Genomic DNA, 72,089 nt, shown 5'->3' on the forward strand with positions numbered 1-72,089 from the left:
TCCTTTTGGGATAACACCAGCTCCGGAATATTTCCAAAAACGCATGTCGGAGATCTTGAGCAGACTGTCCGGTGTTCTCAACCTCATGGATGATGTACTTGTCTTTGGAAGGACCAAGCTGAGCATGATACAAATGTATACAAGATCCTAAAACGCCTCGAGCAAATCGGAGTCACCCACAACAAAGTCAAGTGTGTCTTCAGCACAAAGGAAGTTACCTTTCTTGGATGTATTATATTCCACCACGGTGTTCGACCGGACCCAGCAAAGGTCAAGGCAATCAGACATCTTCCGGCTCCAGAGGATCCTGCCGGCGTCCGTCGGATCCTTGAAATGGCGAACCATCTGGCAAGGTTTCTCCGAACTTGGCAAAATTACGAAAAACGCCGGAGTTGACCTGGGGTCCGCCAGAAGCAGCCGCTCTGCAAAGCATGAAGGATCTCCTGTGTTCAGATTCTTGCATGGCTCACTACACTCCGTCGTATCCCACAATACTCTCGGCGGATACGTCTTCACACGGATTAGGAGCAGTCTTGCTTCAGGTCCAGCCCGATGGGAGGGAAAGAGCTGTGGCCTTCGCATCACGGCCCCCTACCCAGAGTGCAACCCGATACGCTCAAGTGGAAAAAGAAGCATTGGCTTTGACCTAGGGAGCAGAGCGGTTTCAAGACTTTTTGCGGGGCCTAACAGCAACATTCCAAACCCATCATCAACCTTTGCTGACGCTCTTGGGAAAGTCGCACTGGATGTGCTCCCTCCTAGTATCCAGCGCTTCCCCATGCGTCTGATGCGGTTCAGCTACATAATGCAGTATGTGTCTGGCAAGAGCATCGCGACGGCTGATACTCTATCAAGGGCTCCGGTGAGTGAAAAGGAGCCAGCGGAGACACTGACCTGCGCTGAGGTTCAGTCATTCGCTGTTGGAGCAGTGATGGGACTCCGAAGCAGCACTCTGCATCCAGTCAAAGAAGCCCAAGAGAAAGACAAAGTTTGCCAGATGCTTCGGGAGTACTGCTTAAGTGGATGGCCATCAAAGTCAAAACTTCCTCTCGACGTGTCGTCCTTTTGGCAGTACAGAGGAAGCCTGTCCCACTCCGAACGCTTTCTGCACTACGGAAACCGCCTCCTTATTCCTGGTTCCCAAAGGAAGGAGATGCTGAAACGACTCCACGGGGGACATCACGGAATCGGACGGTGCAGCCAGCGCGCGAAAGAAGCTGTCTGGTGGCCAGGCCTGTCTTACGAGCTGAGAAGAGTTCTGGATAACTGCGTTGTGTGCACGAAAGTAAGTGAACAAAACGCCGAGCATCTCATGCCAACGGTGACAACATCTCTGCCATGGCAAATCGTTGGGCTGGACTTGTTTCATCTACGAGACAAGGAGAATTTGCTCTGCGTAGACTACAGTCTCGCTTTCCCGAGATCTCTTATCTACCGTCAACGAAAGCTGAGGCTGTCATCGAACGTCTGAAGAGCATATTCGCCCGCCATGGGAAACCTACAACGGTAGTAAGCGACAATGAACCGCAGTTTTCCTGTGATGCTTTCGCAGAGTTTCCCCGGAACTACGGCTTCCAGGACAATGCCAGCAGCCCTCGTCATCCTCAGTGGAGTAGAGAGGCCGACTATGAAGAGTCTGCTTGAGAAAGCAGAGGACCCGTACTTGGCTCTACTTGCCTACCGGGATACCCCGGGTCCGACAGGGCGGAGTCCAGCCGAACTCCTCATGGGGCGACGCCTGCGGACATGGATCCCGGTGTACCCAGCTCTTCTGACTCCAGGCCAAGTCCACAACAACGTTGTGACTAGACTCGACCGTCAAGTCAAAGAGCGCCAACGGGCACACTTTAACCGCCAACACGCAGCTCGACGGCTACCTAAACTAAGTCCCGGATCGACTGTGTGGGTGAAGGACCTCAAGTGCCCAGGGGAGGTCCTCCGTCAAGCGGACACGCCCAGGTCTTACTGGGTCAGAACCACAAGAGGGACGTCCGTCGCAACCGAAGAGCCCTCAAGCGAATCCCGGCTCATTCTGGTCAACGCGACGAGCTGGTATTGTAGCCAGCCAACACCACCGCTCCTGACGGGTCTGCCCTACCCGGGAGGACGTCAATGAGCACCCGCCTACACTGCAGCAGGCTTCTTAGTCGCAGTCATCGGCGCAGGACTGCAGAGTCCCCGTGGCAGTAACAAGGGCTAGAAGAAAAGTGTTTGCCCCCCCAGCGGTTCGGTGAATAACTAAAGACTACTCGAAACTCTTATTTATCCCCAGAGGGAGATGTGGCGTGAGACTCTTTTGAACTCGCGCTTTCTATAAGCGAGGCACGCACGCGCGTGCCGTGGGGCCCGTGGTTTTTGCATGGCCACGAGAGAATAAACGTTCTTTTTGGTTTGCCGTGACACGGAGTCAGTCACATTTCTTTCGGGTGCCACCGAGCACCGATACAGATTGTAGCTACACGCGCTGCGCATGCTGGGTTCTGCAGCAGCAGCAGTTCTCGAGAAAATATTTAAAAACAAAAAAAGCACATTGCACCTGTGTTCATTAAACGCCTACTTTCGGTTGTTTACTTCGGATCTTTTGTACAGGCAAGGCGAGAGATTGCAGCGCGTGCAATTACGTTCCAAGCGTTCTCTGTGATGCTCGGGTAATTTGGCCTATTGCAGCATGTGTCACTGCGAACGAGTGTTCATCGGAACGCTCGGCGTTTTCAGACCACGTGCTTACTCGCATCGACGTGTGCATGTAAGAGGAGCCATATAAAAGCCCCGGAACAAAAGTCAAGAGACCGGCAACTTGTCGGAGCGAGAGAGGAAGCCGCAGGTGGACTAAGGTGAGACGCGTGCTATAGACGCTTTGCAGCAGCTGTGCATGGGCGCCACCATAATCTATGCGGAGTGCAAGTTGGTCTGCTTCTCTTGCAGGGGTTGTGGTGATGTCAGAAAAACGCAGAGCTCTGATTGGTTCTGATCGAAGGATTGTGGGTAAACCTCAAATCAAATTGCCTTGAGGTCTTCACACTATCCTTCAATCAGAGCCAGTCAGATCTCGGCGTTCTGACGTCACCATAACCCTTACCAAAGAAGCAGACCAACTTGCACTCCGCATACCCTCTTTTTTTGTTTCCCCTTGTTTCGTTTAACTTCGCCGCTACTACAGCAGGACAGGTTATTGCCACAGTAGATTCTACCGTGTCCTTCTCCTCAGCTTTGACCTTTATGGAGGCTGGTCAAGTACGCCCTCTTCAGTGGCTCGGTATCTTCGGGAAGACAAGAGAAGGTCAGCAATGGCGGCTGTAATCGGAAGCTTTTGTAAAGCGTTTGTAGACCCCTTTAAAAATTACTCCCTTTTACGGTCGATACGAAAACACCGCAAAGTGGCGTGTGCAAAAGACACCTTAAAAATAGCAAGTACTGGGTGCTCTTGAAATCGACCGCAAAAATCGGTTTCTTAACCTATCGCGCTACGATTTTGTGCGGCATTGCCCACAGCTGGTGCATTTTTTCTATAAAATTTGCGAAGAGCAAACTTACCTCAGGAAAAATTAAAAGAGAAAAAGTCTTAATTCCTATGGAAACGTAGTGAAACCACAGGTCTTCAAACAATAGGATGCCGTCTGGCACAAGAGACAAAAGATGGCGCAAGCGGCCGCGACGCCAATTGCCGCAAGCGAACGAGCATACCGCGCCGAGAGCCGGCGTCATTAGCTTTTCCACTCAAAAGTGGCGTGTGTTCTGTAGGCCCGGAGACAGTCGCAAAACTAAAGACAGGCGCAGTAATAACAAGGAACTGCGAAACAGACGACATAAATACCGCAAAAAAAAAAAAAAAACAGTTAAAAGAATGTGAAAAATTATTACTTCAATCGACTATGCGTTCATTCAATGTGCTTCGTTAAATAAGGATGATAAAATCATGCATTGGCAACTGACATCGAGAAAGCTCGCACCGCTCTTGAGACGAAAATATTGTGCGCCATCTCTTGTCTCCCGTGCCAAACGGCGCCCTGCTGTTTGAAGACCAGAGGCTTCGCTGCGTTTCCATAGAAGTTAAGCCCTTTTCTTTTTTTACTCTTTCCTCAGGTAAGTAACCTCCTTGCAAATTTTATAGACCAACACGTGGGCTTGACGTCACGGAACTGCGGCGGCGCTGCTTTCGCGCCGGAGCCGGGTGGTGTGGGCAGAAGGGCTCACGTTTCGCAAGGGCGTCATAACATTTCAGCATGGCGCAAAGCTGTGTGGCCGTTAATTGCATCGAAAGGTGCAGAAAACGTAGCGGAGTGAGTTTCCACAAGTTACCAGCAGACTTTGAAAGGCACAGAAGGTGGAGAATATCCGTGAATCGAAAAGAATAGTCGCTTCGCGCGAACGACCGTTATTGGGGCAAGCACTTTCTGGAAGGAAAAGTGCGATTTCCATTTCAATCTCGGTCCCGTGGCTTGCTTATGTGCAGAAAAACCGTCGTCCGATCGTGATTACCCGGATTTTGTTCCCACGGTGTTGGCTCAGAAAGCACCGGCCAAGCGCTCGTCGGAGGCTCGCTACGCCCGTGCTACCAAGCAGCAGAGGATCGGCGACAGAACGGCAGTGTTGTAGGTGCTACCGAAAAAAAGTAACGAGACGCGTTACTCGCTACTTGCAAATAAAAGGAACGCGTGACCGTCCTACGTTACCTAAAAATAAAAGGAAGGCGTTACCGTTACCGATAAAAAGTAACCCACGTTACTTCTGCGTTACTTTTTAAATTATGATTTAACACATTTTAGTGTTTTGACGGTAGAGGTATGCATCAGCTCATATATTAAGATACATTATGTTCATGCAGAAACTGAACATAATTACTTTATCTCTTTTTACGGTTTTACCTATATACTCGGGAGAAAAAAAAACGCAAAGAAGAACGCAGAAAACTATGAAATTCACATGGCTTGACGCCTAAAAACACGAAAAAAATTAAGTGTAATTTCTTTAAGACTTGAGAAGGAGTAACGAGTAACGTAACTACGGTACTTGAAATAGTAACGTAAGTACGTTACCCGTTACTGTTGTGAAAAAGTAACGAGTAGGATACTACGTTACTGAAAAAGAACGCGTTGCCGGTAACGCCGTTACTTGTAACGTGTTACCGCAAACACTGCAACGAACAAAGTGTTACCGCTTATCATGCCTTGCGGTCATGAGGGTAGGAAAAATATCATACCTTGACTCGAAGACGACGCTGTGCGTATTTAATCCATTAATACGGAGTTTTCGTAGAGTGCGTTTCCCCCTCCGCTAAGCCCTCCGCAATAGAGAAGCCGCTACTGCGCCTGCGCGCCGATGGCCTTGACTGTAGAGCTCCGGCTATCGTAGCGGGTTGCGGAGAGCGTTGCGGGACGGCGAAAACGATCTTCGAAAACTCCATAATTAATACACTTCCGCAGACCCACAGGCTGCTGATCCCGCCGGCAGTGCGGAAACCGGCTCGAAGTATCGTAGGCCTCGAGATACTTGTGCGCCTGCACAGTGTCGGCCGTGAACTGTCTTGGCAAAAAAACTAAATAAACGACGACGTGAGCCGTCGACGTCGGTGGCAGCAACTTCACGTCGAAAGTCCAGCAGGCGTTGTTTACGGCGTACGGATCGTCAATGGTAATGTCGTCCACGCACAGTTTGTTTCGATACCGCTGCCGTTCTGGCTCGTGTAGCGAGCTCGAATAGTCGGGCATAACATACGACACGCGTTGGCAGAAAATACGACGCACAAAAAAAGCTAGAAGCGTCCCTACAACGTCAACAACGAGCGTACGCCACACATCGCAATTGTGTAAACAAGGAGATCCTGGCCGCGTTCGCCCACATAGCTTCCGCGCACAAGGGGCCTTTCGGCCGTGTTCGTAAACAGAGCCGCGCCGTGTGTCGGCCAATAGAAGCAGTGCACCACCCGTGGGAAACGCTGCACAAAATCGTAGCGCGATAGGTTAAGAAACCAATTTTTGTAGTCGATTTAAAAAGCCTGGCCGCTATTTCAGACACTCTGTTTACCAATTGTATATAGTCACTTGGAAATGAGCATTACATCAATTTTAAACTTGCCAACTGTTTTTTTTTTTTTTGCGCAGGCCACTTTGCAGTATTTGTAGATCGATCGTGAAGCCGGCGTCACACTGCTCAAGCATCATGAAAATGACAGTCTGCAAACACGAGTCGCCGCCATATCCGTAGCTCGAATGCCGCGCGCCCAAGGTTCTCCTTGGACTCATTGCCATGAGGCATTCGAGGCACGGATCTCGCGGTGACTCCCGTTCGAATATGTACGCAGGCAGTCTTTTTTTATGATCTATGAGCACTGCGACCCCGTCTTAATTTTTGAAGGCCAGCTACGCTGTTCTGGCTTCGGTGGGCATCGCGTGGCGCCTTTTTTGTTATTATATTTCTAGCGTTCTCGCCGGTATTTCGTTTTCGTAAACGGAGTATCGAACCGGTCCATTATTCCGGTTCAAGGTTGGCTTCAGTAGCTTTTTCTATTGTTCCGGTTCTGGTCCGGTTCAGTCACGCACGCCCAAAACGGTTCCAGAATGCATGCAAAACTCATGCATGCAGCGGTTTGGTTATTGTTTCTATTAAGTGCGGACCCATTTAAACAAGTTCATAATTGTACATTAGGCCGTGGTCGCCCGTGCGTTTCCTGCTCTGAACAAACAAAAACGCTCCGTTGCTGCCAGCCAACGTTACTACAACCCATGACGCTAGAACCACTCAGATGGGAAACTGCCATAGAGCCTGCTTTAAAAAAGTGGCTCCGATCCGTACTCGAGAAGCGAGCTAATGGCGATCGCAACGTCGCCATTTCACCCGCAGCGTCCACTCGGGGAACTGCACGGCTGCACGTATTGGTTACGGTCGAGTCGGGCAAGGGCCGGTAGCGCCATCTCGCAGGGCCATCTCGCAGTAGCTATGTAAACCAACTTTCATGTTTCAACCCGTCGCTAAATGGTGGCGCTGTTATCGTATTTAGCTCGGTTTCGGTGGACGCCAGCGGCCCGGTTTTCAAGGGTGAGTTTCCCAACTGAGTGTTTTAAGCGCCGTTCACACTCTTGCGACCGAGTAAGACCGAGAAAGACCAGACCGGTTTTTAAGCCTTTTGCGACTCCTTAGGACCGAATGCGATGCAGCGGAGCTGGTCCTAAGAGATCGCAAGAGGCTTAAAAACCGGTCTGGTCTCTCTCGGTCTTACTCGGTCACAAGAGTGTGAACGGGCCTTTAGTAACGTTGCTCCCAGCCGCTTAAAAAAAAAGAGAAAAAAAAGGGCGTTCAACCAATACCTCTTAGAAGAAAAGGCCGGCACCTTTCCCTTTCAAACGTCGTCACAAGTGGAGTGCCATCTATACTCTGTTCAGCCCTACGCTGAGACCAGAGGCTTCGCCTTCAGGACAAGCTCGCTGGCTTCCGCAGTGCTTTGGTTGCGCGTGCCTCTGCGTTCACACTTGTGTTAGCTATAGGGCAGAAAGCTCGCGGTTAAGGCGGAGCTTCTAGTCTCAGCTTAAGAGTGAACGGAGTCATAGATTGCGTTAGAATCGCCGTCAGCGTGTCCTGCAGAGGGCCTGTATTCCAGAGTACTTCGGACTGCGCGATAGGGGTCACGTGGTTTACGGTCCGCCTCTGCAATGCGTGCTGCGAGGAGGCGACAGAAGTGCGGATAATATGGAAACACCACCGGCTCTCCGTCCGCTTTTTTTCCTTATCACACGCGACATGGCAGGCGACGCGCACTTGAACCTAATTCGAACCCAAGGGCGTCCGCCAATACATTGCAAACGTTCTCCATGGTTTCAGCTGCTTCCTCTGTTCAAACTAGGCTCGCCAAGCGCGACGCTTGCGGCGTATGTCTCGTCGGACTTTTAGAGTGTTTGCCGCCCGGGGTGAGTAGGGTATTCACTAACGGCGATCTCATGACCAGTCATTGTCGTTTACGGTGCTATTGGTTCAACTCAGTGTCATATGTATATAAAAAAATATACTGGTCATCAAAGCTACGGTGCAGAAACGTGGACAGCAGAACACATACATATCCCTGATTTCGTCCTGTTATTTAGATTTCTATCGCAAAACAGTCCATGCAAAGTAAGTACGTGGTTGTACAGACGTTCGGAAACCCCAATACTCTACTGCAATACTCGCGCGTGGGGTCATTCAAGCCAGAATGCAAGGCTTGCTGCACACGTCTCGAATGGCAGGGAATTGCAGACGAGAAAGACAGCAAAAACAATTGAAACTTGATTAAAAAAAAAAATGTAGTGAAAAAGGGACAATCGTCATGCTTCATATGATACAAAAAACACGAGATTTTTTTTTTTCTACGTGTATCGTTTAGATTTCTGGGTGACTGACGTTCCAGCGGCGCATTCGGAAAAGCTTCTAGAGTAAGTCAACAGGCCAATTTCGGCAGGCATCCCGAGGTTTTGGTAAATACGCCTCAGTGATCTACGGGCTAGCCTTCAGACAGCTTCCAAATTTTCTGTTAAAGGGCCCCTGAAAATAAAAATAATGTTTTTTTTTTTTTTATCAGTCTGGTTGGGACAGGCGTGTCAAAAAAGTAATTTTACTCGAAAACAAACAAAACATTTTTTTGAGCAATATTGACGGCGCGAGACGCGATAAAGTCGGCAGTCACTTCCTTTCCACATGTTTTCTCTCTAGGCATTTCAGGCGCGTGGAGGAGAGGTGGATCGGCTTTGCCTTCAGGACCGAGATGGTCATTCCGGAATGACCCGTGACGTTATGGACTTCGCGCGCAGAATTTCAAATAAATCTCTCGCCGTCAAGATTGCTCCAAAAAGTTTTTTTCGTGTACATTTTATTTTTTGACGCGCGTGTCCCAACCAGACTGTTATTTTTTTTTCTTTTCAGGGGCTCTTTAAGCAAGTTTGTGAGCCGGCTAAAGGCGCGAATCACGAAGGCGTATTTACCTAAGCTTGGACACCCCCTCTCCTCCCTCCTCCTGAAAACCAGGCGATGCGACGTTAGTTAAAACTGCCAATCAGAGCGCGAAAATTGGCTCGATAACTTACTCCACAAGTTTCTCCGAATGCGCATCCCGGCACCTGGCTCCCCTGCGTCGCCTCCTCGCGGCTTGACTTTACCTCACCAGCCTTCTATGTGACGCCTTCAGTTTTGGCCACCGCAAAACAAACGGACGCTGACTCTTTCTCAATCTTCTAGCTTGGTTCTTACGTACGCCTCCTCCTTCCTTGGACAGTATTGTTGAGCACCAACAAACCAAACAAATATATTATCTTTAGTATCTCGGCGTGGTCAGCTAGAAGTGTGCGCCATCCGTGTCGACTCGACAACGCCAAGTCGTGTTGCCCAGAGACGTGAAATTTATTCGTTGAAATAATTAGCACTGAGCTGTCTCTACGTCCCAGCCGCGTGTTTAGGCAACACTGCGTCCCTGACGCAGCCGTCAGGAACGTTAAAGCAACGTCACTCAGCACAAAAACAGGCGAGGTTTGTATTTGATTGCGGCGAACCGTTTTCCAGCGGACCGGAAGTCGCCAGATGAGATGGGGTTCGCGTTCTGGTTCAACGTCGAATGTTCAGCTTTGATTTACCGCAAAAGCGCCCACTCAAGATTTAAAAAAATTCATCGTAAAAACAAACAAACAAACAGGGGGATGGATGCTTGTTTGGTCCAAGAGTTAAAATGCAGAAGGAGCACATGGTCGAGTGGGCCCTTGCGTGGTCCGACCACTAAACTCGGAAAGACCGTCGTTTGCGCAGCTAGCCGAGCACGCCAACGTGTGAACACTGATATTTATCGTCAATTTCACAGACAAAAAAAAAAGAAAAAAAAGCGCCCTACGACCCCCAGCACGGCTTTCGCATATGCGGCAGTCGGCACAAAAACTGACACGATTGCCCTTTGGCCTAACTCAAGATTTCAGCGTCTGAAATGATCCAGACGCCACGGTCTGTTCGTTAACGTCAATATATTCGATGAACGGAATATGTGCATGGGCTGGGCGACTCCTCGACCCAAGTGTTGTTGGTCGTGAGCCCCCTGCATTACTCTGTTGATCGCTTGCACAACTTCCCAATTGCACCCAGAACTCGCACGCGTCTTCTGCACTGCTTGACTTGGCTTGGCTTGGCCTGGCTGCTTGGTGGCTTAATGTACTTGGCAAATAGGTGCGAGAAGTGAAAAACCAATACTGACGATTACGTTGTCGAAACAAATACATGAAGGAATAAAACACCGAGGACGGGACGGAAACAGGACGTCTTTCATTGAGCAACAACATATAATGGCACAAAACATAAAAACAATCCCTAAAGGTTTCCAAGTTCTCCAAGAAGTAAAGAAGAACTTTTTTAAAAAGGAAATGAAATTCACTATAAATATAAAAGTTTAAGAAGCGCTGGCGTCACAATGAACTATCAGTAATCTAGTTATCTCTGGTGCAAAAAATTCTACTTTTGTCGTTGTCAGTGATAATGAAGGTGCAGAAATAATGTTGACACTCCCAAAGTGAAATGGGCTATAAATTTAAAAGTTTAAAAGCACCACCGTCACGACAAGGTATTAGTAATCTAGTCATCTCTGGTGTTAGAAATTCGACCTCTTTCTTTGTCAGTGATAATGAAGGTAAAGAAATGTTGTTTACAGTCCCAGTGGCGAATGATTAAGATTTGTCTCCCAAATTTGTTGATGGGCCCACCAACACGCTCGTTTTCAATTATTACGTTGTAGAAAGTGCGTTCATTACGCGAGTATATACAATAAATAGATTATTAAAAAGAAAACTGACTGATTATGCTCCTTCTAGTTGGCGTCACTGAAGCCGCTTCACCAGTGCGACCAGCGCTATGCCCGTACTGTTCTCCAGGTCGCGAATATTATGGGTGCCCACGGCAACCAGGCGTTTGATGTGTTTTTCGCATATTTCTGAACTTGCTTGAAGGGAGTGGGCGCTTGATATGTCCTTTGTTGATTTGTGAAATTTCTGAGAAATACAGGATGGCCGCTTATTCTGACATGGGCGCATGCTCGGTATTTTACGGTATGTGGTTTCCTTGCGGTTCGGTCAAACATAGAAGTTTTGATCCGGGATTCGGTGGGGGTTCGGTTGCAAATCGTCCATTTAACCCTACAGTTTTTACTTGCGAAAATATTCCCATTTCCTTAATGTACCCACGTCGTGCAAAGAGACGGGTTGCGGCGAGGCGGAAGGACTAACAACTCATTTAAGCTTTCCTTCCACCTTGATTGCAGGCTGCCATTCTAGCGCAGGATAGTAGAGTCTCCCTTCTACACCCAAAGAAGCGAAAGGCAAGAATGAAAGCCTGCATTCGAGGACGTGTGATACACTCGCCATTTCCTGACTTTGACGTCGCAGACTGTCACGCTTCGCGAATGCTCCAGGAAGGCTTGATGAAATGGTCAAACAGGACGATTGCTGTAAGTATGGGACCGACGACGATTCCCACGTAGTTATGAAACTAGAACCACATCGTAAGTTCGACAAGTTGGGCCAAATTCGAGAATCGTGCCATAAACCGCTGACATGGTACAAGGTTCTCTTGTAAATAATAGGAGAAAACTTTCAGTCCTCTTTCTCACTTGAAAATATATTGAGTAGTCATGATGAAGAAGGGGGCCTGCAATTTTGAATAACAAAGACGACCGTTTTAAATGGCCAATTGGTTTTAGACAGAAGGTAAATATTTTCAATAGAATATAACTAAATGCTACGTGCCCGCTACGTTTTTGAAAATAAAAACGATTATAAAATGACTGATTTATTTTTTGCATGATTCAATATATTGAGAGGTTGATAACTGCTGTTTCTCAACTAGAACCTAGTTCACAGCTATTATAATGTTACATTTGCAATTGAGGGGACTATATAAATCATCAGATCCGCTTTAGTTGTATAAACAAATAGGCGTTCGTGTTTAGAGAACGTATGGTCGGTGTGCACCATTATTAGTATTATTACTGTTACTATTTTTATTATTTTTATTATTATTAATATTACTTGTCACCTAACTCTACAATACCCCTGCATCCTGCAGCGTTGGTGAGACGTCAAGTTCCCTCAAGACTTTGTTATCTTGTTGGTAACCGGCCACTAGTGCTTTATAAGCTTCATTTATCCTGGAAACTTAATTTTGCTGCGATTGATATGCCGTTAGCATTAATTGTTTGCATAAGCTTTACACGCTTCTCTTTGTTCTTTTTTGATTTTCACGCAATTATTCCGCCATGTCCTTAACCTGCGCTACCTTTCAAAAACCGTTCTATATGATGGTCGCTGCATGAGTCGCTCAGCGTGTAGACATTAGTATCATCTAGAAAAAACATGCTCTGGGGCTGGCGAATTGACATGTACTGGTATGAGCTTCAAAAAGAAAGAGAAATCGAGGTGCAGGGCTTGCCGCTCTGCGAACAGTCCTTTTCTTCCCGACGAAGTCGGCGAGAACCCTGATTGGACCTCGCCATGGGATTCCACTTTGCTTGTGGCGCTGATACTGGAAAATAACCGCAAGTTGGACTACCTCCTGTCCCTCAAAGCTAACGTAAATTCGCTGCTCGAGCTCTCTAGCAAGGTAAATGAGCTCCTACTCCTCAAGCCTTCCATGGACCTAATGAAGGCATCCATCGAACTAGTGCAGACTTCCATAGCTTTCTTAGGAGCGAAGTATGACAGCCTTTTAGCTAACGCGTCCGTCCACACGACGGATAGCCAAGAATTGGGTGCGGTGATGGTAGCTCTGAAGACCACAGTTTCAGACGAGGAACACACCCTTTGACAAATGCAATAAAGGATAAACGATACTGACCAACTTAGCCGCCTTAATAATATAGAGTAGAAACAGGGATGGGCAAAATACATGCAAATATGTATCGACATACAAATACAAAATACTTCGTCAAAAATGTATTTAATTACAAATCTAATTACATTTCCAAAAAAGCATTTAAGTACAACATACAAATACAACCAAATGTATTTGGTCTCCTCCAAATACTTTTCCAAATACATTACTCAAAATTTGCGTCAGCGACTTCAGGGCACCTGCAACGGGTTTCTGGGTATCTCATTTTAATTTTGCATCGCACACTCGGGAGTTAGTGTGCGAGGCTCTAGTAACGTAACAGAAATATAATCACAAAAAAATGTAATCAGCTTGGACGTAATAGGTGAAAAAAGTACGGAGCTTCAAGCAGCTTTTTTTGTCGATTACATTTTGGTATAGACCAACAAAGAACCGAGACGACCAAGACGCGCAGCACTAGCCAGAGAATTTTTTATTGTAGCAACTCGCACCAGTTACGAAATTCTGGACGACCCGCGCATTTAGAATGTTCCAGGCAAAAATATGGAGGGAAATCAGGCTGGAAAGCATCACAAGTTGTCACAGGCACTTATTTAGCCAATCTGCCTGTAAACGTCGATTTTGTCACTATTCTTGCCCTGGACTAGCGGCGTAATCACAAAGTCACTAAACGCTTGTGCTTGATTGAGAGACACTGGACTCGGTGCAGAACGTAGTTTTCTTCCTGCTCTGGACAGTGACAATAAATTTGAGGGATGTATTTTCGCCCACAAAATTGTATTTAATTACAATTATTTTTGAAATACCTACGTTTTAGTATGTAAATACAAGCGTCAAATACATCAGCCAATTTGTAATTAAATACTAATACAAAATACACAAAGTATTTGAAATACGTATTTCAAATACTTGTATTTGAAAAACTGCCCATCCCTGAGTAGAAATAACCCCTGGCGAGGCTCTCCCTGACGTCTTGTTCGGGTTAGCCGCCAAGCTTGGAGCCGAGGGACATCTACCATCCTATGTGGTCTCAGTTCAAAGGATACAGAAAACCGAACTGTGCATCCAAGTGTTGTGAAGGTCGCGTCTTTCTTACTTAAAGACCGATGGATGCTCGCACTGGCAAGCTTAGGCATAGCCTCCTCTATATTGAAAAAGCCTGGCAGATTGTCACGTGATGCAAGTCATGTAACGGGCGTCCCGCTTCGGCGAGAAGCCGAAACACACTTGTCCCGAGTGATGGAATGTCCGCTCGTGCTTCTCGCGTTCCTCGGGCTACCGCTTCTTTTCTCGTCGGGTTTGAAAACCATGTTTTGGGTCCTCGCCGCAGCAAAAGCTGTGCGCTGATTACCAGACTCCCCAAGAAATGCCTTGTGCTACCAGATCTTCGCGCTCCAAATCTGCGACCGGGCACTCTATGGCTCCGTCATCGAGCTGACAGGCATTGTGAGTAGAGAGGAGGCTATGGCGTAGGTTATTGAATTGTGACGGCTCGCCCAAAAGTATATTCTGCAATACTTTACGCAGGCACACTCTCTTACGCAGAACTCTTCTGGCTCACTCGCGCTCGTTTGAAATATGGGGGTTACAAATTTGTTTGGGTAAAAAATGCGCGGATTTTCGCTAGAAAAGAAGTGCTCCAGTGTGGCTAGAGCAACGGAGTGACTTTGATCTAATCAGTTAACCATCAGGGCTTGTTTTTCCCAATCCTCTGATTTTGATTCGGTTAACGGCCCATTCTCTACTTTGTCTTCTGATTCTTTCATCATTGTGCACGTCAATATTGGCAGTATTTGCAAATACTGGGACGAATTCACTGTCGTTATTGCTGATATACGTGACCAAATTGACGCAATTGTTTTGACAGAGAAAAATGTAAACTCTGACTTTTTGTCAGAGTTTAGGTTAAGAGGTTTTGAATAGTTTTCTTACACATGTCAAAACTTGCGAGTCGGCGGAATCGGCGCATTTTTGAAGGACTTATGGACATCAACTCAGAATAATTTCTCTCTCACACATGCAGAAAGTTTAATGGCCAAGGTTTCTGATCTCAAACATAGAGTTTGCTTATTAGTGCTTTCCCGACCGCCGTCGTCTAACTGCATCAGCTTTCTGGAGGAGTTGGAACAAACGTTGGACGGATTGTATTCTGTGACAAATTTGTGCTTGGTGGGAGATACCAATATTGATATTCTCAAGCCTTCTAAATCGGTTGTTTGCGGTTATTTAGTTTCGCTTGCCGATACTAGGATAACAACTACCATAAAAAAGCGAACCATAGAAGAACTATTATGTGAAAATCTGGTTTCTTCATGCCTCGATCACATAAGCAGCTGAACGACAGATGCTTCTCTTCACGCCGCAGTGATTAGGAGAAAAGTTGCAGATGACTACTTTGTCGCTTGCAAATGTGTCTTGATTTCTAGAGGAGATCAGAATACCAAGACGACCTGCCAACTGAAAAAGTTTGACCTGTGCAGTTTTGAACAACTCGTTAAAGAATACGACTGGGATCAATTCTTAACCTCAGCTAAGTGAATAAGCATATACTCAATGCTTATCGACATTATCACGAATTTCAAAAACACATAAAAAGGCAGACTAGATTAAAAAAAAAGTAGATCCACACTGCCCTGGTTGACTTCTAAAACTCCTGAAGCCATAACTCACAAAGGTCAATTGTAGAAAAAATTTCGCCGCTCGCCTAACGACGCTGCCCTTAAAATAGAAGGTAAAAAAGAAAAAAAAATCGTGTGAACGCTCTCAGTCGATCATCAAAAAGAAGGCATTTTGCAAAAAACGTTCTCCGAGGTTCGTTCTGTTTCAAGGAAAGCTTGCGCTGTCGTCAATAAACATCGTGGTAATGCACAAGGTAACATAGAAGAAATAATAAATAAACATTTGGGAAGGAATATGCCTGACACGGTCAATGGAATTAAAAGCTATTTTGAGAACTTGTCTTGGATCTCATTTAGAACATACATCGGTGCTGTGGCTTCGACACCCCAATTCAGATTGTTTGTGAATCCGCTTTTTTTCCCCCTCTTTGGAGCCTGAGTTGCGATCATACCTTTTCGAAGTTAAGCGCTTTCGATCGCCGGGCGTTGATGGCAGTACAGTACATGACTTATGCCGAAAGTACGTCTCTAAAAAAACGTTCTCCTGGTTTTTATTTTGAATGGAATTTTGGAAACTGGCAATATTCTTAACAGAATGAAACAAGCTTTAGTTTTTCTTTTCTTCAAGGGTGGCGCGTACTAACTCAAGTTTTATCCTACAGACCAATTTCAATATTGCCTTGCCTTTCACAAATTTTAGAGAAGCATCTTTTTATCGCCACGTCTGGTTTTCTTAAGAAACGCAGTATTAGCTCTCATAATTAATACGGGTTCATAACTGGTCATGGTACAACTACTCTTCAAGACTTTTCTGATACCTTGGGCTCTTTTTTCGACAACATGTATGTGTGTGCACTTTTTATGGCTATAGCTAAGGCGTTTGACACCGTGAACCACAACATTTTCCTAGAAAAGCTTTCCAGTTCGAGTTTTAGGGGACCATTTCATGTGTTGCTTGCGAATTTCCTCCTGAATCGCACCCGAGTAGTGTGCTTAGACAATGTGCATAGTTCTGAGGCCTTCCTGAGCTCTGGATTTTCTCAGGGATCTATATTGTCGACATTATTATTTAAGAGTTAGGTAAATGATATTTGAAAGGTAATGACTGTTTTAAAAATTCTTCAGTATGCGAATGAGACTGTCATATTTTCTGGGCACCTAGTCTACCATCGTGCGAAAGAAATGTTAGAGACTGACGCTACAAAAGTAATGGACTGACCTTCTGCAAATGAACTTCGTGTAAACGCCCAATAAAAATAACTAATTTTATTTCATAATCCACTAAAAATGTAACCTTGGCAGTTTCACTGTTACTTTACGAATCCAACTGTCAACATTGCAATTGCGGACCAGTGAAATACGCTAGCTCTCTAAAATACTTCAGAATTTATTTCGATTTTGATCTTTCTTGGAACACTAAGAAGTCTCATATATCAACGCTTGAGAACTGCCTCCTGTCTGATTTACAAAATCAAATGTTTCGTGCCTTTGGCAGTTAGGAAAAATATTATGTATGCTTTAGAGATGTGCTAAAGTGTGCTAAGATAAGGCATTACTGTCGTTTTGAATTGTTCACTCCTCTGGCGTTCAAGAACTGATCGCAATTAAATAGAAATTCTCGAGAGCTTTCCTTACAACACAGAGTAGTTGTTTAGGGATAACTTGTTTGCTTGACTTCAAATGCCAATTTTTACGAGCTTTTTTTCAAAGAGTCATGCGGCGGCACTTCTGGGCAAGTGAATTCAAAATCGCGTTCATTCCCTCTCGTGAGCTTCGTACCCTTCGACGCCTTCAAGATTCACGTGTGAGAACACACTACGGGGGAATGTGTGTGTTTGTTTTGTGCGCCAAAAAATTTAATAAGCTACCTGAATCACTGCTTTCTCTTGGCCCAAATAAGAAACTGAAGAATACTCTAGAAAGCCTGTTTTGTAACATGTCGCGACTGTGATCGTTACAACTTTTTTTTTTCCTTTTAAATTTTTATCATGTGCGCGTGATCTGTGCCATTATTTTTGGTATGTGAGAACACGCGCTGTATGAACTGTGTATTATTTTATGTAACTCATCTTCACGCTCATATGGCTCTACAGCATGATCGCTATATCTGCATGTGACATGAAAAGGCAAAAAACATTTGTGCGTGTTCGATATCCTTTTTTTTTCGTTTTTCTACACGTGTGTATGTGTGTCTCTGTGTATGTATATTTGAGTGTGTGCACGTGCTTCTGTGCGAACAACGTGTGTCTGATATTTCACATTGCTAAGTCCGACCCATCAAATCAGTTACCAAAAGATGTTTTTTTTTTAATAATGGCTCATTTTGAGATGCCACTGCTCAATTGAAGCACCGACGAAGTGTTTTAGCCTTGTGCCCTGTAAACGGTTGACTCACGTGTGTGTACTTTTTTTTTACGTGATACTTCAACTTTTGATCAATGTGAAAACATTCCTTAGCACGTAAAGCGTGCAAATTTCAACATGTGCGATACATTTCCTTATATGGTACGTACTCTGCATTTTGACCTGCCTGGGCCTCTAAACTCGTCAAACACAAAGTTGTGGCCGAAGTCGACGGAACGCACGGATTGGCCGATCACGACGATTACTTCGCGCTTTTTTCTCTGACGTCCAATTGACGCGCTCCGCTAACTTTCGGCTCCAACTTTGTGTTTGACGAGTTTAGAACCCCAAAGGTTTTTTCTTGCCCACGTGAGACTGCAAATTTCGACTTGTATGAAGTCTTTTTAAATTTTTTTTTGGTAAGGATGAGATTGCGAAATTTGACCTGCTTTATTCTTAATGCTGAGTAAGGTCCCACAAGCCCCTGCTGGCTTTGACCTGACTCGATAATGAACTTGGAGATAGCTGTATTTGTGAATAAATCATTATTATTATTATTCCTTGCTTAACGAAGTTAGGTACCGTTTCTCGGTTTACTTGACAGCTCGGTCGTCAGTGCAACGGGTCAATTTCCATTGGGAACTATGATGGAGGGACCGAGGCATAGAGGATAGCAGTAGGCCGATTAAAAGAAGGCCAGCCCCGAAAAAAGGTTTATAAGAAAGTCACGCGAGCCAAGAAAGGGACATCGAGCTCAAAGGCAAAGCCAGCCCGGAAAGAAAGTTACGTAGTTGAACGTGCTTAATACAACATAAAAAACATAAGCTGACGTTCTAAGGACCGTGTGAGTCAAGTAGATTTTCGAACCTTTTAAGGGACCGCGCGAACTAATTTGTTAGCATACCAAGATACGGTCTTTTATAGAAGTGAACGAAGATGGTAAATTTTCTGCCTCAAATTGTCAAAAAACAAATTCACTTAAATAAATAGTAAAACACACACAAAAACACAAAACAAAAGATGAACAATATTTTTTTACTTAAGGCATTCGTCTGCTAACAAAAGGCAAATTACTGACGAAACCAGTAGCAGACACAGCCAGGTAAAAACGAGAGCGGATGCACTGACCATTGATAGCAGACTATGTTTCTGAGTCAAAGGCGGCGCGCGGCGCGGGACGTTTCAGTGGTATCGTTACCACTGAAACCACTAATAAAACAGTCTGAATTTACAAACAACCTACAAGAAAGGTTCTGTGTAGGGATATATCGGATGAAATGTCAACACCTGCCGCCATTTCTTGGCTGTTGCGTCACCCAGACAGTCTCCATTTGGAGACGGCGGCCATAGGTAGCGCACTCACGCTCTTAGTGTTTTACTTCTTACTAAGGTAAGGATAAGTTTTGATGCACAAAATGAATGCACTACCTTCGGCCACCTCTGTACAAAATTGTAACTCGATAGGTCAGGAAACTGATTAATACGCTCGCTCCAAAGGGCCGACGATCCATTTTACCCACGCGGAAGATCAACGTAGACAAGCAAGGCTTGAGGTTAAACCCAGACCCCGGGACGTGAACAGGCCTGCGCACAGCCTTGGCGTCGCTATATTCTAGAATATTTATTTTTGTTTAATTTCAGGTTGATTCCCATCAGAGCCTTACTGCTATCGAGCTCTTAACGAAGATTCAGAGGTACGCTGTTGGGTTTCAAGAACATGGCTTGGAGCCCGGCTCGAGGGTGTGCGCATACATCCGGAACAGCATTGAAAATCTCGCCGCGTTACAGGCAGTTCTGTTCGCAGGAGCAACACTTGTTATGGCTAAGACATCATACGTTGCAAGTGAGTGTTGGTTCGTCTCCAGAGCGACATCCTGTGTCTTCTCATATAAAAAAAATTCATATTTACAGTTTTCTTTTTGACCCTAAAAAGAAACGGCGGATGGGCGAACGTTAAGTCTCCCGGGCAAATGTAGCGCATGCTGTCCGGACCAGTCGGTGAAGTTTCAAAGATGAACGTGACTTGATTGAAGAGTTATAAAAGCTACCTTCGGAAAATTTCACTGGGAAAAGGGGTTCTGTTTATGGCAGCCGACACCCATTTACCTCCCCGTATTCGTGGGTTTCGTAGGCCGCCATTTTTTAATCTAAACTTTTAAAAATAGCTTATAACTTTTTGAGCGAGAAAACGGCAAGCGCTGAAACTTCGGCATTGTCCCAAACTGCCAGCTCTTCATTTGAGCGGAGACTTAGACTCGGATAGGACGCGCAGTTTATTTACGTAAAAAAAAAAAAAAAGAAATCTCCGTAAATATATTGATAAAGACACTCGGCATATCAATTTCAAATGAGCCCAAGTCCGATTAAATGCATCGCGTAATTGCAGGGGAGGTCCAAACTGCCCGCTTTTTACTTTTAGCGGAGACTTAGAGTCAGGTGGTTCGCGCCCTTTATTTTACGTAAAAAAACAAACGATAGCAACTCCTCCGTAAATCAATGGATAAAGGCACCCGGTGTATATATTTCTAATGAACCTGTGTCCGATTAAATTCGTGACATAATTTCAGGGGAGGTTTTGTATACACTTCGAGACGGCGAGTGCGATTACATCCTCACAGACAAGGAAACGGCACCCAATCTGCGGGAAATTACGATGCCACCAACTATCAAAGTGAGTGCGATCAACGTGCGGTTCACACTGGGAATCGTGTTATGAGCACGCGAAAGATAAGTGCACACTAGAGTCGCAGCCAGCTCAAGAAACGCAGGACGGGGCGAGCCTCGAGAAACTTATTGCCGCCCTCACGGCGAACCGACGGTGCTAACTTTCACGAGCGGCTTGATAGCCGAGGGGGACAACTTCTTAAAATTGCTAATGCACGTGTTACTGACAAAAAAAAAAAAAAAAAATCTTTTTTTGTTTGCTTTACTGCTAAACCTCAGTGTTTTTTTTTCTATAGTCTTTGATGCGTACGTAATTTGGCTGTTTAATGAGTTATGTAGCACCGTTATCAAGCACCTCGTAAAAAGTTGAAGTCGTCAGTTCGACATCAGTGAGCTGTGCGTGGAATTGCAGTTTTGGGGTGGATTATTTGGGACAAAGGGGTGTAAGCCCATATCCTTTTTTTTGTGAGTGTACGTTGTAATATAACTAGGATTCCGCGTTTTAGATAAATCCGAAAGAACTACGAGAAAGACACGCCGTTAAAAGCTTGGTAAATTTGAATTCATCCGATGAACTCCGAATTAACCAAAATTCATCCGTTGAACTGAGCCAGACTATTGCCGGGAACATAAAAGAGAATTGGCTGGTCCTCGAATTAAACTGAATTAAGATGACTTAAGATAGCCGCTGCTTGACCAGTCGACTCGTCGGCGATAAAAATGGAGTCGAGAGACGGTTCAGGCGGCTCCAAAAAAGAAAGAAACAAAACAAAGGAAGCTTGGGCTGAAGCATCTCAGATACGTCCCCTATCATACTTATTCAGTTCTGTCGACAATGAAGCCACTCGTTTTTCAGGCTTCAGCGTTTCATCAACAAAAATATCGACACCAAATACTTAACGTCTGCGTAAAAATGAATGGCGAAAGTGGCGGAAACTCTTCCTTAACATGGCGGAATGCGGCTTATGGCAAGAGAAAGGGCGTTTGGCGAAACCGTACGCTCAGGTTTCGGTCACCGTGTTAAAATTCCACTTGCATGTCAAAATGTCCTCAGTTTTTCACTGGGCGTGACTGACGCCATTGGGTATTTTGACACGTTTTTACGGCTCGAAGCGTTGCAGAAAGGAAGACACAACAGCCCGTGGGGAGCAGCAGTTACTGGATATTGCTTTTTTAGTATAAGGTATCAAATTATTCATAAATTTGAAAAAAAGTCAAACTTACGTGAAAAAAATGAAAGCCGTTTACAACTCCCTGTAACACCGAATTGGAGCGCAGCTCTTGAGGAGGAGGAGGGAAAGGTACTGAGGGTCACCTCTTCTCGGGGCGGGGGGGGGGGGGGGGGGGGGTCATGTGACCTTGGGGGGTCACGTGACCCCCCAGAAAAATTTTTCCGCTAGAGGGAATTTTTTCCGCTAGATTTAGCGGGGATTTTTTTCCACTAGGTTTAACGGGAAAATTTTTCCGCTAGACTTAGCGGGGAATTTTTTCCGGGATTTAGCGCGGAAATTTTTCCGCTTGATTTAGCAGGAAATTTTTTCCGCTAGATTTAGCGGGGAAATTTTTCCGCTAGGTTTAGCGGGTAATTTTTTCCGCTAGATTTAGCGGGGATATTTTTCCGCTAGATTTAGCGGGGAATTTTTCCCGCTAGATTTAGCGGGAAAATTTTTCCGCTAGATTTAGCGGAGACATTTTCTGCTAAATTCAGCGGGGACATTTTTCCGCTAGATTTAGCGGGGAATTTTTTTCCGCTAGATTTAGCGGGGAAATTTTTCCGCTAGATTTAGCGGGGAAATTTTTTTTAGCTAGATTTAGTGGGGAATTTTTCCGCTAAATCTAGCGGAGAAATTTTTCCGCTAGATTCAGCGGGGAATATTTCCCGCTAGACTTAGCGGGGAAGTTTTTCCGCTAGATCTAGCGGGGAAATGTTTCCGCTAGATTTAGCGGGGAAATTTTTCCGCTAGATTAAGCGGGGAAATTTACCCATAATGCACCGCGCAATTACGCCGACGCCGACGCCGCTCAAGCCGGAAACGGGCCCCTAAGAGCTGTGCTCTAAAAAGTATTTATTTGAAAGAATTTGTGTATGATTAAAGGCTTGAGCATGTTGGTGATCTACATTGACCTAAAACGAGAGACACACAAGAGGACGAAACACCGGCATGTCGATCTCACTTCTCGCAGAAAGAAAGCTATGTCTTAAAATATCATCTGCTGTGTCGTCTGTTTCGTCCTCTTGTGTGTCTCTTTCGTTGTAAGTCCATCTGCGTATGCATTATGCATATTGTGCTTTGGACGTCACTGTTAGCGCAAACAATCAATCACAGTGTTATTCCTATAGAACAAAAAGGCCTTGATCGAAGCTAGTAGTGTGGTGAAATGAGTTCATTTGGAGCACTAAAGTCTGCTGTGAACATTGGTGCCCGCCAATAGTAAAATGCGAACGCGTTCGCGCTAACAGTGATGCACAGTGTACTCCCTGGGCACTTGAGCACCGTGTCAGCACTTAGAAACCCAACCGACGACGGAGAGGCCTTTTCTCGACTTCCCAGAGGTTGTTTTCCGTGGGAAGCGCTCCCGGTTTCATCGACGTCCTCGAGTTCCAAGAGCTTTCCGAGACTGACTTGAAGCCCCACGTGCCTGCTGACAACACTGATGAGGTCGTGGTGATGCTGTACACGTCGGGAACAACGGGGCTTCCGAAAGCCGTGGAACTATCGCACAGGGCTTACATCTCCTGCTATCGCGCTTTGCAGTACGTTGTGGGTCGTTCACATTTTATATTTGTATATAGTGTGGCTCCAGCGGATCTCACATAGTAAAACACGCCAGAAAATATAGACACCTGCGCATTTGAAGATGTCACGTTCACCAAACGTGCTTGTAAGTGATGCATATTAGCTGATAAAATCTTAAGACAGATTTTTTTTGGTGACAAATCAGACCAACGAACTTGCCGGGGTCAACGATGAACGGGCACGCAGATAACCGAATTATCAACATTTGTAACGCGTGACACCTCCTCCCAATGACACATTCTATCGTCTGCTCGTAGCGTCTATCGGGAGATGGCACCACGCGTTACAAACATCGCCTACTCGGTCGTCTGCCAACCCATCCGCCGTTGACACGGTGTGTGGGTCTGATTTCTCGCAGAAAGAAAGCTATGCCTTAAAATATCATCTGCTAAAATGCACCACCTTAAAGCACGGTTGGTGAAGGTTCGAGATTTTTATGTGCAGGCGTCGATGGTAGATTGTTTCGGTTAATTTTACAGCGTAAGATGCAATGGTACATATGATCGAAGGTAGGTGAATGGTGAGTGTTTTCAGACTTTCTATTAGCAAGTTAAATGCTACGTTTTAAGCGGCCACCAACTTGGTCTTCCATTAAATTGTAATTCACTCGTGTCTCGTTAATACTGCCCCCCTTGCTATAGATGCCCCGCTATATAGACACAAAATTTTCGGGGATGAACTGACACTGACTAAAACATTCACTTTTGTCTCGTTATCACGGACGACTCACATTTTGAGCGATTTGTTGGGGAATGTAGGTGTCCATATTAACGAGTCATGAGTGTAGTAAATCTTACGGTACGCGTTCCTTATGAATTGAGCTATCCCAACACACTTCACCTGCACTTCAAGGAACAATCATATTATTAAAGGGAAACTCCGGTTGAAAACAAAACCAAAATAAATGAGTGGTATCGCTTTAGTAGCACGAAATCTGATCACTGCCGACATATTACGTAAAAGTGAAGCCGCGCACTCCACTTAAACCGATTTTTAAGATGCAATCAACTGCTGTTTAGCGGGCGGCGATCAAGTTAGCCCTTGTGACGTCACGTCATGGTCGTACGGTTGATATTCATTGCTGCCATCCCTCTAGCAGATAGTTTCGGTTTCGCTGTAGACGCGCGAAACCAAACGTTGAGCCGTGGTACTTATAAAACTACACATAATACCGAGAGAAAAAAAGATACCCTGTAATATAGGGAAGGGACACTGCTCTAGCTGAAAACAGTCGTAATCCCTAATTCTAAAATATTGACCGGAGTTGCCCTTTAAGATACAGGAATATTATTAACATATACTAGAAGCTGGAACCCCGCTGAAATTTATTTAGATGTGTAACGTTCCAAGGAATACTCAAGACGCACACTCACCATATCTTATTTTTTCTTCATCTTCTTTTATATTAGATTCTTCATACTTCGCCTTCTCTCACGTTGGCCTTCTTTACTTTCCTCCTCGGCTTGAGTATCTATCTCTCCCGGGATGATTTTATAAACCTTGGTAACAGGTGCACTTTCTGTCACGTTGCTGGGCCCAATGTAGCACACGGTCTTGAGAAGTCCCTCTTACACTGCAGTTTTCGCGATTTCGTAAAAGCCATAAACTATGAAGCAGAAGCCATGGCAAGCCTTTCCGAACCAAGACGAAGTCACCCACTTGCGCCTGGGAAGCTCAGTATATTGTTTTGTTTAATAAAATAATTAATCACCTGCCAATATTTGTTTTCTTGAGACATGAATTAAGACAACCCTGAGACAGGAGAAACAAGAAGGATAAACACGACGAAGTCTAAAAACACAGCAGCGAATTAATTTTTCTGACTCGTCCTTTTTATAGAACGACCCGCACCATCACTAGATCTTTCTACAGTCAACCCCACGATACACTTCAAATGGACCAGGCCTAACGACCCCGATTCGAAGAAACCGAATCGAACCAAACGAACTTCCCCTACAGTAGAACAATATAACATCCGCCGTCACCCGCAACACTCGCAAGAAGGCAAACTCAATATACCGATTCGAAGAAACAACAAAAGCAAAGGTACCACTTCACATCACCTGCACAAAACTTTCGAGGTCACCGAGAACTCCCACAAGGCGAAGTCTTCCTTCTTGAGACGCCGTCTTTCTCCACCCTTTTATATAAACTTGGGATGAGGTCCCGAGTACATGTCAGCCGGCAGCAACGTTGCCTTTTCCGAGATTGCAAAGAAAGGACTACATCCCAGCCTTGCTGTTTAGGATCCCTTGTAATGTGCTACCGCAACTTCAAGGCGACATTTCCAACCTCCTAAAAAATAGGGGTACACCCGCCGGGAATATGAAGGTGAACGCCGGACCGTCGACCGCTCCGTGCTATCAGCGCTATGTCGCGGCTGCCGTGACGCCTCGCTTTCTTATCGCGATGTGCAGGTGAACGCCGGACCATCCACCGCTCCGTGCTATCAGCGCCATGACGTGGCTGCCACGGCAGCTGCGCCATGACGCTGATAGCCCGGAGCGGTCGACAGCCCGGCGTTCACCTTCATATCGCACACGACTGTACATCTTCTTATATTGTTTGATATTTCTAATGGTGCGCTCAGCTAGACCATTTTTAGATGGGTGGTAGGGTGCTGTGGACCTCAATGCTATACTGCGTTCTTCTGCCCATTTTTTCGTTTTAGTTTTTGACCACAATAAGCTGTTTCATTTTCTAAAATGACAATTTTCACTTGGCGATATATTTTTTGTTGAGTAAAGCGATCATGCTGTTTGCGCTTTTTCTACCTGCCTTTGCTTCTATTATGTGTGTGCATTCATCAGTGCAGACTAGAAAGGCTTGAATCTTCCTCAACCCGTAGCACTTTTTCTTGATCTTTGTAAAATCAAGGTGGATACCCTGTTAAGGCGTCTTGGAGTGTCGATGCAGCATCGTTGAATTCATAGATTGCTTGTACTTCACATTGTACGTTTGGTAATCACCCATGTAATCATGTAATCGTCCATGTGCGGCCGCGTTAAGTGTTTTGTTGACTTCCAGAATTCATCATGACCTTCTGAGTGGGCGTGTGTGATACAGTTCTGGAATATGGGGCACCGCTGTGAGCGGAACGTGAAATGTTCCACTCGGTTCTTGTATGAGGCTCTCTGTTCCACGCCGGAGTTTTGAGGAATTCACATCCTGGGATGTGCTCAGCAAAGTTTCGAAATTGAAGTCTTGAGATTCCATCGGCGTCATTGAATGAAAAACAAGAACGGTGACTGACTGCGAAGTCGAGCTGCTGTAACTATTATCTAGGGAGCTATTTTTTGCCTCGGTCATTTTGAGTAGGAACGTGAGCGCTCCATAGCCAATAAAAAGCTTGCATTTCAAACCTTCCGGGTAGAAACGAAAATACCGGACAACTTTCAACACTGCCAGAGCCCCTTTCTCAGCGGTGGTATAGTTTACTTCGCCTCGAGGTTACAGCGATATCTCTTATGGGCCCTTCCCACCACTGAAATTAAAGTCCGGTTTCGATGTTGTTGCTGGTGTAGTAGTTATAGTAGTTGCAGTAGCTGCAGTTGTTGATGCAGTAGTTCGCGATGTATGACGTCCGTCGCCAATGTTTCTAAATCCTTTAAAAGGTCACCCGCCACTTGCGGGAATCAAACCTGGGTCCGCTGCAGGCGAAGCTGAGGTATTAACACTAAGTTTCTCCACAGCTTTTTTTCTTCTTTAATGCACGGAAAGAAAGAGCGACGCAGCACATACACAATAGTTAGGACAAAAGAGGCGGTTCCCATGTCATTGCATTCAATATTTTGCATTACCATCAGGTAATTGAATCATGGAAACCAGTCGGGAACAATTTCGCGATTGTGGACATTTTTAACTTGTGCTGCTAAGTAAATAAAAATTTGCCGCACAGATTTTTGTTCAGGCAGGGCGTTCCTTACATCCATTAGAAATTCCCATATGCCATACAAACTTAAAAATGCAATAAGGTAATTTGAAGCAGTGTCGTTTTTCAGTAGGTAGAAACCGTATAGAAATTGGTGAGATAACAATGTATTTTTGTAGAGTGCGCTACAAGACGTCCCCCCAAAAAGTTCGCGTCCCAGCAGTCAATAAAAATAGGCTCAACTGTTTCTGGTAATTTGCACAACAAACAGTTTAATGTCAAAAAGACAGAAATACATTTTTCATCGTGCCAGGTTTTAGAAGGAAGCACAGAACAGTGCAACTTAAAAGAATAATGTTCTGGCTCCCGGAAAAACGCTGACCCCTTTTACGTGGCACAGTACATATGAGCTGGACTATCACTGAACACGATTTGATAGATCGGCGTTGGAAAAAAAAAACATCCACAAGGTTCCTCGAAATTTTTTGTTTGGTCACAGTCGCCAGATGTTTTCTAGAAAACCTAACCACCACAAAGTTAAAAGCATCAACAACCTTTATTAAATAGCCTACTAACATCCTGGGTTAATCCACACACTCTACCGATGACGCCACAAAAATTGGAAGGAAGCCACCCAGTTTGTTCTGGATCATTCCGCGAAGAAAGAAGGTCTCATGGTCTCTTAAAAAAGAAATATTGACACCAGCAGGCGGAAGAATACGTGCGGTAGACTGATGCCTCCTGCTGGGATGCGACGAAAGAGGTTGTCCCAACGCATAGGCTCCCAGGTGTATTTCCAGACAGCAACGGCAAATACGCGGTGGAATTTCTAAATGTTACACCTTGCGCAATTCATAACCTGCAAGACGTACCAAAGCTTGGCCACGAGAAACAGGTTGCAGATGGTCGACCTAGTGAAGATCGACACATCCCGGTGGGCCCAGCGCTTCGCGCGCATTTGCAGGTCTATCGTCACTCCCGACCAGAAAGTAGTGCTGTCTTTGAAGTGCTCTAACGGCACTCTGAGGTGTTTGCACGGTGTGCAACCCCATTAAATTACTTCAAATTCGCTGTGAGTTGTGGCCCAGGAACTATGCCAGAACCGACAGCACTTTTCCAAGCTCACTGCCGGCCCTGTGGCTGCGTAGTACCTGCGCAGCCACAGGTTCGTCCGGGTTGTCAGCCAAGCTCAGCTCGTACCAATGCTTAGCTTCTCCTCCAAGGAAGAGGGGTATATATTCAATCCGATATTTTTGTGAGGTGTAGAGGTTTTTCTCACAGGAAAACTCGTAGAAAGCGATCCAACCTTCTGGACTGGTGCATGGCCCGTCGAAAAGGTCTGGCTTCAAGATATCAAACCTTGGCTTTTTGTTTTCGACGCTGAGCATTTGACATTCAAGCTTGAATAATGAGGTCTTTTTGCGCAACTTTTTGTTGATCTGAATCCCTTGCAAAACCGCTGCAGCATTAGAAATCAGTGAAGCTTGTGGCACCATAATATATGTAGCAGCTATGTATTCCAATTCAAGCTTGTCGACACAGCAATCTGTATGTTGATCTTGACAGATCCCTTTTCTGTCAGCTCCTCAAAGGAAATTGCACGCACGTTTCTGCAGGTTGACTTCAATGTGCTCAAGAGAAGTGACGCTTTTTTGCAGCCCCACGAGCTATTTGAACTTTAACTTGATAGCAGTTGAAAACCACCCAACCGAGGTGCCGAGTAACGAAACAGGGTTCCCACATGTTGTGGATCCTCTGGGCAGGGCCAAAATATTTGCAACGTTACAAAGAATACTCGGGAGGTGCTTGTTACCATGTTGATCTCTCATTATTGTCTCTTTCCTTATCTCCCGCCGCCCCCCCCCCCCCCCCCCCCCCCCCCTTAGAAGTTTTTCGGCTGAGTCTTCTCACATGTTGGTCTTCAACAAGATGCGTCCTAGAACTTCAATAAAAAAATGAATCACGACAGGATACGCATGCTGGGGTCGACTGCCGTGGCATCGCGTCTTAAGTACATCTATTTTCTGCTACACTTCAAACTTAGATTAGATCATACGCATCAGCACATGAGTGGGTGATTCATTTCAAAGTAAAATTACCTCGTACATTGCGCTAATAATTGAGGAGCTACGAAACACTGTCCAATGTTTGGTTTTTTCGTTTAGAAAGAAAGGTGACGCCTTACGGAAAGGTCCATTTGTGTCGCAGATGTTTAAGCGTGAGCGGAAGGTAACTATAACGCTTTTTTGGACGCGAAAAGAAAAATATTTTTTATGTCAGTGTGATTTAATCTCTTCCTGATCATTCCCCTATCACACGAAGAAATCAACTAAAGTATATTTTCTAACTCTGACGCTATCTGGTAAGGTTAAAAATCGCGACGAAGGCATATGATATACTGAGACAGGCCCCATGTCAACAGGCAGCAGAAAATATATTTAGACACACAAAATAATGACCAAACACAGCATAATTTTGTTTGTCTTCCTAATGTCGTTTTTTTTTTGTTTTGCGTCTGGTAATCGGTTTTATGCTCTTGAACGGGTTCAGTCTACCGCACACGTACTTGACAACACAGAAGCCAGAAAAAAAAGTTTTAATTGAAACGTGGACATTTCCCAAATTTTGTTTACTTTTACCTTCACTGACCGTTTGGGAACGGAAGGGCGTCTCTTTCAGGCGACCGGCCTCAAATAAGTGCTATTCGCCTTCCACCGTGCTTTGGCTGCGCATGTACGCTCGAAGTTCCCGAGATACCTTGGTGCTATGGAAACTAAGAACCTCGCGCTAAAAGCTAGTGGGACAACCGAAGAATCTCCCTAACGTTCTTATCTTGGCGGTGACTCTAGGGAGATGATGTCGGAAATGGGACAACTGAATGGCCTTTCAGCAGTTCTCATTCTGCCAGTGACGGTTCGTCGGCCTTGTTACAGGGCATCCGGGCTTTTCACGGAAGACGACGTCACGCTCGCTTGGAATCCCTTAACTCACGTCTCCGGGTTCATGGTGGGCGTCGTGAACATGTGCCTGGGGGCAAAGATAGTAATCACCGAACCTTCCATCTCGTGCAAAGACCTTTTGGAGACTCTGGCTAAACATCAAGTAAGAAAACCTCGCTCGAGCACACATAACGCTGTTGGGAATACAACGGTGCATCGAGTGTAATTTTTTTTTTGTCATATACTGTAAAACCCTTTATGTTCGCGAGCCCTCAATTTTCGCGAATTTCGCGAATTGAAGAATTCACGAAATTTAAGGGCGCGCGAAAATTTCGGTCCTTAAGGTTTTCAATGCAGGCGCCTGGAATTCGCGAAATTTAGTGGTCGCGATTATGTCATCTGTGACCGATTCGCGAAAAATAGGGGCCGCGAAAATAAAGGGTTTTACAGTATTGTTTTTCTATGTTTTTTCGCACTTTTGTATGATCTGTGTAAGTATCATGCGCTTTTATTGACTTGTGTGCACCGAAGTCGGGGGCTGGGGTACACGTAATAAAGGTTATTCCTCCTAGTTAGGTGGTAAGCCCCTCACGCCTTGTGTTTAATCGAAGTACCGACGATCCGACAATCATTGTTGTGGTACCGCGCAAAACACGTGCTCCGAGCAAGAGTTTCGCCGCAATTCGCTGTGCCGCCATTGGCTTCCAAGGGGCTACATAGGACCGGGGCATCATGCTTTGGCGTATTTCGCGCTACTTGCATGACAAACACTAATACTAAAAGGGGCTTTAGGACTTACAGTCACTCAAACCAGTATATTTTTTTATGAAGAAAACAAAAACAATTAAGACAGCAAAAATATAAATAAAATAACGAAAGACTTTGCACAAGGAAACGCTGCAAGCGTTTAGTTTTTTTTTTCTTTTGAAAAAACTAGCGCAAGCACTTGAAAAGCGAAATATTGCAGACACATTTTTTTTTGCTCTCTTACAATTGAATGTTACGGGTGTTCCGATGGTTTTGTTTTAACTCGACTGATTTCAGTACAGATAACACAAAAAATAACGTCTTTAAATATTAAAATTAGAGGTCTTATACGCTCTCGAATATGGCTTGTTCCAAAGCATAACTGCTGTTTGTATTCCTACCACATGTTTGTGTCACACTCCGTAAACGCGCAAGTAGATCTGTTCTTTAGACCTAACGTATGTGTTTGTTTGGCAATTTAATGCCCTAAAATCACCAAAAAGGAAATGTATACCTTGACCTTGATATTATTTGGTCGGAGTCTCGCTATTTTGCGCTTAAATGGCCAAAGAAGTGCCAGAGTTAGACTTCGCTGGTTGTTCTTTTGTTGTCATCTGAGAAATTTTTGGCTGTTTCCAAATGAGTGAGATAGTTAGGCTTCACTGGCGGGCGTTTGGTTGGTACTTGACTTTCTTGGCTCATGACTGGCACCTTAGAAATTTTGTGGCAAACAAAAAATAAATATACAAAAGGCCCCTCCCCCCCCCCAAAAAAAAAAGAAGAAAAATAAAGCTCTTTTGTAGTAACTAACTACTCAGAGAAAAACAATATTGTGTTCCAGTTAAGCCCTCAGACTTGCAAAACTTAGGACAAGTTAGACGTTTCTCTAGTGTGCTACCTGGGTACATGGTCATCGACATGAACCAACTAGCCCCAACCAAAGTTCTACTGGCTACATGCACTGCTAAAATAAGCTTTCTATCCCGTATTTTTTTGCATCAGCGTATTTGAATTTTGCGTTCTATAACAAGGGGTAGAATTTACGTGCAAAAAATTAAATACAAATATGACTAGACTGGACAATGACAAGTTCAAGGGGACAGTGAAACACCCCCTTTTACTTTACAGGTATCCGTAACGCTAGGCTTTCCTGATCGGCTGCGTGAGGTTGTCAACGAAGCGAAAATGAACAACTATCCTGCTGCGAGTCTTAAAAAGATCGCGGTCGCAGGGACTGCGATATCTGATTCACTTCGAACGGAGATATGCAAGTTCTTCAACGTTAAATCGTTCGTCAACTTCTATGGCATGACTGAAACAAATGGATTTGTGAGCTGCACTCCTGTCGGACAAATCAGCATGGGCAGCGTCGGCTTTCCTTGCGCTGGCACAAAAGCCAAAGTACGTATATATAAATATAGGGTGTCCCAAGTCACCAGGCTCGATCTAAAAAGCATTGTACAAATCGACTTCTGCACGTAGAAATCTAAACTTTTCGTCAAAGCTGCATTTCACAGGTCGTTTTTTTTTGGTTGTAAAATTAAGAAACGTAGGTCCCTTTCTATAAAAAAGTAGGGCCTAGAAACGTGCCGAGGTCAACGACGGGCGGCGACGCAGACCACTTAGTCGAGTTGCGGTGTGTGTTTGGCGCGGGTATTGATAGATGGCGTCGGGTGCAGCACCGGACTCCGAAGGTGTAGCCGACCGGCGAAAGAAAGCGGACGACACGCTGACGAAATCCGTTGGCAGCAAATGCGCCGTCGTTAAGCAAAAGCGTTTATTTTAGTTTCAGTTTTGGTTTTATTGTGCGTATTTATTTTTAAAGCAATGGTTTATTACAAAAAGATTATGTCCATTTTAATAAACCACGGTGGTCGCGAACAGTGTCGATAAAGAGGTAGCGCCATTTATCAATACGCGCGCCAAACACACTCCGCAACTCGACTTCGTCGTGTGTGTCGCCGCCCTCCATTGACCCTGGCAAGTTTATTCGCCCTATATTTTACAGAAAGAGAGCTACACTTTCTAATTATACAAGAAAAAACTGACTGGTGAAATACACCTTTGACGAAAAGTTTAGATTGGTACATGCAGACGTCGATTTTTATGGTCCATTTTAGATTGAGCCTGGTGACTTGGGACACCCTATATATTCTATATTGCTTCATAATTTCAGATCATCCGTATTCTTTTCTAAGTTGAATTTAGCTGTCAGGCTGAGAGTTTTTATGTGTCAAATCGTATTCTGCTGCGGTACAAATATGAATACATTGATATATTGATGTGGTGACCGGCAAACGGTCTAAAAAGATCACGTCGTAAAAATATTGCAAAAGAAGGTAGCGGGTGCCTGGGAGGGAAAAAAAACCTTGTTTTTTATATCGCAAAAAACAACAAAGAACACCACAGACACGCACACACACGCACACACACACACACAAACACACAAACACAGTGTCGAAAGGGGAATTTCCGTCGGAGCATGGCGGCTGAAAAAAGGTTCCAAAGTTTTACAACTTAGAATTATTTCATTTAAAATTTATAGGAGACTTTAGGAAATTTTCAATAACAAAACGTGGCCTGTTTTTTTGCGAGTGGCGCTTTTTATTTTGCTCGTATTTGCGGGCTCCGTTAGCTGTAAATGATTTAATTGAAATGTATACGCGTTCATAACTTTTGATTCAGCTTCAGTCGGTCCTGAAACTTTGGTACCTCTTCTCAACCTTCAGTGCTACGTGCGGGCGAAGACTGCGCGTCGGGTGATTCGCAGTTTAAATTTGCGTTATAAAATACACAGTTACATTTTTCTTACAAATACCCGGCAGTTCGAAAGTGCTGAATTCCTTGATTGTCCGTATAAAAATGAACAAACACGAGAAAATATACGCCTCAATATACTCTAGTGATGTCTTCGTCCATCTCGCTGCTTTTGATCAGGGGTCTCAAACTAACTTCTGTGTAAGGGGCCAGATAGTAGAGACCTAAAAGAACGAGTAGCAGTCCCCCGGGGGAGGGGGGGGGGGGCCTATTTTATACTTTGGTACACAAATATACTAAGAAATAGCAATGGTATTTCACGTTGCACAGCAGCGACTGTCCCAGTGACACAATAAAAATTTCGTTGACAACGAACTTGTGCTTTCTGATTTTTGTAAATACACCGTTTCGCCATTTTTAGCTTTCATCTGCATATACTACGACTATGTCGGGCCTCACCTGATGTTATAAGAAGATTTGAAAAGCACCGTCCTTTGCCCTGTGGCACAACTCATTAGGCTGAACAGGCATAGGAAAAAAGATATCCGCGTATGGCAGTTTTTGCTTTCCTCACGATTTTTATAGAAGCATCATAAGAAAATACTTTAATTTTAAAAGTATTGCCTAACAGCTAGATTCCCGAAGTCATAGTTCTATTTTTTGCCAGTTGCTCCTCCTGAGCAAGAATTCGTGCCGCCAAAGTGCCTCCTTGAGCAAGGAGTTTCGCACTAGAAGCCTAGTAGTGGTATTGCCATTCCTGTTGATTTAGACGAAACAGGCTGAGAAGGAAACATTTGGACGAAGCAATACTCCGTCCAAAGAACAAGAACAACAAAATAGTAAAATGGGTGAACACGATATATAAACAGAGCTCTTTTTCCACTGGAAATGATTCTGCGACATAAAAATAATACTCATTGCACATGCGGCGTTCAAGGCATGGGGACGGAGGCTCCTCAGCCGCGAGATGCTTGCGAGCAGCGTCCAGGATAGTCGCAATTGTGTGTTTGAGACCCCTGCTTTAGATGGTCGATTCGAAAAACCTAACGGGCGCACTGTTTTTCATCGAGAAAGAATTTGCACTGACCCGCACACCGAAGCAAATAAAAAAGTAATCTTAAACGTCATTACTCTTAAGCGATTGATGTATGAGTGATCGAGAAGTGATTGGTATATAACTTACCTGGATGTTCTTCAAAAATTCTTCGTTTTTATAATACATAATTTTTTGATGCCAATCATCGGCACTGATTGGCTGAATTCGCTGAGCCGCTGGTTTGCATGAAATGCCGAAAATGCCGGATGAAGTTCAAAGGGGCATTCTATCCGGATTGACTGCAGGACGGAAAAATAATGCCGGGTGGCGCGCCGCTCTTCCGGATTGGACCACTAGCCTATTTCGGGAGCCAATACAAGTTTCAGAGAAAAGGGAATTGTGTTTTTGTGTCCGTATAAATAAACTACGCATCGTAGAAAGCTCAAATTTTGTGAAATGTGAAGCTAGCAGTTGAGATAGAACACGAACGATAGAGAACAAGAGAACAAGGAAATTTATCTACTAGGTGTTTTAAGGAGCGGCCAGGCTCTTTAAACCGACCGCAAAATTCGGTTTCTTAACCTGTCGCGCTACAACTTTGTGCAGTGTTGCCAAAAGATGGTGCTTTCTTTTGTAAAATTAGCAAAGAGCGAACTTTCCTGAGGAAAAAGTAAAGAAAGAAAAAGGCGTAGCTCCTATGGAAACGCAGCGAAGACACCGGTCTTCAAACAATGCGCCCTATGGTTTGAAGACCGTATGGCTTCGCTGCGTTTTTTATAGGAGCTAAGCCTTTTTCCTTCTTTACGTTTTCCTCAGGTAAGTTCGGTCTTTGCAAATTTTACAAAAGAAAGCACCATCTGTGGGCAAGGCCGCACAAAGTTGTAGCGCGATAGGTTAAGAAACCGAATTTTGCGGTCGATTTAAAGAGCCTGGCCGCTCCTTGAAACTGCCAGTACAAGCCGAAGTCCACCTAAGCCTATTATCGTCAAAATTTCAACTGATATTGCGTACGCTTGTTGGATTTATATAAGTGAAAAACACTTTCATCAAGAAAGAAAATACTTTTTCTTCTTTCTGACGAGTTAGTGTCACTAAATTACATGCTACAGGGGCCCACAATTTTAGTTTTGACTACATTAGGCTTAGGCGGACGTCGGCTCAAAAAGAAATTTAACTTTTTTTCGGTAGTCTTTTGTTCCAGGTAACGTCATGTTCTCAAACTTTAGCGTTCTGTTCTAACCCCTAGCGTCACCGTTTCACGGAGTCTAAGGTTTCTGCGATGCGTACGTAGTTATTTACACGGGCCGAAAAACACGGTTCTTATTTCTTGAGAGCTCCCTGTACATTTTTCGAAACGAATCGCGTTCTGAACAGGCTAGAAGTGAACCTGGATAGCACCAAGCGGTTCCATGACGAAATATAGCAAAATTTGGCGCAGGGCACGTGGAGCTTTCTTGGCTTCTTTTCGTTCTAGAATTTCGCGTAAAATTATTATTTTCTTTGGAGATGAGATATGTTGACATGTTCATTAACTTTGGAAGAAATTCAATAAAGAGGTCTTCCCTGATATTTTGTTTCTCGCCCGAGTGTTAGGCTTTTTTTTATCAAACATTAACTAGTAAAATTTTCTAAAAAGTCGACTTCAAATGTGTCTGATTTCTCGCTTCAACATTTTGAGATGTCACTTCGTTGTTCACAACGAGTGCACGTAGTTAATTACGTCGTTAGTATTTTATGATTCGCCATATATTATTAAAAACACATGCAGTTTTTAGTCTGGAATATCCCGATGGCTTCAAAGAGAAAACTGAAAGATCTTCTGTAGCTCCTTCATACTTTTAATAAGTGCTTACCTAAAGAAATAGTCAGAATGTTCGCTTTTACGATCTAGATAATAGACCTCGTCAGCGGAGATCCTCTCGGCCCCAACGAAAAAGGCGAACTGGTGGTTCAGAGTGGAAATCTCATGAAGGGCTACTACGGTCATCCGGAAGACACTCGAGAAGTCTTGGGCACTGATGGCTGGTTTCGTACCGGTGAGATTGTTGACGTATTCCACATTATTCTCGTGTGAAATGAATGGCTTGTCCTAAGGCAGTCGTTTCTCAGATATTAGTGCGTGTTAATGTGTGTGCTTGAGTGAATCACCCTCTTTTAGCCCTGTGTTAGGGAGTGGTGTATTCCCTGACTTTCCTTATAATTTTAATTTTTTTTTCTAGTGCATGCGTTTGTCATTTTTAGATGCTCGGAGGATATAGGAATGACATTATTTGTTCTAATTTTTTCTTAACCATTTTACTAGGCGGCATATTAGTTCAACTGAAACGTTTTGAAATTTCGAGAAAGGTTAAAAATAGTGACAGATTTATTGTGAAGTTATCGTGAGGGCTATGTTTTTTTTTATAATATACCTTGGCCTTGGCAAAATAAAGTGTCCAATTTTTTATGTTAGTTTGAATCGTTTAAAAGGGAAGAGAAGTAGTACTTGAGCAAGAGAAAGAAGTATGGGTAACAATGCTTAGAGAAGCAAAATTAAAGCGACCTTAGAAATTCAAGAAAACAAGAGGCACAAAACTATGAACTTGAACAAAACATATGATGAGAATTGCTGAATAAAAATAATGGCGAATCGCTAGACAATTGGGTACCATACGGGAAATGTTCCAACATCACAAAAGTTTAGCGATACTCTGAGTTTCCAGACGTTCGCAGCGCTCTTCATCAGGTAGTTTAACGCGTATCATATGCATATGTACACTTGACAGTTTTTTCCCTAGAACGACGCGATACTACCACTATTCGGGCAGATAAACCTGACGATCGTCCAACGCCTTCCATACACTTGAGCTTCTCTACCTCAGTGCGCACAGGTGGTGTAGCTCCTCCTCGCCTTCATCATCCCTCCTCGCCTACCCCTCTGGTCACATGACCCCCCGTTAACCAGTGAGCATCGAGCGCTTCACTCCTCCTCTTCTAATCGTCAACCAATCAGTATCGAGCATCGCGGCCATGCTTTTGTCCAGGCTTTACTTTCGGGCCCCACGAAATGCCGAAAGCATAGTCAAAGATCTTTTAACGCTAGAAGAAGTGAAGTAAACTACGAGGTATGAACAAGTTCGTTTTGCAGTCGGGCATCTTTTTTTTCCATCTCGTGTGCATTAATAATACAGACGCTCTTTAAGCAAAATATATAATGACCAACTGATCAAAAATAGTCTTGGGAAAAACAAGTGAAACAATGATAATTAAAAAAAAAACTTGGAAAGAACGACGGCGCCTAATAACGAAAAACAAGACTTGAACCCATAAGATATTATATGCCGCTGAGAACGTCCAGTTTTCAATTCTATGCTTGAGTCGAGACAGTGCCATCGTATTTCTATAGTGTTATTCAGGCATTGATCAAAAGCCGGCGCTAGAGGACAAGCATGGTCTGCGTTTGAATTTCACCAATAAAATGTTTTTATACCCAGAATTATGTGCAAAATCGATAGACACGAAACGGGTAAAGTTGTTAAATTTTCTAACAATAAACGACCTGACTCTCATGTACTTTGTTTGCAGGAGATATTGGCTACTATGATGATGATGGACATATCTACATTATAGATCGGCTCAAACAGATGATTAAATGCATGGGAAACGTAGTGACTCCTGCTGAGCTGGAAGATATCCTGACCTCGCACGAGGCGGTTGTAGAAGCCGCAGTGGTCGGCATACCGAGTTCGAAGTACGGGGAAGCTCCGACAGCTTGCGTTGTTGTCAGCGAATCCAAGGAATGGCACTTGGAAAGTCTGGAACGAGAGCTGAGAGAGCTCGTAGCAGGTAAAGTATCAAGGTTATTTGTGTAGCTGATTCATCCGATATGTGCTTCTTCATAAGTCGCAAATTTTTGTCGAGCTGAAAGCGTTGGTTTTAGCTTGCCTGGTTAAAAATGCTATATTTCCGAATTGAAACATAACCATTCGATGAATAAATTGTAACTAAAACAACAACAACAAAAAAAAAAAAGCTGTTATGAACTATAGTGCGAAAGTAATATTCACGAAAAATGTTTCCCATAAACCAAAGCAAGGTACATCAAATTCTACACGTGATTGTCGGCCTCTTTTGCATAAATACATAACAAATATTAGTTAGAAAGGCGGGTTATGATAATCAAATTTCTATTTCTGGATATAATTTATCATAATAAAGAAACAGCTACAAAAAAGAACAAAACAGGACATCGATAGGAACGTTTGCTACAGGACAACAGCTGTACTAGCAACTGATCTTTGCTACTTGAAAATAAAAGAAAAACAAGGAAGGAAAGGCATAACAACGTTACTATCAGGAAGAAAGACAAAGAAGGAAACGCATGACAACATTGTGTGCACACAACAAATGCCCTACGCGTGGCCCTTATAGTTGAGGGGGGTTAGTTCACACTATTTGTGCCACTCATGGTGGGTTGTAAAAATATATATTTCTTCGTCAGAAAGAGCCACCGATGGCTCGCTGAAAGATTTTGCCCCTAGGGACGAAGTAAAGATGCAGGGCGTTTTGTTGTGTGGGCACCAATGTAATCTGATGGTAGAGTGTTATGTGTTTCATTTTCCTTTTTTAATTTTCATGTCATGAAGTTCAGTTGCGACTACAGCTATTGTCACGTCGCAAGCGCTCCTTTCGTGGTGCTCGTTTTTTTCCAGTGACAGCTATTAATGGCCTTCTCGGGGGAATTGCGTGGACCTACTTCGCCAAAACTTCCGGTGGCGTCATCAGCTACGTCACCAATTCCATGATCGTTCCCAGGTTACCGTGCCGCAGCCACTAAATTAATACAAAAAAAAAAAAAAAAGGTCCGAGGACACATAAGCACTTGTTATGAGTCGTGAATGCGAAATCATTCCGCCTGTGACGTATTGCTTCCGCCTCGCATTGTCGAGGGGCCTTGTCCTCTTGCCGCCTGAGACGCTTTGAATCGTGATTCGCTTGCACATACCGACGGCCGAGACGCGCGCTCTCGTGAAGTGGCCGCACCACGCCGAGCTCTGCTGTGCAGCCCCTCCGGAGACTGCCCGTGCGGGCACTGCTGGCTAGGCGGCCACCCGCGCCCTCTCACTGGCAGCCGGGCCGCTGCGCCGCCATGGAGAGGGCTTCTCTGGTGGCGTTCCTAGGAACTCCGCCGCGTGAGGGCCAGTGAGTGTACTGTTGGGCTAAGAGCGTCGAAGAGAAAGAAGAGGGATTATAAATAAACATGGCGTTCTGACAAGCAGCAGCCGGGAGCTCTGAGTTAGTCGAAGCACAGATGGTGTCAAAAGTTCAGGACTCCGAGCCTGAACAGGAACGGGGAGCGATGGCAACCGCAAAATCGTTCCAGTGCCAGCCACCCGAGGAATTCGACTTTACAAGCCCAGATGAATTACCTCATTGGAAGCGGCGATTCGAATCCGCATAATTAGCGGCCTCTCCACGAAGCCTGAGCCAGAACAGGTGAACGCTCTGATCTACTTTATGGGTGATAAGGCAGACGATGTCCTCATGTCATTGAACCTTAACGCAGAAAAGATGGCAAAGCACAACAAAGTACTTTTAGCATTCGAACGGTACTTCGTTGTCCGTCAAAACATTATTAATGAAAGATCAAAATTTCACAGGAGAAGCCAGCAAGAGAGTGAAGGCATTGAAGAATTCATCACTGACCTCCATAGCCTTGCCAAGACTTGCGATTTTGGAGTTCTACCCGAGGAAGTGATTCGAGATAGCATCGCCGTCGGTGTTTGCAACCACCAGCTGCCGGAGAAGATGCAACTAGACCCGGACTTGGTACTCGGGAAGGCTAAGAACCTGGCTCGACAGTCAGAGGCTGTCAAGAAACAGCAAGTTACTCATCGCACTCCACATGAAGAAAAGGTTGAAAAGGTAGTAATGCCTCTTGAAAATAAGGGAGATCAAAGAAAAGCAAGAAAAGGGAAAGACGACACCGTCTCATTCCAGATTACAAACGAACGAAAAAGTTTTTCGAAATGTGGCTACGGGTTGCATCAGAAAGTCAAGTGCCCCGCACGTAAAGCTGCTTGCAACAAATGCAGAAAATTCGGACACTATGCGCATGTTTGCAGAAGCCCTGTCACACTAGAGGAAGTAACGACTGCCTACACATCATTCCTCGGCACTGTGTCAACTTCAGAGGAAGACTGGTGGAAGGTCATGGTCGACGTCCGAGATGTGTCCATAACAATGAAGGTTTACACGGATGCTGACGTCACCGTGGTCCTTGACAGGACATACAGAGACGTTTTTAGGAATGTTTCTCTACTGAGCCCCAAGAAGGTCCTAAAGGGTTTAAGTCAGAAGGCCCTGACTGTTCTTGGTGTCATGAACGAGACACTTAACAAAAGAGACAAGAGTTTTAGAACAAATCTTTATATTGTAGAAGCATTGGAACAGCCGCTGCTCTCGAGAGATGCAAGCGAACAACTAGGCATTGTTCAACATCTTGACCAAGTTGAGTTCCTGAAGAGTAGTACAGTCGACCCAAAAAGAGAATATACTAACTAGTTTCTGGACTGGACCACATCAAGATACCGTACACGATCAAACTGAGGCCTAACGCTGAGCCTTTGGCACCGATGACACCTCGAAGGGAAGATTTTCCGGTCTTGGTAAGACCAAAACAAAACTTGAAGAGATGATTAAAATGGAAATTATTGAGCCCATTGAAGAGCTGACTGAGCAATTCTATGGCATGGTGATCGTTCGAAAAACCAACGGAGAAATCGGAATATGTGTAGACTTGACCGAACCGAACAAATTCATCGAGCGGGAAGCTCAACCCCTTTCAGTAGGAGAACAAGTTCTTGGGCAGCTTGCTGGAGCAAGACACTTTTCGGAAGTCGACGCGAACTCCGGATTTTGGCAGTTCGAACTTGCTGCAGAGTCTCAAGATCTGACGACTTTCATTACACCCTTCGGAAGGTTAAAGTTCAAGAGACTGCCTTTTGGAATATCATCGGCTCCAAAAGTATTCCAAAATATGATGCAGACATGTACAAGTTACTAAAAAAAGTAATCAAGTTAAGTTACTGAGTGTTACCTCAAAAGTAATTTGAGCAGAGTAGAAGTTACTCAGATAGAAAGTAATTAAGTAAATTACTAACGACCGTGACAAAGTACCGAGTTACTTTTGACGTTAATTTTTTATGTTTTAGTAACAAGAAAGTACACAAAGGTTTCGATCTGTTAGCGAGATTGTGCTATCCAAATATAAAGCGACTTGTGTTTTCACACAAATGCTTTAATAGCTGGTTCTGCTTTTATGTGATTAATTGTTTCGTACTTTATGTTTTCTGGTCAATGACGTACTCCGGGTGTATCATTTATGCTTTGAGGTTTAGCTCTGCCTGAGCTTGATTTTACAGACAATGTTCAATTTTTTTACAGTGTTGCGTAAAGTACATACAAAAAGTACTTGAGGTAAAGTACAAATTCAGTTCGAGGTTATGTACTTCAAGTACCGTAAGTACACAGGAAGAAATGTACGTGAAGTAAAGTACTATAAATACAACATACTTTTAAAGTTAAGTAGAAATAATTTTTAACGCAACCTTTCATGATGCCCTTTCATACCTTGTTTTTTAAACTTTATCTTAACTGGTATGCATTGCTCTAGGTGTAATCGGAGGAGCATCAGTTTTTTTCGGAAATGGTGGCAAATATTGGATAAAGTCAACTCGCCACAGAGTAGTTGCTTTACTTTCTCTGACGAACTATTTAAAACAATACACTTATAAGGTACATAGTTGTATCGGTCTTATAGCCGCCTTTAGTTCACTCAGAGAAATGACCAGATGACGTCTCGAAAGACAGTAGTGCGTTTTCACATGACGATACGCCATTTTTTGTTACCAAGTTTGGGGAATGTGTTTTGAAACGGGAGTTTTACTTTCTGCAGAAATTACCAGAAAAATATTTTAGTAAAGTACATGTATATGCTCAGAGAATGTACTTCAAATAAAGTACAAGTTTTCTAATTCTACATGAAATAGTACTTTGAATACCATATCCTTAAAGTACTTCCCAATTCAGCTTGTTTTTGTTTAGACATAGGGGGGGGGGGGGGGTATTAAGCTTTTAGAACGATCTTCGAATCTTGGAAGACCTGCATATGCTGCGTTTTTGGAGGAAAGGCAACGCAAAGGAGGTTACCTTTACGTTGCCCTTTAGCACGCGATCCCTCAAGTACGGCACAAACTACGGGAGCACCAGATGGGCTTCAGAGCGGGCTCTGTATTTCGTTGCCTTCTTAGAGTAAAACTGAAGTGTCTACACCTCCTGTAGTGGGCGGGAGTTTCTACGTTGAAGAGAAGCGGGGACAAACCCTTTCTTTAAGTACGTCAAGTCTCCTTGAGCCTCGGGAAACAAAAAAATGCGTCTTCGGCGCAAATCCCGCATTCACTGGACCTCACTTGTGACGTGTCTATCCACTCCTTGCGCCTCGTAGCAGGGTTGTTTCAGTGAAGGGGGGGGGGGGGGGGAGGGGGCTCGTAAATATTTTAGAGGGTTTTGGACCCTCCAAACAACTCCCACCCCCTGGCTACACCACATGCCTTCCCTTTTTTGCAAATATCAGCGGATCGTCCAACATCTTATCCATTTTTGTGCAGGAATGTTTGTTTACCAAAAAGCCTACCACTAAAATTTAAAAGTAATTTGGAATTTGAGTAGAAGTCACTCGGAAAAAAGTAATTAAAGTAAACTACTAATTGCCGTAATAAAATGTAATCAAAAATTACTAAACTACTCAGAAAATTAGTTAAACTACAGTGACTTGAATAGAGTAGTTGAACTACGTATAAGTCTGCCCTCAGCAAAGTTTGGTTTCGTTTTTTATTTTTTTTTAAATATGAGCTAGTGAGCGCGAAAAGAATCGTTTTCTGTTCTTCGTTCTATAGGTAACACAGATTAACTCCCGAAATTACTTAGTAAAGTTAGAAAACTGTTGCACCGCCTTTTAAACGATCCATTAAATGATTTTCCAGCTTTTTCGAAGTGAAGACCCCGATTAATCTTTAATGTTCATGGAACCCGGAGCAGGAATCTGTTTTCGTTTCATAGCCTCAAATTTAACACACGGAAAAAGGATGAAAACTCACGTCTGCTTTTCTCTTCAACTCGACCGGAGTCGGTCACCAACATCGGAAATCGCGCGGCCGTGACGTAGAGTATGCCTTTCTACCGAAAACGGAAGTTCTCCCAGCCGTGCGAGGGAGCCGCGTCAGTGGAGCGTCGCGTTGCGTCGAAACGACGTTTTTGCGTCGACTTTTCGACGGCGGGACGTTTAAAACGACTTCATCTACTGAGCTTTCCATGAACGCCGATTGCTCGGTAAGAGTAGCTGGTCCGTGACGCTTGTGAAATCAACGCGATGGCTGTGGATGCGTCGCAGCTGAGTGAAGTGCAGCTTAAAATGTTTCGATATATTGAAGATATGGGCTTGTTCCGTACGCCGGTACGCCCAAGCGACAAAACGAGAACTCGTCCGACGAAGGCTGTAGCAGTTCGGCGCCGGAACCGGCCGCGGAGAAGAGGCGTTTACTCAGTACCGAATGGTAGGTTCACTTTGCGGCTGTGAACACAACGCAAGAAACCAATATAAGGTCCTGATGGAATTCCTCGTGGAGAAACCTCTCGTATTCTCGTTGATGCTGCGCCTTATGCAAGCGGATATTGAACTCGGTAATTTCTGTCGAGGGTATTAATCAACGATTTCATGGTTTGCGAGCAGGCTACTCGTATCCAATACGGAAGCTAAATTCAACTGACGTGAGAGGAAACAAGGGGGAACACTGTGGATGTTGCGGTTGCTTTGCTAGGCGGCGCAAACTACCGCCCACTACACAAGTTTCGCCACAACTCATTTATTAATCCACCCATTCATACACTCAGCTTCGTTGCGAGCGTTCGAGGGCAGAGTGTAAGATATCGTCCGATATTATTTCTCAAAATTTCATGCCACAAATTAGAATCTAGCCTTCCTAATCTCGCGTGCTAGTTTTCTTCTGATCCCATGAACGATATGCATTCAGTAAAATTCTCTCAAAAATCGTGTCATGGTCACGTGGTGCGATCTAGCTTCTGCGAAGCTGGTCAGCCCAACTTCCTGCAGACTTTCTTTTTTTTTTTGCCGCACGAGCAACGTCGGAACTGTGAAATTGAAAGTAAAAGTGCACCACATGAATCAGGGCTCAAAAATATGTGCATTGGCAATCGGCCAGTCAGTCTGCAGTCTGGCGCCGCTACCACCTGCCACGCGCGTGGGAGTGCGAACTTGTTCGCCCTCAACCAAGAAGACCGCTTAGCTAAAGGTACATTTAGGATCGTGTGAATGGGGTGTCAAGGCTGGTTCACACTAAAGTCACTGAATCTAGGGAAAGCAGTGCAAAGCTCCCTGTATTGTGCCGTTTTGGACCACAGAATGAGCAGAGTCTTCTGGATGCCTCAATTCTTGGTAAGCCGATTTGAATTCGCGGCGAGATGTAGCTTTATAAAGTCATTTGTTTCATACAGAGTTTTGTTTTGCCGACACACCGGCTAAACAAGTACACGTGTACATCGTACATATCGACGGTGCTTGGTCGCGTTAAAAAATGTTCTTCCTCTTTTGAAATACGAGAGAAAAGCAATACAATTACAAGAAATCTATGGAAATAAGCATGGCTCGAAAGTTTATTGCAACCACAGCGCCAACGTCACTTATATTGAAAGGACCTATTTCAGTAGGATGGCGCCAATTGGCGATTTTGGCTAAAGCCCCTCTATCCTGGGAAAAGTGGCGCCGTTCATTGTTGTGGAAATGTTCGAGACACGCGCCCCGCGCCACTTCTGGGAAGAACATGGCGTCTGAAATCTAGCTCAGTGCTGCACTGTGCCGCCATGATCTTCCCAAGGGCTGCACGTTGCACGTGCCCCGTGCATCGAACCACCTTGCGCTACTTTCGAAAGATGAAGGGGCTTTAATTTTGGCGTGATTGGTTCATAACGACCCTTCCGACGCTTTGAAGATTAGAAAGGATCAAAATAGCGATTGCCATAGCAACGGAGACAGATGAGCCAATCGCCTTACGCAGTTCCGGTTGCTTGCATGTTGATATTTGTTTATGCATTGCGAGCAGGCAGAGAAGGCAATGACGCTACTTTCCCAGCATCCAGTGACTTCAGTTCACACAGCGCCGTTCTTTTCAACGTTTTTCCGTGCCTTGAATGTCGCGTGTAGTCCTTGAACTGGATGTCACGCTTTATTCGAAGCACAGATGTCTCCGTGACGTTCATGGTAAGCCGACGTAAGCTTTTGTAACATAACGCAAAGTAAGGAGTCGATGCTGTGTGAACCGCCCTTAAAGGAGCTGTGCAACAATTTCAGGGCTTTGCTTAAATAATTGTGGAATTGTTGATGCCTGACACTTCTGCAGTGAACTACAGAAAACAGAATTTGCCTGGATACCCTATTTTTTTATGTAAAAAAATGAAAAGATCCAGGTTTTTGCCGCCTCTCAACTCGTGCATCGTCTTCCGGGTCACGTGCACAGTGACGTCACTTGAGTATGCGCGGAGTTCCGGAAAAGTTCTCTCTTTAGAGCCATGAGCGAGCAGCGAGAACTCATCCGCTCACGACCGCGTGACCACCCGTCCTTGCCCGTCCGGCGCTGTCCCCCTCCCTCTCCGGTTTCTGGCGGCTGTTCGCGGTTTTGTGGACCTAGGATAGATGGCGCCACTAAAACTCTGTATAGTAAAAGTTTTGTCGATGATACCAGGGTTTTGACGCATTTATATATATGTTGGAACGACAAGATTTATAAAAAAGTTACCTTTTATCGAGCAGGTATTCGCACAACTTGCTATCTTTCTTACAACTACCCAAGTGACGTCACACCGCTTGTTTCTCATGGCCGCCGCTCGTGGCTACAGGTCGGGAAATATTCCAAGTTTTGTTTCGCTATTACGCGGCGGAATCACAACATTCCGATGAAAGGAGGTGTGATTTCTGCCATTTGTGACACAGTGAACGATATCAAAAGCAGAAAATTGCAATTCTTTCAACGTTAAAATCGTTGCACAGCGCGACAATTTTTGTACTTTGCCCGAGCACCGCTTGGAACGAACCATTGGCGTTTACGACGCATAAAGTACGGGGGTTCCTTTTTGTCCCCACGCAATAAACGTCGAAGAAAACAATTGAAGAAAAACGCGCAGCGTTCACTCCCTCAACTCGTAGACAGAACAGGCGTCCACGTGACCTGGAGCCGATTATATGCCGCCAGCGTTGATCCTGGCCACGCGCTGGGGTCGGCAAAGCACAAGACTCGCGTTGAGTTCCGGACATAGTTAGGGTTCGGCTATTGTCGTCATTGCCGCGATTGGACACGAGCGACTACCCGAAAGCTTCTCGAGCTATTAATTACCATGAATCCAAATAAAGTGTTCACGCAATACTCAGGTTAAATCTATAAGCCGCATTCCAATATTGTTACACTGGGGGACTGTGCCGACACTGCGACCCCCCACGCTACGTCATCAAGTTTTGCGAAGGAGAGACTGAAAGAAAACGCTGACTTTAATCCTTGAAATTACACAGCAAGAAAGAGGTTTCTTGTTCAATGGTGTTGCGTGCGAGTATACCTTCGTCCCACTAGTGCCAGTAAACTCGTGTAACTTGAAAAACATTCCAACTGAATATATTTACACCACCCCTTTAAGGCTATATAAGAGAAATGACTATAATGTTAAAGTAACAAAACCACCATCCTCTTTCCGAAGGTAGTCATATGCTAAAATACACCTCAACCAATAAACTAGAAGATTAAATGCTATTTCAGCCGCATTTCGCTATTTTTAATGTGGTTAAACAATCGTTTTTAATTTCAGTCGCGTTCACTAAACTTTTTCCTTTCCTTCAAGTACGGGAAACACTCAAGCTTTTTAAATTGTTATTTCTATGCTTTTATAGTTTTAAACGCACCAGTGCAAGGCTGAAACAACCAAGATCACAGGACGGAGAACGTATTTAGCGAATGGATGCACATATATGGTAGCAACATTCGTCAAAAACGTCTTTAGCAGTATAGAATTTCACCTGTTCGTGATGGTAAGGCGTTCGTGTGTTGTTCGCAGGTCAAACATCGCTCCACAAGCATCTGTACGGAGGCGTTGTCTTCATGAAGTCTTTGCCAAAATCAGACTCCGGAAAGATACTGAGACAGGAGCTCAAGTCAAGGATAGTGGCTGGAACTTTGTAACAGTCAGAGTGTCAAACCGACAGTTTTATCAGCTTGGTTCTGGTCAAGTTTTACGGGTTTCGGTTCAGTTCCGAGGTTCAGCTCCGGAGAGCTACAAAAAAGGTTCAAATTAGTTCAAAAACGTTCGAACCGGTTTGAACCGCTAAAGTTTTAATATATTTATCAGAGCTGGCAGTAATGTAATTACTGTAATGAAATTGCTGTAATTTAATTACTTGTTCCAGTAATTAGTAATGTAATTCATTACTTTTTGTAGCAGGTAATTTAGTAATGTAATGAATTACTCCAACGACGGTAATTGTAATTAAATTACCTAATTACTTTTTCGCACCAGGCATATTTTTTTGTCCACAATACACAAGAGCGCTTTTCTTTTTATTTTACATTTTCTTTTTCCTCTACACCTTTCCAAAAAACGCTCTTCGGCCGCCGCTATGTTGCTGATGCTAATGCGGCTGGTGCGACTCTCACGCCCGCTATCAGCTAGACATTTTCTGCCACTCTCTTGAACTGTGAAAACCCGCTTAGCGCGATTCTCTACCTATGTTTTGCGGTTTTGCATTCGACGTTTTCTGGCCCCTCTTGAAAGTTTCCGCGTACATTTTCTGATGCATGCTGCATACCCTCTCTGTGTTATCTTCCACTGTGAGAAATAGGGCTGGTAAGTGCCTGCCATTCGAGCTTTTCTGCTCGACATTCTCGGGAAACGAAGGAGGGGAAGTAGGTCGAACTAAGGCCCCTGGTGGAACGGCCTCGACGCGATTTTGCGAACAATGACAATAGTTCTCCCCCCGCCCAGAGATAATCCGCGTAGGGTCCTCAGTCATCTTCAAAATAGTTGTCCGGGTTGGGGTGGGAAACGGATCAGTCGCGTGTGTTCTTCTGTCCATCGGCAAATATGCAACAGAGAGTTCTAGCTGTGTGCCATGAACTGTGTAAATAATGTAAATAAAGTTATCTGTAAAAGGAAGTTATCAATACCTCCTTTATATTTGAAAGTATACAAAAGTAATGCGAAAGTAATGTCATTACTTTTAAAAGTAATTTGTAATGGTAATTAATTACTTTCTGGCTGTGGTAATTTGTAATGTAATTTAATTACATTTCAGCAATATTCAGCAAAGTAATTAGTAATGTAATTTAATTACAAAATATGAGTAATTTGGCCAGCTCTGATATTTATACATCCTTTTGTCACCACGCCCTACTTCCGGCGACAAACGTGTAGTGCTTATCGTTTGTACAATTCACTTTTAATTTCAAGCAACAAAAAAAGAAAGCGCATTATTTTAGTTAGAAGCTGCAGTCTAAGAAATACTTGTTTAATATTATAAACGTTGTGTTTGAGCAACGAAACTTTCCGTTGTTTACCTCAGTCACATGTTTTATCTGAATCAAAAGATTCGTAAAATGAGGTCAGTCAACTAGTATACTGTCAGTAATTCGTACAATGTAGTTTCGGTCTTCAAATATGAATCACAGTTCGGGTCTTAATATAAATATGTTATACGGTGCATAAAAACATGGGAGGCGCATGTCTTCGCCATTTTTATTATAAAACATATTTCATAAAGGTGTTTCACAATATACTATATGCTGACGATTCACATTAAAACCATAAATACTTGTGGCAAGTTCATTTGATTGCAGATAAGCGTGTGCGTGGAACCATTTGGACGGGTTGTTTGTGTGTTTATTATCCTGTTTATTTCGTGTTTTGTGCACAAATAAACTTTCAGTTGCTAGTTAGCGCCGTGTCTGTCGTTACCTCTTCTTCTCGTCCCTTGTTTATTTTCGCGCTGTTCTTTCATGATGTCAAACCAACCCTCCCCCCCCCCCCCCCAACTTTATGCGTTGTTGCACTTCTTTTCTTGTATATCGGGCTCTTTTCTGTGTTCATCAAGTAAAACCTATCAGGACGCGTTCTACATCAACGCCAATGACACAGCGACCTGTGTCAATGGCCTTGAGAGCAGAGTATCCGTCACTACGGATACTCTGCTCGGAAAGGTATTCCCCCTTCTCACGTGGCCGTTCTTTTCGGCTTGGTGGCCACATCGGCTGGACATCCCAAGCGTGTGTGCAAAATTTTACGGTCTGAATCATAGAGGCAGGCCAAACTTCTTAAGGATTGTCTGAGGGTCTTGTGCTACCGGACATTGAAGGACGAACACGTGGCTGAGAGGAAACTTCGATCGTGCCTGAAGGAGGAGACGCAGGTCACCAAGTTTCTGTGGGAACGATTTCGCGCCTCGTATCCAAAGAAGCAGGAAGTTCCGCGGGATGTCAAGGGCAATGTGGTGTTCCTGAGAGGGGGCGTCTGCTACGCCAGATGTCATGAAGATCTTGAATAAGGAATCTAAGTTTGCCACTGAGCCAGCAGTCATGCTGTCAGAAATGCTCGTCCTTGTACGTCAGATATCTGACAAAAGGACAGTGGATAACAGGGACCGAAGCCTATAGGACTGTGTAGAGAGGCTGAGAAGCATGGACAGACGGCCACTGCCGAGAATTAAGATGGGAACGGTTGTGTCCCTTTATAAAGAGTCCAAGTTGAGGCTGTTTCTTTCAGACAAAGCCGGGGGTTTTGTGGCGGTACTGGAGGGCATATTTCTGGAGAGAGTGAGACAAGCGGTGATGAAAATTTTCAGATGTGTGCCTGAGGTGACGTTGAAGAGGGTTAAGGCGCACGCATTACAGCTCCGTGGGGATCTTGGTTTGGATAAGCTTATGAAGTCTGTCTCTGCGGGAAAGGAACTCAGTCTCGAGGTTTTTTTCGCGGCGAAGACCCACACGGAAATGATGCTGTTTAGGGCTATCGCCACTCAGAGAGACTCCTGGCAATTGCGCGTGTCCTCTTACCTCCTGCGCTACTTCTCATCGCTTAGGTTGGACGTCCCTTTCGTTGTACTTAACTCTGAAGCTATCGTTGATTTCCTGAGGGCGGATAAGCCTGGATTGTGTAGTTTAGTGTCCTTTAACGTTGAGGACATGTACTACTCGATCCCACATTTTGATTTGATGCGGGTCGTAGATGAAGGTATTGAGTCAAGTGGGTCCGTTGCTTTTACGAGCGCCAGTGGGATTTCGGTTGACTCCTTTTTGAAGGTACTGTGTTTTACCTCGACTCCACCTATGTTGCGTTTGAGGATGACAACTTTTTTTGAAGAAGAGTGGAGTGTGTATGGATCTAACGTTCCACCAATTCTTAGTTACATTTACCTGGCGAAGTGTGATCGGGCCATTAGGGGAAGGGTGGGTGATTGTGTTCGGAAAGTGTTCTGATACGTTGATGATTGCCTCGTGGTGCTTGTTCTCAACCCGAACGGTGACTGTGATTGCGCTTCTTCTGATGTTTCAGGCATTTTTATGGAGTGTTCTACCGGTTTGAAGTTTAAGGTTGAGAATCCCAGGGACGGAGGTTTGTAATTTTTGGACCTGAGACTTTGCCTGGAGACACGACATGTATGTTGGTCCTATGAACCTCGGTCGAGGAAGGGACTTTTGCCGTTTGACTCCGCGCACACCAAACTGGTGAAGCGGGCTATAGCGGTGTCAGGTATGCGAGCAGCCTTGACCAAGTCGTGTCACCACAGGTCCCAGAGCAGTCTCCAAGCGTAGGTTGTTAGGCTGATCTCAGCAGGCTTCCTGGGTCATTGTGGGCATTGCTGAGTCCCTGCTCAAACTGTTCAGGGGTCCAGCTGGCTCTAAAGTATGACATAAACCAGCGTCGAGACTTATTCTCGCACCGTATCTTCATGCGTTGTCCCACAATGTTAAGCGCGTCGCTAATAAGTTTCATGTGCCTGTTGCTTTCTCTGCGCCCCGTAAGCTGTCCCGACTGTGCACCTCTATGAATAGAGGCGGTTCCCCTCGAGTGGCCTGTGACGTCAATCACCGCATCCCTTATATCACGTGTGCCACGTGGTTGTCTACCAGATCCCTCTCACGTGCGGCAGAGTCCACATAGAACAGACGGGCAGGTGTATCAATGTAAGGGCGAGGGAACTTTCCCTTCGTTCTTTCCCCTCTGGCCACCTCGCAATTCATTGTAGCCGATGCGGCTGTGAGCCACGTTTGCATGATATCACAATTTTTGCCAGAGAAACAAAACCACGAGGGAGAATGATGAAGCATTTTTTATATCTTTGAAAGGAGAGGAAGCGTGTGTCAGTGCGCCGTCCTTAGCTCTGAGGGGTGACGAAGTGAACGGTATCATGACTTATGGCAAGTTCGTTTGATCGCAGATAAGCATGTGCGTGGAACCATTTTGACGGGTTGTTTGTGTCTTTCGTTTTCTGTTTATTTCGTTGTTTTGTGCACAAATAAACTTTCAGTTTCTAGTAAGCGCCGTGTTTGTCGTTACCCCTTCTTCTCGGCCTTTATTTATATTTTCGCGCTGTTCTCCTTTCATCATAAATACTTTCTAAACGTCATGAAACTGTTAAGACAAGCCCTTTCAATGTAACTTTTATTGAAACCCTCAGCGACAATCACAAAGCTTATTTTCTTAGCGAATATTGTTTATATTCAACAACGTGATGTAGGCAAACAGTCGTGTAAACATGAGTAACTAAAATGGCTTAGTCTAGTCTGGTCTAGTCTACACGCACCTTTGAACTTAGATCAACGCTGGCTGATACAATGAGCAATCAAGCAAACACCTTTTTCAACACGGTGAAACTGGTCTGGCCTGGCTGAGATAGAGTTATGATATTAACAGGAAACCGGCCGATTATCTATGTAAATAGGCCACACACTTGCTTTTTGATGTATCCGAGTAGTATTCGATACCCTCCTCGACATAGCATCTGCTTAATGACTTTCTGCCGGTCTGAGAGTGAGACCAAGATATCGCCATAGTTTTGGTTTCGCTCAGCTTTAAAATACGCGAGATTGCTGTCCATCACATAAAAGGCGGCAATTACTGACTTCTATGTTCAAAAAGTTACATATGTGTAAGGAAATCACTTTTTTTAAAATCAACTTTCACATTCGATTTTTCGTGGCTCTACAAATTATTGCTAGACGTGTCTATCGAGAATGAAAACGACAAAACATAAATGCAGATCATTTTTCTTTATGGGCGGGGAGGTACATTGACTTATGATGTATATCTGGAATAAGGTGATCGGCTCTTTCTTGTTCTTTTGAAATATTTGGTTGCAAATTAAATAGATTTTAACATTCTCAAAATTTGACTCTAGGAAGTTCACATAACCACAAGGATTAACACGTGAGAACGTTACTTGAAAATGCTCTATTCGTATCTGATCTGCGGAAACGTGTTTCTTTGTACCCTGTTTATTATTGTGAAAGCTAAAAACAGATAAACTTCCAATGGCAAATACCAAAAGTGTGCAATTCTTCAAGCTATTCCAATGCAGGGTACCTTATTGCAAAACCAACGACATGGAGGTGCAATGATGCTCCTAATTTACATCACCCTTGGGTTTCAGCACGAGCTCGCAACTCGGGATGCTAATGCTACATTCGATTTTACGAAAACGTGTTTCTGGGCACTCAACTGACAACGCTATGCTTCATCAGTCATGCGCCATAACATTGTATCGCGAGAGTGCTCCACACTGGACGACTTCACGATGTAGGCGCCTAAAGGTGTCCGCTTTGCTAGAGTTGCGAACACTGCGTTTCACCAGGACACTGAACTGTCTCGAAGCATTGCTTGGACCTTACGTCGTCGCGTCATACTGGTGGTAAATTCCGCTTCTTTTTTTTTTGCCGAGGAAAACAAAATTTGTGCCGTGAAATGCAGTGTCCACATAATCAGCTGCCAATTATATACCACCATCACAGCCACGCGCTTTGTTTATGGCATAGTATATACTCCATTTATCCTTAAAAGGGCCGTCCGGTGAAAAAGCGGAATTTCTTAAGATCTTGCGATGGTCACTTGGCGGGAGCCTAGTGATTACCATAGGCCATTCTTATTAAAATAAACGACACTTAAATTTAGTGTAATCAATGACGGATAATCATACCAAATTCTATGCCAAATTTTGCCAGTATAAATTCCTGCGCTCCATGCCTGATGTGACGTCACGCCAGGCTGGCAGGTGTCAGATCCTATGCCTCATTCCTCCGTGAGAACACAGTGCTCTCGACGCACCGCTGCGTTCTATTTTACTCCCCACTGTTAACCTTGCGGAGAAGTGTGGAACGCGACAACCGCACAACGAGAGTCCCCTTTCATTCACCAACAAAATGTTCTAGCGCAGCAATGAGGGTGAACCACATCCTAGCGGTCACGGGGAGGAGAAAATTCGAAGGGCGCTTCAGTTCGGTGCTTTCTTTATATCAGTGTGTCGAACCGAAAAAAATACGGGTTCGGTTACGGTTCAGGTTCAGGTAAATTTATTTTGTTCCGGTTCAGTTCCGGTTCGATTAATTCGATCCGCGAACCGGTTCGGGGCGCTGAACCGGTTCGGGGCGCTGAACCGGTTCGCGAACCGGTTCGGAAAATATAAATGACAAATTGCAACATCAAAATAACAAAATTAAAATAACATCAAAATCACATCAAAATTTAAAAAAAAATTGCAACATCACGTTTTAGAAACGTGTTATGAAATGAGCACACAGCAGCATTTAGGATTTACGAGATTGTAGGAAAATGAAATCCCGTGACGCGATTTTTTTTTTTTTTTTTTTGGCACAGCTTTCCAATTTTTTTTTTTTCGTGCAAGCCGCGACTAGCGCAATACTGGTTCCTATGTCAAGATTCATGGATGCAGCGTTTGTCAAGATTCATGGATGCAGCGTTTATATTCCTGAGACTGAGTGGAGAAGAAAAATATGTAAGCGAGGTGTGTGTCAGTTGACGGCACTTAAAAAACCAGTGTGTCGAACCGAAAAAAATACGGGTTCGGTTACGGTTCAGGTTCAGGTAAATTTATTCTGTTCCGGTTCAGTTCCGGTTCGATTAATTCGATCCGCGAACCGGTTCGGAAATTATAAATGACAAATTGCAACATCAAAATAAATTACAAATAAAACATCTGAAATCAGCATATACGAAACGGGATACATCGTAGTGTAAGGCTCAGGGATTTCTACCAGGAATGCTTTCTTTATGTGCACTCAAAGGTTACCTCAGCGACGTTTACGAATCCGCGACCTCCTTACAAACCCACTTACAAGTAGCACTCTCTAACTATCCCGACACCTCGGCGTGTAAGCAATTGAAGAAACAGTGGGGAGAAAATACAGCTTTCTTTATTTGAACTAGCCTTCGGTAACTCAAATTAGACCCTTAAAGAAGTTTTCATTAAACAAGATACGAATATGAATAACACCTCACCGAACGCAACGCCAGAAGGACGTAATAGGATAAATATTAAAATAGAAGAGTTCGCTGTCTCACAAATATGTTAGCTTCTAAGTGCCTATACGAAACTGGATGCATTATTATCAAACTCCACAGCCTTTTCTTTTCTCATTCCGATGGAAGCAAGCTTCAAGAACTCGGGCGTTCTAGAAACGTGTTATGAAATGAGCACACAGCTGCATTTAGGATTTACGAGATTGTAAAAAAATAAAATCCCGTGACGCGATTTTTTTTTTTTTGCACAGCCTTCCAATTTTTTTTTTCCGTGCAAGCCGGAACCAGCGCAATACTTTTTCCTATGTCAAGATTCATGGATGCAGCGTTTGTCAAGATTCATGGATGCAGCGTTTTTATTCCTAAGACTGAGTGGAGAAGAAAAATATGTAAGCGAGGTGTGTGTCAGTTGACGGCACTTAAAAAACAAATGGCATTGATAGCACATTCATTGTCAACAGCGCGTGGCCGAACCGTTTTGACATGAGCCGGTAACCGTTATTTTTTTCCGGTTCAGTTCCGGCTCGGGTTCATCGCGATAACAATATAACAGTTCGGGTTCGGGTTGAGTTCCGGAAAAATACCGGTTCGGTTCCGGTTTTCGGTTCGGTTTGGTTCCGGTTCGACACCCTGCTTTATATTATGCCACGTCAGAGCCTCCACGGCTCTTGAGGAGGTGAAGGAAACCGCCTTTTCTTCACAATTGGTTTAAAATACATTATTCGTCCGGGAAAGCGCACACAATTCAGATATGTCGTGGAACGTTCTCCCATATTCATTCACCATGAGGTCTAAATGTTTTCTTAAATACGTAATTTGAACGGACAATCCCCTTAAGCTGAGACTAGAAGTTCCGCCTTTAGTGCGAGCATTCTGTCCCTGCTAACACAACCTTCTGTAAAACATTAGCAAAAACAAACAAGCAGTTTATATACTTCCATCAAGATCCATCATATATGCTCATCGTCATACCTGCAACTATAACGGTTTCTGTATCTTGATGTCATGCTTTAAATCGCTATACATGCAGCCAACATGATTCCTGTATTTTGCCGTCTTGCTGATATAATGCAACAAACAAGTTTCGACAACGATGCCAACATGCTTACAATCCTTACACATGCATCCCTTATGATGCCATTAACGAGCCACAATCAGCTGTCCACCACAAATAAGCGACCAGTAAGTTTGCAGTTAAATAAGCAACGGTATGTGGTGGCCGATGTTTAGCGTTCTATTCCTGCGTCAGATGTCAAAGGTGGTTAGCATCCTTCTATAGAAGAACACAGGTCAGCTGTGCAAATGTTGGAGTTGCGCATAGTTCGGTATCCCCCACCTCCACCGTCCGCCTTCGGTGATCCACGAGCTTCAACCGATTCAACCACAGTTGTCCCAGAATATTCATATGGTGGAGCTTCAAGAGGCGGCGTCGAGTTGAAATTCAAAGTCGGAGAAGAGTGGATCGGTTCTTTTTATACGCAACCGAGCTACCGAGTGTAGACGGAGCCTTTCGCCGCCGTCACCGCCAGAGCTGCCGGCGTCGGCGAAGCGCGAAGCTTTCGCTAGAGTGGCTTCCGCTTCACCGGCTTGGTGGAGGAGCTAATGGGTCGGCGGTTCGAGTTTAATTCTACGGTTTACCGGACAGATGTATGGAAGTCCGTTAATCTTTTTTCCAACTCTGGATGTCAAATCGACGACGCCTCTCAAAACTCAACCAGTTCATCTAGGCGTGGCCATCCTGGGTCAGCGCGGCACGGTCGGCTGGACGCGCCCGACTGGCCGCGCCCGACGAGGCGTCTCCTTGGTGAAGCGGTAAGCGAATCTCGTCCCCTTTCCGTTCAACTTTTAAGTTATGTTAAGTGCGCGTCAATGTAAATATGTGCGCCGAGTGTTCGTCACAATTTTGAGCTAGAATAATTGTGTTTGAGGACGTTTTTTCACTTGACGAGAGTGTAAAGGCAGAATCGCATGTAAGCGATTTCGCGAGCGACGAGACGAGCGACGGCACAAGCGACGAGAGGCAGCGACGAGCGACGAAGATTTTTTACTGTCGCTCGTCGCGTTGCTCGGCTTTTGGATTTCTCGAAAACGTCGCTCATTGCCTCGGTCGCTTGCTCCCCTCGCTTTCGTGCGGTTGGCCTCGTCGCGCGACAGCGAAGCGGATTGCCGTCGCTGGTCTTGTCGTTCGCCAAATCGTTTACATCCGGTTTATTATTAACCCGAGCGTCCTCTTGGCCTAATGACTGTTTTCACCCTGTCGATTACATTTATGCAAAATGGGGGCAAACATTGCCACTTGCTAAAATATGGTTAGTTGTATTACGAACCAGCTTACGTTTATAGTGGTTCATCACATAAATCAAGTAACCATTTATGTATTTAATAAAAAAACATCCCCCCATAGCTGACCTAAAAAATACAAATCCTGCTAGCCTAGAGCTTGTACTATAGCAGTCTATATAAATCAATCAATCAATCAATCAATCAATATTAAATGATGATTAATTATTCAGTCAATCAATCAATCAATCAATCAATCAGTCAATCAATTTAATTTACATAATCAGGCTGTGATGTAGGCTGCAAAAGGAAAAAAAGTCAAGTAATTTTGACTTGACAAGACCTTTCTTTTCATGGATCGGCTCATTTGTACCCCTGCCCCTTCAGATAAAACATCTGGCATAAAGCAGTGTTTTAGATCTCCCTTCAAGACCTGAGGCAACCTCCGGGCACAGAGCAAGTTGCGCGGCTCGAACACGGACGGCGCCACCATAGAGATGTACAGCAGCGCTTGCGTGGTCGGAGGCGCTCATTACTAAAAACTAAACAAAACAATATTGAATCAAAGCTCATTCAACTTTAGTTATGACTGCATATTATTTTACTAAATACAAATTACGTATTCCTAAAAATATAATATATTTTTTTAAATGTTCATGTCAACATCACACTCTCGAAATTTTGCTTTTTTCTATTTTTTTGCGTTTCTAATACGAAACCGCTGCCTATGCGCATGCGCGCTTGCGCTCTGCGCGTTCTGAAACCGGTGGACCGTTGTGGAGGCGTCCGTGGGTCTGCTCGCTGCTTTCGCGCTTTCGCTCGCCTTCGGAGCGTCAAGCTTCGGCGCCTCGATCGTCGCATTGCGCCGCACTTTCGGGCAAGTGGAAAGCTTTTCGTGTCTTTGAACCACCTCATTTGTGCGGTTACGCAAAGTCGTGCCCAAGCAGCGTCGGCGACAAGAAGCACCCGTTCGTTCGGATCCCGACTGACGACGGTGAGTTTGAAAGTTTTCACCCCAATTGAAACTTTTCCTAAGCTGATTTTCCAGCCACAAATTGCACCATTTTAGGGTTTTGTACTCTTTTAGGTAATTGAATATATCGTTTCATTTTTGAAATTTACAAAATGTCACCGTGATTTCATTGCGATGTACCCATTTCGGCGAGCGTTCTTAGCACGGTTTTGTGGATGAAGACCGTCCTGCAAATATTTTGTGATCTGTAGACTGTTGGCGAAATATCACCTCCTCTACCTCTCGTCGATCTCGTTCACAGCAGTGTCGATCCCCGTCGAGTAAATTGTAGTCTCTATATAAATATTCTTCGCCCAGTTTTATAATATTTCGGAGTTCACATCTTATAATATCTGCCCGTTTTTATTAATGTATCTCGTGTAGATACTTTTACAGCCCTGCGACTCGCTTTTTCACGTTTTATTTCTTTCAGAAATAAATTGAAAGCTGGATAGTAAAATAATTTTTAAAGACACTTTTGAAATCTTGAAAGATTTACGCATAGAAAGGCGGAAGGCAGACAGCAGAGCCACGAGATGTGCTATCCGTTATTCCATATGTAGTTCTTTCGAAAGTTTTTACACCTCCCAACGCACTCCCCTCAAAACAATTAAAACTCGTGTTAGGCTTTCTTTTTTCGTTTGTTGCACATAAAATAGCATCATTTGCATTGTTTTTTTTTTTCTTTTTTTTCGTGTATTCATACAGATCCTCAAGGAATAAAAATCACTCCAACAAGCCTCAGGGACAGGGAACCCCAACGGACAAAAGGTATGTCCGTGGTAACTTTTTTTGTTAAGTGCACTTGATTGTTGGCCAACCTATCAAGCTTCCTGAATATGTAACCATCAGCATGCTAGGTTCCGCCGTAGTGATCTATGCAGTCTAATCTACGATCAACTGTAATGTAAAACGAGAGTGGCTGGGGCGAAGAGAATTACAACAAATACAAAAGGATAGTAGGACCAGCCCTCTGCAATATTTCATAGCCCTGTTTCTCTTCTGCAAGTGTATGTGTTGTGACGAGACAAACTAATGTGTTCTTACATTGTCCTCTGCAGATCCTGGGAGGATAGAGAACACACATACAGCAGCTAGGTATGAAATCTTGCGGCTGTGCTTCTTGAGACCCTCGAGACACAATGTTGTCCACTGCGTCAGCAGGTTGCTCTTTGCACGATTTTTATGGAGCAAGATCATAGACTAACAGAAGCGTCTGAGCATCCACTTTGTTTAGACACGTTGTTAGCCTGCTGGTGGCCAACAACCTCTAGGCAGTTTTCTTTTTAGGGTGGGAGGGCGAGGGGGAAAATATCTGTTGCTTTGAACCAGTGATTCCAGGACCTTTGGCAGCTAGGATTCAAACTGCGTATTTGGAGTGTTTCACTCTTTAAGATCTCAAGTTTTGGTGGACAATATCTGACCCACTAAAATTTTGCATTATTGTCTTATTATACAGGTTGAAGAATTGATGTTTTATCGTAATATACGTTCAAGTTCGTATTTGAGATTCCACAACCTATAACCATTTAAATATCTTCTTAGACATATCTCACCGCAGGCACGTAGTTAGGATTTTGTTTCGGGGGGGGAGGCCGCTTATGACAAAATGCTGTATGGGGGGAGGGGGGAGAGGTCCTAGCAAAATGTAAGATTTCGGGGGGGGGGGAGGGCCAGGCACAATGGGCCTCCCCCCTGGCTACGTGCCTGCCTCACCAATAGGGCTGTTGCATACAATTCTCCGGCAAGGCTGCATATTTACTTCGTACTGGGTTTGCTTTTATGTAACACATATCAGAAATTATGATTATTGTGTTTTCATGTCACGGAAACAGCATTTCTGTTTGCTGTTACAGTATTTTCTCTTTATTATGGACATCTCCAGTTTCCAAAACAATTCTCCATAATGTACGTCATCCATAATCTTCAATCACTGCCAAGATCACAAAGAATGAACAATGAAGGTGGTATGTTGTTTATTTTTGTCATCTGCAACTGGGAAAGGGAAAGAACTGCAAGTGATTCAGGCTCGAAACCCCTGAAATTTGTAACCATTGAGTCACCATTGTCATATCTGACAACTGTGCAGCTCTGGGTAAATTCCGTAACCGAAGAGCTTTACTAAAAAGCGCGACAGAACAACGGACACAGAAGGAGACACAGACATAGTGCTCTGTCTCCTTTTGTGTCCGTTGTCCTGTCGCGCTTTTTAATCAATCACCAACTCGCCCAACTTTCTATTCTCATCATTCTTTTTTGCCTCACTAATATATTTTCCCACATTCTTTTTTTTTTTTTTTTGCGTTTGTCTTTACAGAGGCCACAATAAAAAGATAAAAAAAACATGTATTTATCCGTTTCGCTCCCAAGCTAGCTGTCCATAGTACTTACTTCGGGTTTCTTTATTTAACGTGACGAGTTTGAATTGTATGGGGACACATATCAGTCCCCGAAAATATGACATTTATAGCGGCGTGACCGAAACGATCGACCACGTTAGCATGACATGACTATTGTGTTTTTCAATCGCGAAGACCGATATTCTCGCGCCATAGTTGCGTCTGAGGTTTACGAAACTATAAGCAGTCACTTGGCGAACTAAGGCAGTAATAGCTGGTGCGCGCCGATAGCCTTTCAAAATGAAAAAGCTATGTCATGTTCGCGCTAACAGTGTCGCACATTGTATCTTCACTGTAGCACCTCTTGCTAACGTAGATACTGCGCTCATTATTAATTTTTTTCCGCATAGCAAAGCTTGTATAAAGTGACAGTGTAAATTGTTTTTCCTTGTCATGCAAATGACTGAATAAATGCGTCAACGAGTGCGAAAAATGCTGCATCTGTTTCAATTCCCTGGAAGACGCTAACGACAAGTAACGGACTGTCAACTGCTGGACACAAGGTAGGCAAGCAGAACTTACAATTCTTTGCCATAACACGTGGTATGGCACGCGCGGACCATAAATTTCCAAACAAAACCTACCGCGGTACCGGCGGTACCGCGGTAGGGAGCAGCGGCAGGGCACGGCGGAAGGGCTGCGCCATGTTGGATTTTGAGCGGCTTCGTCTTTACAAACGGCTAGGAAGCCGCTCCAGCTAGCTCGACGGCGTCAAAAGTAATTAATAAAATGTTAGGGCTTCATTTTATGAACATAATTATCGCTGCTTATTTTAGTTTGGCAATCTATTAATAGAGCAATGAAGCTTCGATTCGTTGCAGTAATAGGCGCCTCCGACCACGGAAGCGCTGCTGAGCGCCCAGTTTTCCCAGAAATCGACTCCATTGGGTCTATGGGAGTGTCCGGGTACTGCCTGAGCCGCGTCGTGGTATTTCGATCCAGGAATCAGCAGTTTCTCACGGGCTGATACTTCTCAACGGGTGGGGCTGTCGAGAGACGAGTGCTTGCGCTTCAGAATGGTAAGCATTGCCGCTGTAAGTAAACATATGATTCTTACCTTTGCTCAAAATCACTTTTTTTTCTCAAAAATGCACAGTTTGCATGTGCGCATTCCTTGATGCTTCTAGAGTAGGCGTCAACTATATTGCGCTACGCTGTCAAGGTTAGTGTAGCTTCCGCAGCGCCTCAACTCTGTCAAAGCTACTTTCTCTATACCATGCAAATAAGACGCAGCACTAGACCACATGGCCTCGCAACAGTGCGGGACTGAAGCACTGTAGAAGCTGCACCCATGAAAATTCAACGCAAGCTAGTTAACACGGAGTATAGCTAGGTTTGATACTCCATGTTACCAAAACCTATGCCAAAACAGATCTACCATCTCATACCTAGTGCGCAAGAGCCTCGCTTGCCTAATCTGTGGAAGGGCGGTTTCTTCCAAAGGACAACTTTTTCTTAACCCAGTACGTTCAGCCTCCTTAAAATGCTAACCTCAGGTGAAACAGGAAATTATATCCGAGGAAAGAAACAGTAGTTTTTGACCGCATGCAAGGGCAAAACCGAGAAAAACAATCATGGTGTCATCACTTTGTCAGCCTATCTCTGTTTATTGAATGTTAGGAATTTAAATATTTCATTTAACGTTTTCGCTTGTACGGTGTGGTCTGTCGTCTTCTGCCCTGACAGTGTTTTTCTTCTGAAGCGCAGCAGAGTAAAGTTGGTTTGTAGGTTGTACCGCAGTCCTGAGAAGGGTTCGCACGATCTGGAGGAATCACGACTCAGTGGTCTACCTCAGGCGTTAATGAGATTTTCTAACTCTGAAGAATTTCGGCTAGAAAGCCTGCAACTTCGACGAATGTACCCGCATGGTCGAAAGGGCCAGGCAATCCTTGCGAGCGCTTTGTTTTTTAGCCTCTCAATCTTGAACCCACTCGCGCAGCTACATCTGTAGGTGTCCCGATAGGCAGGAGCACTTATTTAAAAAAAATATGTATGGCAATACACATACGCGGTTGTTATATTTATCAGAGTTCTGTGTTATGTTCAAACGTACGTGGACTGCACATTTGCAATACTCTTTGGACTCGCAAGCATTTCATACTACAAATGTGTCGCTATAGTGAATGACAAAAAGAGAATGGCCGGGCGTCCCTTTGAAACGACCGGCCTCCAGCACGCGCTTGTTACTTTCCACACTGCTTTAGCCGCATGTGCACGTCCGAGGCTAACGAGAGACCGAAATGTCATCGAAGGTAGCAGGTGTGCTGGAGTAGGAACAACTGAGACATTACTCTGCCCTTCTCATTCTGTAAGTGAGCGTGTAACTTCAATACTCTAACTCAGGTTAACGTGAGCAGAGGTCAGGAGGGTAGGCGTGGTGAGTGCCCTTACTGCATATGCGTTTGTGAAGCTGAGGCACTCTCCAAATCAAGTAGCTTGTGTATCTAGCCTTCAATAAGACGTCTTTTGGGATGTGTAAAAGGAATTCTATGACATATTTTTGTTTTTACTTGCCCTTTTATGCATCGACTCCTTCCACGAAATGGGGAGTCGAAGCAGCCTTTTGAAAAATGCAATGCCTGCCAGAAAATTGTTTTGCATTTAGTTGGTATATCAATATTCAGTTTGGCATACTAAGTCATTAGTAGTTGAGATACAGTCTCTCTGCAAGTCAGTCATTTTTAGCATTCGTAGAGTTGCATGTAAAATACACACTTGTGCCCGTTACTTGAAAATTGTAATGGATTACTAACACGAATTACCGAGGTTTTAGTGGAATGGATTACGGTTACAAATTAATTTCGCTAAAAAATAACGAAAAAGTTTACTCTTTATGCTACAAAGTTAATTTCCCATTACTTTCCCGCACACTTATAAAGAAAACAAAACGAACTATTTTGATGTTTTCAAAAACGATCTGAAACACTACTTTCCAGTTCTCATAAGCATATATTTTGGTAGTCCTACTAAAGATTTAAAAAAAGAAACGGTGTTTAAGTGAAAGAATGTAGGCGCAGTTCTTTGAGCTGTAAGCTGGCAAGGCAGCGAAAGCTGCCACCACATCTGCCATCGCGCTAGCCTACGGCGACCGGGAATGATCCCTGGAATTCTGCAGACAAAGCTAGCAGCGTCTACCTCCGCTAGAAAGTTCGGAAGTAAGGAACCGATCTAGGAAGACTCCCTTTTGAAACGGGCCTTTCACACGTGAGCGCAACGTCTCAAAGCTGCGGTCTCGCAACCGTAGCTTTGACGCACTGTCAGTATATGCATGAATGGAGTATATACTCCGTTCACACTGAAGCTGTGACTGCAGTCAATGCCACAAGCGCGAGAGCGCTCGAGGTGGCTGCTTTGAAGCGTTCTTCCGCAGAACGAGCGCGCGCGCTAGAAATGCATTTCTCGAAGCCTGGAGCGCGGCCTAGCTCGCGCTTGTAGCTTTGGCTGCCGCTTCAGCTTAAGGGTGAACAGAGCATGGTTGCAAGCAGTACTGAAAAATGCATGGGCGCCAGCGCTTATTTTTGAGCTTCCGTAGAGCGAGTGGTCTCATACTCATATTGCTGCCGTTTCAGAATTATGCTGACATTTTTTTTCTAAAGAAGTAACGAGTAATGAAAGTAATACGTTACCAATATTTGTAACGAAATTACGTGAAAAACACTGCCGCAAAAAATAATGGGCCAATTTAAAATTACTTGAAAAAGTAATGAATTCCAAGTCATCCGTTACTTGTAACGGATCACTTCCCAAGCCTGGTCAAATACAGTGGACTCGCTATAATTTGAACTCGGATTTTCTACACTTCCGGTTAATTCAAAAGAATTAGAAAATTTCGGTGGTCCCACTATGTCTTCAATGCATTTATAAGCTGCTTAATTTAAACAGCGTTTTCGAGTAACTCATACAATTTGTTCATAGCCGATGGTTATCCCCGATCAGTGTTGTTCTCACTGACCGCTTGCGAATTGCGGGAAAGCAATACCCTTGAAGCTCGAGGTCATTTGTTTTATTCCGCAGTGCGCGGGTGCTCGGTGAGAAGCGTAGTCGATGGGACTAACCCATCGCGATTATGCAAGCAGAACTTCCCCGACAATCTGCTTTCGATATTTCATGCTCGTTTTTTTTTAAGTTTTTCTGAGGGGGTATAATTCGAGATTAAAGGAAAACTATTTGCACAAAGCAAGCCGATTTATAAATACTCTCAATTGGGAGAGCTAGCTAGGCATCTCTTTAGTTTTAAGTTTATGTAAAATTTGACATTTACATGCCACCCAAATGTAGGCATTGGACTTTCTCAGGTGAACGTTCATAGATATAGCAATATCAAAACCAACTGTGCTTAGCACTGGGCAGGTTGAAGGTTGGGAACAACAGTCACGCGTTCAAGATTTTTGTTTAAGCACAGTACAATGGTATTTACTACCACTGTAATTTATTTTATATGCGATTAGAAAATATTCGCTCAAAAACACTATTCGCTTCGAATTTCACTAATGTTTATGTTTGTGCCTGCTTATAAGTAGGTTTATGTAAAATAGTGAAAAATCGTGTAGGTATGTGTAAATATTCCTATAGCAAATCGCTTCTTTGCCTCGCATCATATTTAGATTAATTTCCTATAATTCAAACTTCTGATATTTCCAACTAAAGTTTGTGGCTTCCTGTAGTTTGGTATAATGAGAGTTGATTGTAATGGCACTGGCGAGGTCATGTACTCAGTTCTAACAATGGCTGTCTGGGCGCACGCTGATCGTGCGGTGACAGCCAGCAAACGTCCCGTTTGGAGAATCTGTGTACCTACCACGCCATGTAGTTCAAGGCTAGGCCAGGGCCCTACTAGCAAACGTCTATACTTTGTCTTTAAGTGGGACCACTTTCGGCGCTACAAGCCATTGCAACGAAAAGAGCGCGACACGTGATTGTAGGTTCTACGCACCGTAGCGGCCAACTACAAACAGTCACATGGTTTGCTTTCTGCACTCTATAAGCACCGAAAGCTTGAAAAATCCGCAATGGTAAATTTAAGCTGAGATGGTTTGGAAAATTGCTTCTGGTTTTTAGTGTCGTCCGGCAAGATTAACAATTTGGTGATTTAGTGCAGCATTGAGATGTGAGCGCATTTGAAACAGTAACACCTAATGAATGCATGCTAGCCATCAAACTTTGTGTCGGCAAGGGAATGAAATAGCCTTTACTTCCAGAAGTAGCGGCTTCTGAAGCTTCATGTTAGGAAGTTCCTTATGGCTGCCAGCTCTGACCGGACTGTGTTCTGTGGTCTGTGCAGGTCCATGGCGGGGAGGCGATCCGAAAGCATCAGTAGGGTTTCCTTCCCGTGGACTTCAGGGCTAAATATCTCTGATGTAAGTATGCATCCTTTTTGTTTTTCCCTTAAGGGTACTCAGGTGTTTCCTTTTTATTGTTACCGATTTGCCTCTGCAGTGGTTAAGCACACGAACAGACGCGGTAACAGTGTAACCCACATATTTTTGTGGAGATAACTTTTCATTTCCAAAGTTACAAAATGTCTACGGCTGTTGGTTTTCATTGTTTTGTTTTATTTATTTGAAACGCTCCACTGGCAACACGAAGAAGGTTATGTCAGCGGCAAGCACAAGTTCACTGCTAGCTCTGTCGAATTTGTTCTCAACTGAATACAATAAGTTTGGTGGTGGAAAATAATGCAGTGAAACCTCTTTCCAGCACTTGCTCAGCAGCACGAAAACAGATTTTTTAGACTGCTCGCTCATTCTGCAGTTCTGACTACCATAGATGTCGTGCCACTGGAGAGTGCAGTTAAATGTAATCGTTGGTTACATTCAGCTTGCTTTCGTTAGCGGTTGTCCCAATAGTTATCCTATATTTAGAGATTCTTCTGAAAAGCAAGCAGGGAAGAATATTTAGTTTGATTGGGTAGCTCAAAAAAAGAATTGATGGAGTATTTTTTAGTAGGTAAAAAATATTCTTTGTGCCACTCTAAATGCTGAGTAGGGATCGGCGCTTTTTTGGCATTTGGCTCAGACAAGTATCCATTTTTGTCCTTTAGCTCCTTGGTGAGCCAACTAAAAGCTTTCTTGGCAGGCACCTACTTTCTGCCATACACTCTACGCCCAAGCTCAATGAGTGTCAACTGTAGTAGGATAGGGAAATAAATAAACTGCGCTAAGGACGAGGACAGAGGCAGAAACAAATATGACACACGGAGCGCTCCATATGTCCTACTTCTTTCTGCTTCTGTTCCCGTCCTTGGCGATTTTATTTATTTTACTAGACATTAACGAACTAGCCCGCTAAAAGGTGTTACTTGAAGTTGTGTCCCCAGTCAACACTCGTTGACCATGAGGGTCGAAAGATATTTATATTGCAGTAGTAGTGCTTTTATAACATTTACATTTGAATATGACTATTCGACACAAATTTCTCTTACACCCCGGTTGGGGTGTAAGAGAATTAAACAAAGTCGTCCAACCAATTGCCCCAATCAGAGTGCCGATATTTTAAGGCCAACATGGCCTTCTCCTCGGGGGTGATTATGGCTGTGGCCGTAAAGAAGTAGTATTTCTATGAGTATAAAGTATAAAAATAAAAGGAGTTATGCGGTGACCACGAAAGGAATTGCTAGCCATTGTAGTGTATAATTGTCGAGAAATTGAGTATATGATCTGTTTTCATTTTCGGCTGCTTGGGTACCTCAAGTTTTGGAGAATATTTTGGCCGCACGTGCGGACTCAACCTTTTTTCGTGATCTCCCCAGGGCCATGGGGGGGGGGGGGGGGGGGGAATTGCAGCAACAAGAGCGTCGCAGCATCTCCCTGCCTGTGCGTTTTGAAGAACGGCACGACAGGGGAGTCCCCGAGTCACCAGTTGTTAGGTATGCCACTCTGAAGTTAGCATTTTCTTTACCTATACTTCAAGCGAAACAGCAAAAACACTATTAAGCCTAAAACGCAAAAGGCACATTCAAATCTTGTGTTGGATGGAGCCGCATAAATTACTTCCCACAGATAGATTCTCTCGTGCTATTCTCAAGCGAATTCTTAAAAGAATGGTTGTGTTACGTTGGTGTCATCAACCTTATGTACCTATCACGCATTGCAGTGGTAAGATGTCAAATATAAACAACCCGAAATTGCACTTTTTCTCGGTCAGCTCTGCAAAGATGTATATAGTGAACAATTCATAGCAAATTCGACTTAAAAAAAAATTCAGTGCAGGCCTAGATTTAAGAATGTGTAAAAATGTTTTGAAAACTGCCCAATTCGTGGTTCACAACAGGCTTTTTACTAGTGTTTAAAAACCCATCAATATTTCAAACAGCTCGCGCCAAGTAATTTCTCGGGATATATAGGTTCCTGGGAATGGCTACTTGGAAGTGCGCAGCCTGTCATGGTGAAAGAAAGCAATCTTCAATGTCAAATGCCCACTGATTTAGAATTGGTTGAGACTGTAAATACTAAATATTGTAGGTCGCAAATTTAATTTTTACGCTATGCAATGGGTGCAATCATGCGTAAGGAATAGCTCTAACTAGGCGAACTTTATACTGTTGCTAGGTCATGGTAGTTTCGCAACACTAAGTGTTTTTGAACTCCTGCTCTAACCTTGTCTCCAGCTTACATTTCATATCCTTTACGATCCTAAAATAGGTACCTGAAAGACTTTTTTTTCTAATTCTACACTACATGATTACATTTCGTCTATTTTCTCGCGAAGAATTCGGGAGAGCCAAACCCTGTACTGTACAGGGGGAACTCACCGAAAGACGTGGTTGAAAGTTTGTTTAGATATATACGAAACTGTCGGCGCTGTAACACTAATAATGAGATGTCATGTGCTTATGTAATGCTGATTATCGCAGAGACAACGTTTTTTAGGTCTACACTCAATTACAGTAGACTTATTAACCGAGCTCCCTCTTTAGACCGCAGCGATTGGTTCTCCGAAGTCATTTGCAAAAGACGTAGGCCTGCCACGTATTCTTCATGTTTTGAAAGAATACGTTTGAAAGAAGTCTCCATCCATTACCATATCCATATTTGTATCCATATTCTGCCTAAAACTTATTTTTATTTCAACATTTGAGTCTTCGAGAATACCTTTCTACTTATATGGACTTGTGGACCCGAACTCAAGCCCATACACCTTGTCTTGGACTATTACTGCTATATACTCAAGTTTAATGCAGATTGAAAGTCCAAGGTACCGAATCTGTTGTGCGAGGTTGGAGCAAAGAAAAAGGTCTACGAAGAAAATTTTGTTAAAAGGGGTGTATAAACATCAAAATTGCACATGCCGTGCGAACAAAAATTCAAGTTCTTGTTAGATATATGGTAGATGACTGTGCTGTCCCATTTCTGATGTGTCACAAATAAGTCGATGGAATACAGTGTTGTTCATGGTTGTTTAAACTGTCAAATTCACAGCCAAGAAGTTTTGTTCCACAACGTTCCTCACTATAACTGTATTTCAAGATCTGAGCCACCCACTCATAAATGACTTTGGTAAACATTTATTTTTATACGCATTATGGTTTACAAGGTATAGGTTTCTTCACACATTTCCTGCATTCAAGATGAAAGTGGGAGGGGTTCTCATGGCTAGGAGTGATGAGATAAACATTCCTTAAAATCAAAACATTTGCGAACTGGCACAGGGAATCATATTATAGCTGTATCTTAAATTATTCTTTCTTTGTCTTATCTCCAATTTCCTCTTTAGTGCATGTGAGGCATTTAAGTCTTTTATCTAATGTTATAAAATTTAATCTAATGTTATAAAAAGGTGCGCTCACAGCACACATCGGGGTTTGCTTGCCATCTACCCACAAGTGAGGGGCTGCTGTGTTGCTCGAGTGAAAGTTTGGTCTGACAGCTCCAGAGGCGCCTTTGTTCAGTTATGAATTTATAATTATCATCTTTCAAGTAGAGTTAAGCTTGCCGCATGTAATTAAGCTAGAAATAAATACATCCTACGAAATTGGCCAATTAATTACCTCCTAAAAACACTCCCGTGCTTTTGGAGACCTGCTTTGTAACGATGTATATTTTTATTGAAATAAAGATTTATTATTATAATTATTAATATGACACTGCTCTTAGTGCTCCACCAGGACCTCGGACAAGAGTGTATCGGTGTTCAAACATCATGCTTGTTTGTAACCACTACTTTGTTGCAAAGACTCGAGGACACCCAGCGCGCCCATTGAGTGGCAGCTCATACTAACTGGATTTCATACTGTTATCGGATGAAGCGAGAGATACGTATATTTGCAATCCTAGTCATTTCCAAGAAGCGAACTGTGCCCTTTTGGTATTTATAATTCTTATCTCGTTTCTCGCAAGAGGTAATCAGCGTTCTTTTATTATCTTGTAATCTGATATTTTAGATGTCAAGAAATGAGGAATGTCTTAAGAAATTTTTAATTCTTATAATTGTGCAATATCACTTTAGTAAGCAATATTTTAAGTTGTAGGAAGCAACTTTCTAATAGATTTGTAATTTAGCATTTTAGTAGCAAAAGCATTATTTTTTTAATAGTTATACTCTGTTTTAGTGGCAAAAACAGTATTTTTGTACATATATGTAATACTTGCCTTTTGGGTCGCAACAGTGTTCCCACTTGAACTCTGACCGTTGGCAAGTGTCCACGATTTCTATTAGATCTTCGCAAATCTAGATGCTTGAGTTTCTTTTGAAATAAAAGTTCTTTAGGAAGTGAACATCCACCTATGGCAGGAGGAATAATCCACATAGATTTGCCGATATGTTAAGATATGCTTGTATGTTGCTTTCGTCATCATAACTACGTTACTACAAAATCTAGATAACGTAAATATGCTGGTGAAAGACAAGCATATCGTAACTTATCGTTTTATGGGAAAAGTCATAACTTGTGGGGTGACGTAAGCATAGTGGATCCACGATGGATCAATGAATGGGATGGCGTAAGCATGGTGGATCTACGATGGATCATAATGAATGGGTTGGCGTAAGCATGATTTTTTTATTTAAAATACTGCTAATTTCACATGGACATCATAGCAGGAGGGATACAAACATAATGTAACATAATACACAAGGTCAATTATACAGGTACTCACATCTCCACCACACTGTAGCAAAACACAATGCATTATACTAATGGCGCGACAAACAAATCAAGAGATCCTAATTCCACCGTTCTCTCGAGGAAGCCCGTTCTACTCCTTCACAGTAAGTGGGAAAAAAAAATTTGAAACAATTAACACCTGGCATAAATGGAACTATAGATTTACAATGTTTCTGTCTTGTAGAATAGCCTTGTGAAAAGGTTATGTTGTCATGCTTATTAAGTTTAAAATGCCCATGAATAATCTGATATAAACATTTTAATCTGCAGACGCGATTTCTTTCTGTCATTGACTGGAGGCCAGCTCTTCGGACAAGACTGTGTACTGATGTCCTCCCATAGGTATTAAAAATAAACCTAGCAGCTTTGGTTTGAACTCTGTCTAGTTTCGCCAAGTTGAATTTTGTAAATGGGTCCTAGATGACGTTACCATATCTTAATATAGGCCGAATAATAGTTTTTTTAAGCGAGTAATTTAGTTTCAGAGGTGGAGTATTTCAGAGTTCGTTTAGGAAAGAAGAGCTTACGAAGTGCATTCAAAGTAATGCAATCAATATGCTTATTCCATCTGAGACGGTTGTTAATCCAAATCCCCAGATATTTCTATTATGAAAACTCGATTAGGTTGTGGCTTCCTATGTTATGTTTAAATTGGAGGCGCTTTTTTGTGAGAAACAGACATAAAAACATTTTTTTTCACAATTTATCTAGCAAAATACAAGAGCTACACCAGTTATTAATCATACCTAGATCTGCAGTTATCTTGCTCTGACCACTAGAATCATCTACCTCGTAATAGACTATACAATCGTCATCATAAAGCCTCAGTTTTACAGAAATATTGCTAACAATGTCGATAATAAATAACAAAAACAAACGAGGCCCCAGAAGTGAGCCTTGGGGAACCCCTGAGTCAACAGTCACCCTATCCGAAGCAGCCTTGTTAAAATCTATGTATTGTTGTTTATTAGAAAGGTAAGCCACAATCCAATATAATAGCTTATCATTTTTTAAGATTTCTTGTAATTTGGTTGCTAGTTTGCTATGCAAGACATTGTCAAAACCTTCGCGAAATAAAAAAA

At 43.8% G+C, this 72,089-nt stretch overlaps 1 protein-coding gene across 1 annotated transcript; it reads left to right on the forward strand.

Moving 5' to 3' along the window:
- The first annotated feature begins 19,601 nt into the window (after positions 1 to 19,601).
- On the forward strand, positions 19,602 to 47,872 carry LOC115312773 (4-coumarate--CoA ligase 1-like). Its single transcript, XM_042291541.1, has 8 exons — positions 19,602 to 19,626; positions 20,351 to 20,454; positions 22,958 to 23,202; positions 30,050 to 30,218; positions 31,931 to 32,203; positions 36,487 to 36,631; positions 38,160 to 38,420; positions 47,748 to 47,872. The coding sequence occupies exons 1-8, from the start codon at positions 19,602 to 19,604 to the stop codon at positions 47,870 to 47,872; spliced, it is 1,347 nt and encodes a 448-aa protein (XP_042147475.1).
- The last annotated feature ends 24,217 nt before the right edge of the window (positions 47,873 to 72,089 follow it).

Source organism: Ixodes scapularis, unplaced genomic scaffold (genome assembly GCF_016920785.2).
Source record: "Ixodes scapularis isolate PalLabHiFi unplaced genomic scaffold, ASM1692078v2 PGA_scaffold2__306_contigs__length_199485367, whole genome shotgun sequence".
Taxonomy (NCBI): Eukaryota; Metazoa; Arthropoda; class Arachnida; order Ixodida; family Ixodidae; genus Ixodes; species Ixodes scapularis.

Excerpts from the sequence above, each read along its gene's own strand:
- LOC115312773 (XM_042291541.1), top strand. The coding sequence starts at position 19,602 with ATGGCTAAGACATCATACGTTGCAA. Across the intron at positions 23,203-30,049 it reads TCCTGCTATCGCGCTTTGCA|GGCATCCGGGCTTTTCACGG; the intron begins GTACGTTGTGGG and ends GCCTTGTTACAG. Across the intron at positions 30,219-31,930 it reads AGACTCTGGCTAAACATCAA|GTATCCGTAACGCTAGGCTT; the intron begins GTAAGAAAACCT and ends TTTACTTTACAG.